Source organism: Somniosus microcephalus, chromosome 18 (assembly GCF_052327205.1).
Source record: "Somniosus microcephalus isolate GS21.2 chromosome 18, FLI_Smic_1.0, whole genome shotgun sequence".
Lineage (NCBI taxonomy): Eukaryota > Metazoa > Chordata > Chondrichthyes > Squaliformes > Somniosidae > Somniosus > Somniosus microcephalus.
Window position 1 is genome coordinate 20,638,446 of NC_141004.1, and position 71,786 is coordinate 20,710,231.

At 47.3% G+C, this 71,786-nt stretch overlaps 1 protein-coding gene across 4 annotated transcripts; it reads right to left on the bottom strand.

The window, feature by feature from the left end:
- Positions 1 to 6,280: 6,280 nt before the first annotated feature.
- Positions 6,281 to 44,807, bottom strand: LOC147105090 (ras-related protein Rab-7b-like). Of its 4 annotated transcripts, XR_015081678.1 has the most exons (8): positions 44,216 to 44,807; positions 42,179 to 42,249; positions 41,468 to 41,529; positions 34,707 to 34,833; positions 27,763 to 27,978; positions 19,310 to 19,435; positions 17,810 to 18,183; positions 8,749 to 8,833 (listed from the first exon to the last, which is right to left on the bottom strand). XR_015081678.1 is itself a non-coding variant. In XM_086011167.1 (6 exons), exons 2-6 carry the CDS (start codon positions 41,518 to 41,520, stop codon positions 8,750 to 8,752), a joined length of 606 nt encoding a protein of 201 aa, XP_085867293.1. In that variant the 5' UTR covers positions 41,521 to 41,529; positions 44,216 to 44,598; the 3' UTR covers positions 6,281 to 8,749. The 4 variants fall into 4 exon arrangements, 1 of the variants encoding a protein (XP_085867293.1); XR_015081677.1 differs by lacking the exon at positions 42,179 to 42,249 and having other exon boundaries at positions 44,216 to 44,806; XM_086011167.1 differs by lacking the exons at positions 17,810 to 18,183; positions 42,179 to 42,249 and having other exon boundaries at positions 6,281 to 8,833; positions 44,216 to 44,598.
- Between the last annotated feature and the right edge of the window lie 26,979 nt (positions 44,808 to 71,786).

The following is a 71,786-nucleotide window of genomic DNA, read 5'->3' on the forward strand; positions in this document are numbered from 1 at the left end:
ATAACGTATAGGAAATATTTCTTTAAATACCCAGCTGAAGTCATAGGCATGGAATGCAAACAGAGAGCTGTGGGTTTTTTTTGTATTTACTGAACAAGGTTCTTACATGGCTGGGGAGGAACAAGTGAGCAGGGGAGTTGGGACTAATTGGATAAGCTCTTTCAAAGAGCCGGCACAGGCACGATGGGCCCAATGGCCTCCTCCTGTCCTGTACATTTCCATGGTCCCAAAAGCTGTCCACCACTGGGGTTTTTCCTTGCGTCATATCTGGGTCTGTCGTAGACTCGTTGATCGAGATTGATTGCCATGACTAGTCAACAACTCCATTATCGTTGCGTTGTGTGACTACCAGGAGGGTAGATGGCGAACTGGATGGACCTTGCTCTTTTTTCCTAGGTTCCTATTTTGGGAGTTCACTGTGCAGTTTTGTTGCGCATTACCTATAGGAGAACACGATGACACATTGATGTTGTCGGTACAGTTGTGAACAACAAACTTTGGGGTGAGGATCTTCTTCTTAGGCAGTCCCTCGGAACCGAGGATGACTTGCTTCCACATTAAAAATGAGTTCTCAGGTGACTGATGAGTCCAATGCAGGATCTACAGTCTCTGTCACAGGTGGGGCAGACGGTGGTTGAAGGGGCGGGTGGGTGGGGTGTTTGGGTTGATGTGCGCTCCTTGCGCTGCCTGCGCTTGGCTTCTGCTTGCTCCCGGCGAAGAGACTCGAGGTGTTCGGTGCCTTCCCGGATGCTTCTCCTCCACTTTGTGTGGTCTTGGGCTGGGGATTCCCAGGTGTCGGTGGGGATGTTGAACTTTTTCAAAGAGGCTTTGAGGGTGTCCTTGAAGTGTTTCCTCTGCCCACCTGGGGCTCTCTTGCCCTGTCGGAGCTCCGAGTAGAGCGCTTGTTTTGGGAGTCTCGTATCGGGCATGCGGACAATGTGACCCGTCCATCGGAGCTGATCGAGCGTGGTCAAAGCTTCGATGCTGGGGATGTTGGCCTGTGCGAGAACACCGACGATGGTGCGCCTATCCTGCCAATGGATTTGCAGGTGGGGATAATTTGGTGGTATCTCTCAGATTCAGCCGAGCCAAAGAGATGACCAAGGCTCTTCCTGCACAGGGGAGTCTCACAGGGCTGGGCCATTGACCTACGCAGGGCTTTCGCCTCTCAGTCAGAGGAGAACTCTCGATAGCTGTTTAATTTTTTTTCACAGTTAATTATTCCTATTTATTTATTTAATGAGCATTGCAAAGAACAAGCAGCTTGAAACTTTGATTAAAATAATGAAGAACACACAGACGTTTATTCCACTGTAGATTTTGTTCTGGATCTGACCAACTGGAATCTCTCTATTTCTCCAGCTCCGTCTTCCCGTTGAAAGTTGTAGCATTTCGTTCGATACAGCCCATCATTTTCAGAATCGGCATTGAGCTCGCACAACACAATGGGCCAGAATTTACAGCAGCTGGCGAATAAACTAACGGCCTGTTTAGTTTCCATGAGATTCCGCCTTGCAACTTGCTGTGAGTGGGAGGCCTGGGAGATCTGGGACCTGCGTGAACAGGGCAAGCAACTGTGTGTCTCCTTAACCAATCAGCTTGAAGGATTGTGAAACGAGCAGTGCAGAGTCTGAATCAGGAAGTGTAAGTTAGGATATTTAATTCAATGTCAAATCAGGTACAGAAAGCAAAATAAACAGAGGGAAAGAAAGATTGGATTAAGAGAGATAAAAGAGACAGAAAGAAAAAGTAAAAAAAAAATGTTAAATCTCCAACAACAATTAACAACTGGAAGGAATGAGATGCCATACTTGTGAAAGTTAATTTTTAGTGCTGGACAAGTTGTTTGGCAGTACTTAAGACTTAACATGCCATTAAACAGGGTACTTAGACGGAAATGGACAAGCCCTAACTTTCTGTGGCGAGTTTAGTTTGCAGCTACCGTGCAAGTACAGGAGCTTCACGGCGTTCAATGCTTTTCAATGGTGAGTCAGACAGCGAGATGTCGTTTTCACAAAGTTAACGGCAGAGCAGCACATCTCAGACAGCAACTTCCGGATTTTCGCGTTTAATCATGCATCTGCCTTCGCCTGAACTTGCTGTGTGATTTGTGCATAAATAATTACCCTCACTGTTATTTTGACAGGAATGTCTGGGCCACTGGTACTACAGAATACATGACCTCATTCATAAAAAATTCCTGAAAAGTGTTAACTCATTTAAAGTTGTCTTAGTTAAAATAGCAAAGGAGCTTCATGTGAATGTGGTAATATATTCAATACTAATCCCAACCCCCGCACCGCCAGTGTCACAACAACAACAACGTGCATTTGTATAGTGCCTCTAATGTAGAAAAGCATTCCAAGGTGCTTCACAGAGGGGCAAGCAAAATAGTCAATTATAAAATGAGTGGGGTTTAATTTCCTTTGGTAGCACACTGGTTCATGTAAAATTCCTGTGCTTGCTGTTTTAACCAGATTCTTGGAATGGGTTAATAATAACATTAAAATAACACGCAGAAGAACTTTATGCAAGTGAGTTAACCCGTGTTTAAAAACTGGAAACATTCACCAGGTCAGACAGCATCTGCGGAGAGTGAAAAAGAGTTAACCTTTCTCCCTACATAGAGGCTCAGTGGCAGGAAGCAAAGGGCCATGGTTGACGGGTGTTTTTGTGACTAGCAGGCTGTTTCCAGTGGGGCTCCGCAGGGCTCAGTACCAGGTCCCTTGCTTTTTGTGGTATATATATCAATGATTTACACTTCAATGTAGGGGGCATGATTAAGAAGTTTGCAGATGATACAAAAGTTAGCCGTGTGGTTGATAGTGAGGAAGAAAGCTGTAGACTGCAGGAAGATACCAATGGACTGGTCAGATGGGTAAAAAAGTGGCAAATGGAATTCAATCGGGAGAAGTGTGAGGTAATGCATTTGGGGAGGGCTAACAAGGCAAGGGAATACACAATAAATGGTAGGATACTGAAGTGCATGTCCACAGATCCATGATGGTAGCAGGACAGGTAGATAAAGTGATTAAGAAGGCATACGAGTTACTTTCCTTTATTAGCCGAAGCATAGAATATAAGAGCAGGGAGGTTATGCTAGAAACACTAGTTAGGCCACAGCTAGAGTAATGTGTACAGTTCTGGTCACCACATTACAGGAAAGATGTGATTGCACTAGAGAGGGTACAGAGGAGATTTGTGAGGATGTTGCCAAGACTGGAGAATTTTAGCTATGAGGAAAGATTGGATAGGCTGGGATTGTTTTCTTTGGAACAGAGGAGGCTGAGGGGAGATTTAATTGAGGTGTATAAAATTATGAGGGGCCTAGACAGAGTGGATAGGAAGGACCTATTTCACTTAGCAGAGAGGTCAATAACCAGGGGGCATAGATTTAAAGTAATTGGTAGAAGGATTAGAGGGGAGTTGAGGAGAACTTTTTTCACCCAGAGGGTAGTGGGGGTCTGGAACTCACTGCCTGCAAGGGTGGTAGAGGCAGAAACCCTCATCACATTTAAAAAGTACTTGGATATGCACTTGAAGTGCCGTAACCTACAGGGCTACGGACCAAGAGCTGGAAAGTGGGATTAGGATGGAGAGCTCTTTTTTGGCCAGCACAGACACGATGGGCCGAATGGCCTCCTTCTGTGCCGTAAATTTCTATGGGGGAAATATTCAGTTGTTTACGCCTCCCATTAGCGCCTTAAGAGGGCGCTAATGGGGCGCAAAGCAACTAGCGCCCGGGCGCGGCAATGTTTGCGCCGCTCGCAAAATTAACTAGACATTTTGTGGCGGCGCTAAACACTACCCCCATGATCTCCTGCGCCGGCAGATTGTGACGTCAGTCGAGTGCGCAACGCCCCGGACCGGATATTGAGTGGCGCCCCCTGCCTTACCGCCTGCCGCTAGCAACGACAGGTTGAGGGGAGCGTTATGCTGTCAGAAAGGGACTAGGGGAGCGCTATTTAAAGGTGACCGCTTCCTGCCTTTTTTTGTCGGTGACATTTTTGCACCACGCATTCTGAGAGAGACTTCTGGAGAGATTCAACGCTGTGTGAAGGAGTTTTGAGTACTGAGCAGCACTTTGCAGGTTTATTTTGATTTGCCCTTCCTTGCTTCACCAGCGCTGAGGTAGCGCCTCGGCCTTTGCGCCTTAAGACAGGTGTGAAGTGCCTGATTAGCGCTCCAATCACCTCCAGGGGCGATAAAAGCCAAGTTTGCCGTCGGAGGCGATAAGTAGCGCCAGGCGCTAAACTTTGCACACGGCCGATAATGGCGCTCCAAATGGGGCGATACCAAATTTTTCCCCCTATGAGTCTATGATTCTATGCTGAGTGTTTCCAGCATTTTCTGTTTTTATTTAAGATTTGTAGCCCCCACAATATTTTGCTTTTGAATTAGCCAGCACATTGCCACAAGAAATGAACCCCTTCGGTCAGAAGAAAAAAGGCTCATAAAAAAGGAAATCATTTCTATACATTTTATTTGTTAATAAGATAAATGTGAAAAAAAATATTAACAGTAACAGCATACTATTCTAAATTTGATATTTTCAATGCAATTTTTGGAACATTTTTGTATATTCTCTTGACTTTGGAAAATTAAAATCAAGTTAACAGTCAGTCAGTGATTTATTGAGATATTCAGCGATTTCCTTGTCCGTGACCAACACTATTTTTCACAGAACTACAGTACTGTGCCTGCACAGCCAAAGCAAACATTGCACAGTTCGGAATTACCACATGTACCTGGGTTTTCCCGGCAACTGAGTATTTGGCCAAAATAATGACCTTAACAGTTACTATTATGCGGTATTGTTTAGGCAGCAACTTATCTTGTTTAAGTCAACTTAGGAGAAGCACTGGTCTCATGAACTGGACTATTATTCACTTATTTGTGAAAAAATATTTACAGTCAATAAGTACAAATGAATGTCACAGTCTCTCAATGCATTGGGCACTGGCCACCTATCTGTAAGCTGTCTGAGATTGTGCAATGTCTGGGCGTTACCCTGGTAAATCGTCCAGGAATAAAGAGGTTGGTGCGATGCGACTAATGCAATAGTTAGACTTTTAACAGAAAGCCAGTTCGTCCGAATTAAAAGCTAACAGAATCCATGGGGTGGGGTGGAGGTGAGCGGGAGGAGGAGGGTCATTTTTACATTCACCGTGGGAGTTTTCTGCCTATTGTTGAGCCCACCTCAATTCTTCATGAAAATGAAAATTGGGCGGGTCCTACATCAGGTGGCTGATCCGCTCTGCAATTTGACCGACCGAAGTGGTGAAGGTGAAAATAACACCCGGGGTTGGCCATTCAAACCTAAAAGCTGCAGTTCCAGCAGATGCAGCTCTCTCATTTAAGGGAACAGTCAGATTATTGCAAGATGCTGAGGAACCATCAATAATTATTTTGTCACGAAATGAGCTTCGCCTTGCGCAAGTGCACCATTAGCCAATTGTGTACATAACATGTATGTGAAGCATGGCCCCCCCTCAGTCCCTGAAATCCTCGGCATCCTTCTGAAAAATAGTGACAATTCTAGCTGGTCCCTCGTAGGCACCTTATCCTTTTTATGTTGCTCTCCTTATATCCTGCGTAACCTTATGGATGCAAATGAATTGGATAGGAAAAGCATTCACGTGATAATATCGCGTAATGTAGTTTCCAGGCTTATATCATTAGCTCAATAGCAAAATACTGCGGATGCTGAAAGTCTGAAACGTTGACTCCGTTTCTCTCTCCACGATGCTGCCTGACCTGCTGAGTGTTGTTTTATATTAGCTGATAGTCCGAGAGCAAAGACATTCAAAAAATATTCATGCCTTCTCCAGCAACTCCATGGAAGTCCTTAGAACTATTTACACTTGTTCCTGGAGCTGCCGGCAGCTTTGATCCTTTACCTCAGTGAGCATGGTATATCTATAACGTTATATTTAAAAAAACATTCTGGATAGTGCTGATTGCATTTTAGACCTTTGGGGGATGGGAGTAATTTGAACTCAATCTGCTTGGCGGGGAAACTGAGGAGATTGGATCAGCCGTCCATTTTACACCCCCCTCCCAATTTTACTTTCCATTGACTTGAAGTCATTGGACAGTAAATTTGGGCGGGGTGTTAAAATGGGCAGCTGATCCAATCCTCTCGGTTTCCTGTTGGGCAGGTTAGGCTCGAATTATCCCCTTAAAATCTAGTCTGTGCAGTTCAGCAAATACCCGATTCCCATCAGGCACTATAAGGGCCAACAATGGCAGAAAATCTATTGGAGAAAACAGTCATCAATGTTGTCGAAACATTTTCTTTAGTCATAGTATACGTAATTATTACATTAGCCCTTTGAAACATATTTTTCCATGAATATTTGAACACCTTATAATATAATAGCTGTAACTGGACAATGGCACAACTCCCTTTGTCCCGAATTTACAATAGCCTGTGTTAAAATCTTACTCATGCTAGATCCACTAACCAGATAGAACAGACCCACACATGATGATTTAATTACCATTAAATTAACGGTGCATGTATAGTACAGCCCTCCACTTAACCCTGTGTCGACTAACTGTGTTATAATGAATGCCATTCCAAAATGAGTTGATGTTTATTCACAGATCTATATAGCCATGCATTAGTGGATCCCCTTAACTCCTTCATCTGTCTCAGCATTAGCAGCAACCTTTGATGTTGGGGCCAGCAATTGAAACTGGCAGTGGTGTTAACCGGTCAGTTTTTGTTCATCCTTCTGTAAGACATTTTGACTGAAGGAGCACTGGCGCTGATCTTATTTGATGCATATTGTCGTTTCTTTACGCAAAATTAATTTTAAAAATTGATAATGAAAAAAGGTTCCCAGAGACCAAAATCCAGCCGCAGCGATACTGCAGAACCAATGTTTTATTTGTCGCTTTGACTTCTCTATATCGGAGATGGGAAATATTATGTCGAAGCAATAAGGAAGGAGCTTGGTACTAAGAGTTTGCATGAGTTTCTGCCACTAAATTAGATGAGCGGCCCATTCCAATTCACAGAATCACAGAATCACAGAAACCCCACAGTGCAGATAGAGGCCATTTCAGCCCATCGAGCCTGCACCGACACATATCCCACCCTATCCCCGTAACCCCACGTATTTAATCCCCCTAACACTAAGGGTCAATTTATCATAGCCAATCATCCTAACCCGCACATCTTTGGACTGTGGGAGGAAACCGGAGCACCTGGAGAAAACCCACGCAAACACGGGGAGAATGTGCAAACTCCACACAGACAGTAGCCCGAGGCCGGATTCGAACCCGGGTCCCTGGCGCTGTGAGGCAACAGTGCTAACCACTATGCCACCGTGCTGTTGCCCCTACCTGTACCACCAAATGATGTTGCCACATTTTAGAGGGTACAAAAACAGCTGGATTGCAGCTAAATCTGTTCTCCAAGTACCCAAGGCAGCAATTGCAAAATCAAAGAGCAGAGGTTTTGTGGTATAGCTGTGAGGCTACTTTGAAATAAAAAACTATAGTTTCTGAATGTGGACTCTGTTGTAACCATGGTGAAGAGCCTAACTAAAAACAAACCCTCTGATCTTTGTTAAAAAATATATTTCACTTTGGATTACGACAACTTCTTTCCTTGCAATCTGCTTTCTAGGACCATTCTTCTTCTATATAACCTGTTGAATTGTGATAAGGCAGTGTAAAGTAGTGTAAAGTACTGCAAGCTGCATTGCCTGCGAGTGATTTTACTCCACCGCCACCCACACAGGGAGATTCCACACTTTTTTTCAAAAATTCGTTCATGGGATCTGGGTGTCGCTGGCAAAGCCAGCATTTATTGCCCACCCTTAATTGCCCTTGAGAAGGTGGTGGTGAGCCGCCTTCTTAAACCGCTGCAGTCCGTGTGGTGAAGGCACTCCCACAGTGCTGTTAGGGAGGGAGTTCCAGGATTTTGACCCAGCGACGATGAAGGATCGGCGATATACTTCCAAATCAGGATAGTGTGTGACTTGGAGGGGAACTTGGAGGTGGTGGTGTTCCCATGCGCCTGCTGCCCTTGTCCTTCTAGGTGGAAGAGGCCGCGGGTTTGGAAGGTGCTGCCGAAGAAGCCTTGGCGAGTTGCTGCAGTGCATCTTGTAGATGGTACACACTGCAACCACGGTACGCCGGTGGTGGAGGGAGTCAATGTTTACGGTGGTGGATGGGGTGCCAATCAAGCGGGCTGCTGTGTCTTGGATGGTATCGAGCTTCTTGAGTGTTGCTGGAGCTGTAGTCATCCAGGCAAGTGTGTGGAAAGGCTTTGGGGAGTCAGGCGGTGAGACACTCGCCACAGAATACCCAGCCTCTGACCTGCTCTTGTTGCCACAGTATTTACACTAGTTGAATTGCAATATCCTGTCATGGCTTGAGTCAGTTTAAACACAAGTGTGTCCAAGTACCAAATTAAATGAGCCTTGGCATCGTTCAAACTTTCAAAGTACAAGCCTTAAGGTTCTGAATGTCTTTTCTATCTGACAAATGTACCAAGGTATCTCATATTAAAAACTAGTGGTACTTGGGAACAAGTCCAAATCCGCAGCACCTTCTGAATAAAAAAAAGACTATTGTCTCATTATATTTGTTTGGAAATTGAACTGCAGGTTTCACTGATGTTTAGAAAAATAAATATTTGTATAAAACCACAGTTGTAGGCAGAGCACACTCCAATGCAGCATGAAAATGGCCACCAAACATTGGCTTTCCACTTCTGATCCAGTCACGTGTCTCAGCAGCAGTTTTGTCTCTCTGATATTTTGTTGTCTCCCAGGGAGATGGAGTTTGTCAAGTAACAATCTTTCCCTTCTGAATCCTGAGGAGGAAGAAAGGGGGAAAAAAAAGTTGTTTATACTCAAATGTAAGTAGTTTGCCAGGAAGCTTCATGCTAATAGACTATGAAGGCTCTATGAAGAATGTGTGACAACAGAAAAATAAGGAAGAAAAAAAATCAGGCAATGAGAAAGGGCCGTTCAGCCCATCAAAACCGTTTCCTTCACAGGAGATCCTTTTTAAAAAATTCATTCATGGGATGTGTGTGTTGCTGACAAGGCCAGCATTTATTGCCCATCCCTAGTTGCCCTCGAGAACGTGGTGGTGAGCCGCCTTCTTGAACCGCTGCAGTTTGTGTGGTGAAGGTACTCCCACAGTGCTGTTAGGGAGGGAGTTCCAGGATTTTGACCCAGCGACGATGAAGGAACACCCGATATACTTCCAAGTCAGGATGGTGTGTGACTTGGAGGGGAACTTGGAGGTGATGGTGTTCCCATGCGTCTGCTGCCTTTGTCCTTCTAGGTGCTAGAGGTCATGGGTTTGGAAGGTGCTGTCGAAGAAGCCTTGGCGAGTTGCTGCAGTGCATCTTGTAGATGATACACACTGCAGCCATGGTGTGCTGGTGGTGGAGGGAGTGAATGTTTAAGGGGGTGGATGGGGTGTCCACACTATCATGGATTCTACTCAGCAGAGGAATCGTTTAAGGAGAGGTACTGCAAAATTTCTCCCTGCCCTCTGTCCCAAAGATAAAACAAATACAATTGGCAAGTCCCTACCTAACCTAACTTCCTAGACTAACTTTCTTCCTCGGCATATTTCCCTAGCTCCAGTAATTGAGGAGCCATTGTATTCCATACAATATTCCACCATCTCTATTTACGCCAATCCTTATAACCTTCAATCCTGTTTCAAGACAGGTGTTAAAACAGGTTTTGCTTTGCTCCCCTCCCCTTAGGTTTGTTCCCATTGCTTTCTCCTCCTGTTCAACCTAAAGGTCACCCAGACTATTTCCCAAACCTCTGCTGCCCTATGACTCGCTTCTAGGAACTGTACAAGGTGACGCTCTACCTGAAGGATGGAAGGGGAGAATGACCCATTGCTACTCATTGTCAATCTACATCGATCATCTCTACAGAAAACATGTCAATCTGGAGTGAGATTTTGATTTTCTTCAGGATCAAAGGAGCAAAACGTGGAAATTTGTGAAGTTGAAATTGCAGATTGCAGCCCAATCTCTCAATAAAAAGAACTTGCATTTTTACAGCGCCTTTTGCAACCTGAGGACGTCTCAAAGCGCTTTACAGCCAATGAAGCACTTTTGAAGTGTAGTCACTGTTGTGATGTAGGAAACGTGGCAACCAATGTGTGCACAGCAAGCTCCCACAAACAGCAATGTGATAATGGCCAGATAATCTGTTTTTAGTGATGTTGGTTGAGGGATAAATATTTTCCAGGACCCCGGGGATAACTCCCCTGCTCCTCTTCAAAATAGCGCCATGGGATCTTTTATGTCCACCCGAGAGGGCAGACGTTGGTGTAACGTTGACTAGTCTTGAATATTATCACTATTATGGGGGAAAATGAACAAAACTGACCACTATACTGCCAAGTATGGATACACAGACACTAGTTGCCTGAAATGGAAAGTGCTGCATTCCCCACAGTGATCGTCCGCCAACTCTGCCGGGGCAAGACAACATACACCATGTCCCTACACCACCAAGTGTCAGGCACTCGCCTCCCTTCTGCCATTAGAGGGCCCTGGTAGATCCATGCATGCTCCATCACTAAGTTACTGGGCACCAAATCCCCCCAACCAGATCAAAGGCAAACCTCATGCTAGCACCAGCATCGGCCATGTTAGGATGTCCGGATTTGCAGAGGCAGTGTCAGTGTCACTGGTAACACAGTTTCAGAAACACAGGTGCTCCAAAGGAAGGACCATGTAGGCAACCGATGAAAACTGTAATTGCTTTTCTCCAGCTAAGCCACAAATTATACGCTTGTCCCTTGGATGGAGGACTGCAATTGTGACTGTCGTACTCATCATGGTGAAGGATTTTAGTGCTGGGGAATGGACCATGTTCCATTTTGAACACTTTTGTTGAGTATATTCACGGCTGAGATCGATAGATTTTTGAACCCTCGGGGAAATCAAGGGGTATGGAGATCGGGTGGGAAAGTGGAGTTGAGGTCGAAGGTCAGCCGTGATCGTATTGAATGGCGGAGCCGTATGGCCTACTCCCGCTCTTATGTTTTTAACAATAAAGTGTTACTGTCAAGCACTCCTGTTATAGCACAGTCAGGTGCTAAGCTAAGGCTTCCTCTATTCTGTCCTGACAATGTTCCTGAGCCCTGACCTCAGAGCCGGACTGTCTTTTGTGAAAATCTTCTGTTTGCTGCATTTGTCACCTTGCAGCCTCTCTGAATGAGATGATCAGTTTAGTGCCAGTTGTGTATCCTCCTAGGAACTGGATGGAGACCGTTCAAACTCACTTTCACCTTGGATCCTTACACCAATCTGGCAAAGGAGCCCTCCACCCCATCTTCCTGCAACAGCAGCTTGCTTTTTTTTTAATAAGACACTTCACAAGAGGGGGAAGCAGACATGAGCAGGCGCGAGGAAAGACTTAGTGGAAGGGACAACAAGTATGCATGAAGAGGTGGGCTTTGAAGATAAGTATCTTTATAGACAACAATTGGCCCAGGTGATCTCCTGGACTGGTTTTGATCTACTGGGGGAGTCAGAGAGGAATTTTCCTGAGTATTTTTTCCCTTATTGGCCCTGGGTTTTTTCTCTTACTTTTGCGGCTCCCAGGAGATTACTTGGCTGCGAGAGAGGGAGGGAAGAGGGAATCTCCAGCCAACATGGTCAGAGTCATAGAGTCATAGAGTTTTACAGCACAGAAAGAGGCCCTTCGGCCCATCGTGTCTGCGCCGCCCATCCATCCCTGTCCAGTCTAATCCAATTTTCCAGCATTTGGTCCATAGCCTTGTATGCAATGGCATTTCAAGTGCTCATCCAAATGCTTCTTGAATGTTGTGAGGGTTCCTGCCTCTACCGCCCTTTCAGGCAGTGAGTTCCAGATTCCAACCACCCTCTGGGTGAAAAAGTTCCTCCTCAAATCCCCTCTAAATCTCCTGCCCTTTACCCTGAATCTATGCCCCCTTGTTATTGACCCCCCTACTAAGGGGAAAAGTTCCTCTTTATCTACCCTATCTATGCCCCTCATCATTTTGTACACCTCAATCAGGTCCCCCCTCAGCCTTCTTTGCTCCAAGGAAAACAACCCCAGCCTGTTTAGTCTTTCTTCATAGCTGAGGCGCTCCATCCCAGGTAACATCCTGGTGAATCTTCTCTGCACCCTCTCCAAAGCAATCACATCCTTCCTATAGTGAGGCGACCAGAACTGCACACAGTACTCCAGCTGTGGCCTCACCAGCGTTTTGTACAGCTCCATCATAACCTCCCTGCTCTTATATTCTATGCCTCGGCTAATGAAGGCAAGTATCCCATATGCCTTTTTAACCACCTTATCTACCTGTTCCGCTGCCTTCAGGGATCTATGTACATGTACACCAAGGTCCCTCTGACCCTCTGTACTTCCTAGGGTCCTACCACTCATTGTGTATTCCCTTGCCTTATTTGTCTGTCCAAAATGCATCACCTCGCACTTTTCAGGGTTAAATTCCATTTGCCACTTTTCCGCCCATCTGACCAACCCGTTTATATCGTCCTGTAGCCTGAGGCTTTCCTCCTCGCAATTTACCACCCCACCAATTTTCGTGTCATCTGCGAACTTACTGATCATACCTTTTACATTCTCATCCAAATCATTTATGTAGATCACAAACAACAAGGGACCCAGCACCGATCCCTGAGGTACCCCACTGGACACAGGCTTCCAGTCACAAAAGCAACCTTCGACCATCACCCTCTGCCTCCTGCCACTCAGGCAGTTTAGGATCCAACGCGCCAAGGCACCCTGGATCCCATGGGCTCTTACCTTCTTGACCAGTCTCCTATGCGGGACTTTGTCAAAAGCTTTACTGAAGTCCATGTAAACCACATCCACAGCATTTCCCTCGTCCACCCCCCTAGTCACCCCCTCGAAAAATTCAATCAGATTTGTCAGACATGATTTACCCTTGACAAAGCCATGCTGACTATCCCCGATTAATCCTTGCCTCTCCAAGTGGAGACTAATTTTGTCCCTCAGAATTTTTTCCAATAATTTCCCTACCACAGATGTTAGGCTCACTGGCCTGTAATTCCCTGGTTTATCCCTGCTACCCTTCTTGTATAATGGTACTACATTAGCTGTTCTCCAGTCCTCTGGTACATCCCCTGTGGCCAGAGAGGTTCTGAAAATTTGTGTCAGAGCCCCTGCAATCTCCTCCTTTGCCTCCCACAGCAGCCTGGGATACATCTCGTCCGGGCCTGGGAATTTATCCACTTTTTGGCCTGCTAAAACCGCTAGCACCTCCTCCCTCTCGATGCTAATATGTTCAAGTATGTCACAGTCCCCTTGCCCGATTTCTATGTCTGCATCGTCTCTCTCCATAGTGAACACAGATGCAAAAAATTCATTTAAAACCCCGCCTACATCATCTGGCTCTACACACAGATTGCCACTTTGGTCCCTAATGGGCCCTACCCTTTCCCTGGTTATCCTCTTGCCCTTAATATACTTATAAAACATCTTAGGATTTTCCTTTATTTTGCTCGCCAGTGTTACTTCATGGCCCCTCCTCTCCCTCCTAATTTCTTTTTTTAGTATGCCCCTGCACTTTTTATACTCCTCTAGGGCTTCTTCCGTCTTTAGTCTTTTGTAACTGCCAAAAGCCCCCCTTTTATTTCTAATGCATTTTTGTATATCCCTTGTCATCCAAGGTTCCCTTTGCTTGTTGGTCCCACCCTTGACCTTTACAGGAACATGTTGGCGTTGTACTCTCTCTATTTCCCTTCTGAAAGTCTCCCACTGTTTTGATGTGGATTTTCCTATAAGTAGCTGCTCCCAGTCCACTTTGGCCAGATTCTGCCTTATCATATTAAAATCGGCCTTCCCCCAATTTAGAACCCTTATTTCCGGGCCGTCTTTGTCTTTTTCCATGACCACCTTAAATCTCACTGAATTATGGTCACTGTCGCCAAAATGCTCTCCTACTGACACTTCCACCACTTGCCCGGCTACATTCCCCAGAATTAGGTCCAGTATCGCCCCCTCTCTTGTAGGACTTTCTACATGTTGGCTCAAAAAGCTCTCCTGGATGCACTTTAAGAATTCTGCACCCTCTAAGCCTTTCACACTCTGACTATCCCAATTAATATTGGGGAAGTTGAAATCCCCCACTATTATTACCCTATTATTTTCGCACTTTTCTGAGATTTGCCTACATATCTGTTCCTCTATCTCCCCCTGACTGTTTGGGGGCCCATAGTACACCCCCAGGTGTGGGCTAGGCTTGATGGACCAACTGGTCTTTCCCTGCCCGTCAATTTTGTATGGTTGTGTAAGATGAAGGGAGATGTAGCAACACAAAGGGCTTTGGCAAGGGAGCATTGGGGCAGTAGCTGACACTTGGGCTGATATTATATGTGCTACATAGTTGGGTTGTACTTTGAATGAAAAGTGCTCCTCTTGGACTTCCCTTCCCCTTTAAGAAGAATTTCAAAAATTGTGTAAAAATGGAATGCAGTCCAAAAAAATGACACAATCCAGGAAAAGAAGGTTAGTAGATAGATCTGCTTTAGTTACAGTTTCTAAACAGAACTACTCCCACACTTAGTATCGCACCACAACTCCTGATTAATTCTGCAGCTCAGGAAACATTCCAGTTACATGTTCTGTCTCACTGATACCACAGCCAACATGTGAGCCAAGGTTTACCGGCAGGGGCCATTTCGAAGGATATTCTGCTTCCTTCTTGTGCCACCCTGTTAACAGGCAAGTTCGCAGCTCTCTCTAATGGCTTTTGGCACTCCCTGTTCAGCTCTAATCGGAGGAAATGTTGCTCTCCCGCTTGGGCTATTATAGACAGGGAGGCAGCGTTACAGAGTAAAGCTCGACGCATGACTGCAAGACAGAGAGATTCATCTAAAATTTAAAAAGCATGAGCAGGGGTCGGGGTGCGGCAGGGGGGAGGGGCGGGGCTAGCTCTGCCCCAAATTATACGGCGTGATCTGCTAGGATCTTCGTTCATCATTTAAAAAAAAAATGAAATAAATGGAACTTTTCAGTGATGTAGGGGAGTCTGTCAAGTGCTCTCTGCAGTCTCCTGTTTCACGGAGGCATCATTTTAAAAGTACACCATGTATAGGTGCCTTCACATTACTGATAAGTCCCATTTATATTCAACTTAAAAAGCGTGGCCAAGTGTATTCCTTTGTACCAAGGTAACCGTTTATTATGAAAGGTTTATCAAGCAGTGTGACACATTAAGGTGTATTATTGTGTGCGGGGCGGTGCCACGCTGAATTGTGCTTTCCGTGTTGAACAAGGTGTGACTATAACCCGTGTTTCAATCACCTCGGGCATGAATTGGTTCTACTTTTCTGTGGAAATATCAAAGTACTTTCTTAAGAGTGATAATAATTTCATACTTGAGCCCTGATTATCTTTACACTATTGATTTAGACTCAGAGATATGCGTGGTTCTCAGCTCGACGTACAGTGGGATGGGGGAAGGGGTAATAGGCGTTGCAGGTCACTATCCAGTGTTCCCAACGTGTAAAGACTTTGGGTGGGGGAAAGATCTGTAGCTGTGATGTTCCTCATGACCAGACAAGCCATTGACTCCCACAATCTAGGTTCACAGATCACGGTTGGGTGAAGCACAGGAGGGCAGTCACTGTCTGTGGAACTAAGAGGGGGGGATAAAGAGGGCGAGAATGTGCACAGAAACTACAGTGTGGGTCGGAGGATCAGGGCTATATTTTTTCAACCCTACCTCTGACCACAGTTGGCATCAAGCAAGGCCCTGCGCCAAGAGTGAAGCCTCTCAAAATTACCACTGTGGAGCGGTGTTCATTTTTAACAGGGCCTCACACACAAACACATTCTATTAGCTAAATTGAATGAGTTACGCCGCAAAGGCAACACTTGAGAGAGCTACAGTTTCATTGCCACATTAATCTGATGTCAGACATGAATAACTCTGCTGGCATAACAATGGCACTGAGATGGTGTGTTCTTAACAGTGCAAAATGTTCTGCTCTGCTGGACGGCGAGAAACACTGACATCATACCATGAGGTAGGAGCGAAGTGCAGTGCCATTTTTCTGTGTGGTGTGTGTTCGTCAGTGGGCGGGAGTGTGTCGGCCGACAAGAAGCAGGTGAGTAGGGTGAACTGGCCCATCAGGTGGCACATTTGAGGCATGAGGGAGGGAACAGATTTCTACAGGCGTCTGCTGCCCTGCCCCCGAATGGAGCGGGGGTGGGGGGGGAGGGTGCGTCAAAGGCTCGGTGTTACAGTCTAGCAAACCCCATCTCCGACCCGTGCTCCCTTCGACTGTGTCTTCCTGCTTGGTGGGGGTGTGGGATCAGTGAATTTACAATGGAGGACGAGTTTTTGATGGGGCATTAATTTTGCGCGCTCCACTGCCAGATCTCTCAGTTTTGATGCTTCACGCGGTTTTATTTTAATTCAGCCTCAAACAAAAGAAATTGCCACTCCTTCAGGTGTCTCAGTGGTAGGCATGGGTGGTACTGATCTCTGCAGAGCAGGACCATCCTAGGTTTATCCCTAGTCTGCGCTGAGTTCGTTTTAGTGTGTGCTACAGTTGGTCTCAACACCTTTTGCACTAGGGAGCGAAAAAGACCAGATTTCAGCTTCTCATTATTATTCAGTGACCCCCCCACCCCACCCCACCCCTGCTAGAAAGTGAGCTGGGTGGAAGAGGAGAGGATCGGGTTTGGGTGCGACTCTGTCCTTGGCGGAGGGGACTCCTGACAGTTGAAGGCTGATTTTATGAGTCTGTGCTAACAGTGGTGGGCCACCCTTCACCCCACCCACCCATCCCCGCAGCAACGCACATTAAAGCAGTGGGTGGGGGCAGCGATGGCCATGACATAGAAACATAGAAGATAGGAGCAGGAGTAGGCCATTCGGCCCCTCGAGCCTGTACCACCATTTAATGAAACCATGGCTGATCATCCAAATTCAGTACCCTGTCCCTGCCTTCTCCCCATATCCCTTGATCCCTTTAGCCTTAAGAAATATATCTAACTCCTTCTTGAATATATTTAATGAATTGGCCTCAACTGCCTTCTGTGGTAGAGAATTCCACAGGTTCACCACTCTCTGGGTGAAGAAATTCCTCCTCATCTCTGTCCTAAATGGCCTATCCCTTATCCTTAGACTGTGACCCCTGGTTCTGGACTCCCCCGCCATCGGGAACATCCTTCCTGCATCTAGTCTGTCTAGTCCTGTTAGAATTTTATAAGTTTCAATGAGATCCCCTCTCATTCTTCTAAACTCTAGCGAATATAAGCCCAATCAACCCAACCTCTCTTCATACGTCATTCCTGCCATCCCAGGTATCAGTCTGGTGAATCTTCGCTGCACTCCCTCCATGGCAAGAACATCCTTCCTCAGATAAGGCGACCAAAACTGCACACAATACTCAAGGTGTGGTCTCACCAAGGCCCTGTACAACTGCAGCAAGACATCCTTGCTCCTGTACTCGAATGACTTTCCGACCATGGGCAGCACACGCCCAAGGTTCTGATATGCACTGCCAAGTGGGCGCGGGTATGACGGGCAGGTCTCACTCATGGAATGGCCCCCCTTTACTGTCCACACCCGCAACGCGAAGAATGCCCATTCGGGTGACGTCCCGGTGGGCTACCAGCCCCAGTGGGAACTGAACTCTCAACACGAGTCAACGGCCATCGGGACAGGGGTGGAGAAAAGGTTGGGGAGGGGGGTGAAATCTGAAACAAAACTGAAAATGCTGGAGACCCTCAAAAGGTCACCTCGCCAAATCACAAGACATGTACTGAGAAAGATGATATACCTGAAACGTCAACAATCTCGTGTTTTTCCCGACAGATGCTGCCTGATCTCCTGAAGTATCCCCACCGTGTTTGTTTTCCTTGGCATGTTATGGGACATGAAGACAGAATGGTCCAGAAATTGCCGGAGTGGGGCATCTTGCAGCCTGTAAGGTTTGAGAGACTTTTTCCCTCACTCTTCAGCTAAAACAATTTTTTGCCCTGCAAATTGCTGGAAGTGCGAGCTGATAATGGCGCAGCGAGGGCAACGGGGCGTCTGGGAACTTGGGAAACGACGGGACCAACAGTCTCCTTGACCAATGAGATTTAAGGATCGAGAAAGAGACAGAGGAACGACGGAGAAGGAAATAGGGTGAATTAGAGCCAAATTAAATACCTAAAGAGAAATAAGGAGGGAAAGAAAATGTTGGATTAAGAGAGACAAAAAAGAGGCAGAAAGGAAAAGTAAGAAAAATATTTAAATTTAAACTCTCGAAGAACAATTTACTACCTGTTGGAATGTGATTCCACAGTTTCAATTGTTCCTTTTCTGGGCCGGAGAGGTTGAGTGGCATTGCAGGAACATAAATGTCCTAATTGAAAAAGGTGCTTACGCTGTTAAGTACCAGCCCTAACTTTCTGTGGCGAGTTTGACGGGCGATTAAATGCGCAAAAACAGCGGTTTCTTGAAACTCGCGCGCGGGTTGAAGGCGAACTCCCACGTTCGGGGAAACATAGAAGATAGGAGCAGGAGTAGGCCATTCGGCCGCTCGAGCCTGCTCCGCCATTCAATGAGATCATGGCTGATCATCCAAATTCAGTACCCTGTCCCTGCCTTCTCCCCATATCCCTTGATCCCTTTAGCCTCAAGAAATATATCCAACTCTTTCTTGAATATATTTAATGAACTGGCCTCCACCGCCCTCTGTGGCAGAGAATTCCACAGGTTCACCACTCTCTGGGTGAAGAAATTCCTCCTCATTTCAGTCCTAAATGGCTTACCCCTTATCCTTAGACTATGACCCCTGGTTCTGGACTCCCCGGCCATCAGAAACATCCTTCCTGCATCTAGTCTGTCCAGGCCTGACAGAATTTTATAGGTTTCGATGAGATCCCCTCTCAATCTTCTAAACTCCAGTGAGTATAAGCCCAATCGACACAATCTCTCCTCATACGTCATTCCTGCCATCCCAGGTATCAGCCTGGTGAATCTTCGCTGCACTCCTTCCATGGCAAGAACGTCCTTCCTCAGGTAAGGTGACCAAAACTGCACACAATACTCAAGGTGTGGTCTCACCAAGGCCCTGTACAAGGCGGAGCAATGCAAATCATCCAGCAACATGTGGCGATTGGCAACTCACGGGCTAGCTCTTCCTCGCCACAAACTGCTGGGTTATTTACACACCAATAACGGCGGGCACATTAAACTCGCCGTTATTGCCCCAGCAAATTCTGGGCCTTTGTCTCTTTTGGGAAAAAAAGTGATTTTTTTTTTTGTTTTAAATAACGGATGCAATCTTTACCTGCGACAGAGCATTTCTGGCGAGGTTCTCGAAGGCGTGGTCCACATTGGTACCCTGTTTTGCACTCACTTCGAAGTAAGGAATGTTTTGAGCCATGCACCAAGCTTCTGCCTCATCGCTTGTAACCTGCAAGAGTGAGAGGAAAAGCAGGAATGATCACAAATGCGAGCACAACGGCAGAGTCAGGGTCTACAAGGTTAGCCGCCTATTTATTTGAAAACCCGAAGTTGGCTTTGTGCCTGTGCCTGGCCTGGCCTGCACGACATTCTGGGAACTGTTGAGATACGTCTCCCAAACTCGGTTCCTAACTGGTTGGAAAAAGAGCCACCGTTCAGCCAATCGAGAGAGTGGACATAAGGCTTTAACCGGGTCATGTCACTGAAGGGCAACATCAGAATTTTCAGGCATTTTTGAGCTGATATTCCAAAGTCTGACACAGCTGACAAGGCAATTCATTGGCATCCATGCTGGTGGTACTGGAGCATTTAAAAGGGACAGGGACCATGCTGGTGGTACTGGGGGCATTTAAAGGGACAGGGACCATGCTGGTGGTACTGGGGCATTTAAAGGGACAGGGACCATGCTGGTGGTACTGGGGGCATTTAAAGGGACAGGGACCATGCTGGTGGTACTGGAGCATTTAAAGGGACAGGGACCATGCTGGTGGTACTGGGGCATTTAAAGGGACAGGGACCATGCTGGTGGTACTGGGGCATTTAAAGGGACAGGGGCATCTCTGACAAGTGTTTCATGCACCACTTTATGTCAATCTATCAATGTGCGTATTTGAGTCAGAAATTCTGGGCATAATGTCATTGTGACAAAAGTGGCACATAACTTCATTTGCCCAAAAAGAACAAAATACAGACTTGCATTTCTATAGCGCCTTTCACAACCTCAGGACATCCCAAAGTGCTTTACAGCCAATGAAGTATTTTTTGAAGTGTAGTCACTGTCGTAATGAAGTCAATTTGCGCACAGCAAGCTCCCACAAACAGCAATGTGATAATGACCGGATAATCTGTTTTACAGATGTTGGTTGAGGGATAGGTATTGGTCAGAACTCCAAATAGTGCCATGGGATCTTTTATGTCTACTTGAGAGAGCAGGCAGGGCCCCCCCCCCCCCCCCCAGTTTGAAGTCTCATCCGAAAGACGGCACCTCCGGCAGCACAGCTCTCCCTCAGTACTGCGCTGGAGTGTCGGCCTAAGGGGACAACGATCTCTCTTCAGATGTGTGTTTTTTTAAGCTGCACTGCAAAAGTTTAGAGTTGGGGCCAATTCCAGAATCTGACACTCTCAGGTGGGAGCAACCTTTACAGGGGAAACCGCATCTCGGGAAATCGAGGGCTGCCTGTGAGAGCCGCGAGTGTCGGGTCATGGTATCACCAGTGCAGCACAGCAGATGGATGGCTAGCAATTAATGTTGCCCATACTAGTGGTCAGGCACTTAACCTGTTTGTATGACATTCCTCTCCCCGTAATGTTAATGCAGACCTTGTCCTCTCTGTTTTAAATGGACTAAGGCCTTGTCTAAATAATGAACGAAGGAAAGCCGAATGAAGGCGTCAACTGTTTGTCAAGACAAAGGGTTTGCCCCGAAACGTTGACTCTATTTTCTCTCCACGGATGTTGCCTGGCCTGCTGAGTTTTTCCAGCATTTTCTGTTGTTATTTCGGATTTCCAGCATCTGCAGTATTTTGCTATCGTACTAGGGTCTGAGAAGAGTCTTCCTGGTTATCACAGGGACATAGCCTGTCTGACAACTCACCAACGCAGTGGCAACATTCCTTTTAGACTTTCACTAACTGAGAATTCCTAGCGCTCACATGTCTACTGTGATACCACTGCAGCCCAGTAGAGGGCGTTCAGTGAGATGATTGTTCAATGAAGTCACTCAGTTAGAGAAATCAAAAGAAAATGGAGCTCAAATTCCCCCCCAAAAAAACCCAACCCATTTTTAACAAGAACCGAGAGTCTCCCATCTTCCACTCTCCGTAAACCTGAGCTCATCCAAAACTCTGCTGCCCGTATCCCAACTCGCTCAAAGTCCCAGTCACCCATCACCCGCACCCCCCCATGCTCGCTGACCTACATTGGCTTCTGGTCCGGCAATGCGAAGATTTTAAAATTCTCATCCTTGTTTTCAAATCCCTCCATGGGCTCTCACCCCCCTCCCTATCTCTGTAACCTCCTCCAGCCCCCCAACCCCTCCAAGATCTCTGCGTTGCTCCAATTCTGGCCTCTTGAACATCCTCGATTTCCTTCGCTCCATCATTGGTGGTCATACCTTGAGCTGCCTGGGCCCTAAGCTCTGGAATTCCCTCCCTAAACCTCTCCGCCTCTCTCCTCATTTAAGACGCTCCTTAAAACCGACCTCTTTTGCCAAGCTTTTGGTCACCTGTCCTAATATCTCTATGTGTCGGTGTCAAATTTTGTCGATTACGTTCCTGTTAAGTGCCTTGGCTGTGTTAAAGGCACTATATAAATGAATGTTTTTGTTGTTGGAGGGTAAGCCCCCTAGCAGGGAAGAGGCAGTCCCTCAACGAGTCCCTCCGTCTCTCATAGTCATTCTTTTCTTTCCAACCAACAAAGCAGCATATCCTGGGTCAGCATATTCCATGCATAAATATCTAAAAATGAATTGGGCAAGATATGTAAGTGGGCAGGACCATTGCCGATGACAGTTAAAGCAGACAAGTGTAAAGTGCTGCACAAAGAAAGGAAATCTAGACAACAGTTAAGAATTATGTTGACATAGCTGAGGATGGAGCTGGAAGAATCCTAGGAGTCTTAGTACATTGACCACACCTGCCCAAGGTGCATATTTACGTGTATGCCTGTTTCGGGGAGTTATGGTTCAATTTAAACAAAGCATTTAGACTGGAGAATAATGGATATCTTGTAATGATTAATGATAATCACTATATCGAGGCTCCACTGAAGTCAGAACCAAGAACAAACAGGTTTGTCTGGGGGGAGGGGCATACCGGAGTGCAAAGATCAGGGGTTCATAGTCCCACTCCAGCAACTTGAGCAAAAATCAAGGCTGACCCTCCCAGTGCAGTGCTGAGGGAGTGCCGCACTGTCAGAGGTGCCGTCTTTCGGATGAGACGTTAAACCGAAGCCCCGTCTGCCCTTTCAGGTGGACGTAAAAGATCCCATGGCACTGTTCGCAGAAGAGCGGGGGAGTTCTCCCAAGTGTCCTGGCCAATGTTTATCCCTCAACCAGCAACTAAAACAGATGATCTGGTCATTATCACATTGCTGTTTGTGGGAGCTTGCGGTGCATAAATTGGCTGCTGCGATTCCTACATTACAACAGTGACCTTGCTTGGCTGTAGAGCACTTTGGGATGTCCTGAAGTCATGAAAGGCGCAATATAAATGGAAATTCTTCCTTTCAAATGAAAGCAGAGATGGAGAGTGGGACAATGACCTCAAGTTTCTTTCACTCCCTGTAGCCATTTACAGAGCGGCTGCAGTGGAGGTCTCGGTGCAGACCATCTGCCCAGCACATCGAGTGAGAAAGGTGGCGGAGACCCAAGGTGCAAAAAATGGTTCAAAGAGAAAACATCTGAAACATTATTCCCCTAACAAAAAGGAATGCGAAGGCTTTCGGGATGGTCTTAATCTATGGTTAACAGTGTAATTTCCTTTAGCTTGTAATTTGTACAGCAACAGTAACGTATATTTATATAGCATCTTTAATGGAGTAAAACGTCCCAAGGAGCTTCACAGCAGTGTAATCAGACAACTCTGGAGACCAAGCCAACGGCAGTAGGGCAGCTGACCAAACACTTGATCAAAGAGGTCGGTTTTAAGCAGGGTCTTAAAAGAGGAGAGGTGGAGAGGCGAAGAGGCGAAGAAGTCTGGGGAGGGAATTCCGCAGCTTAGGACCTAGATGGCTGATGGCACGTCCGCTAATGGTGGGGTGAAGGAAGGGAGGGAGGGAGAGGCACAAGAGGCCAGAGTTGGAGGGACGCAGAGTTCTCATGGGCTGAGGGCTGGAGGAGGTTGCAGAGATAGGGAGGGGCGAGGTTATGAAGGGATTCGAACAATATAAGATAGTCACCAAGAAATCCAACGGGGAATTCAGAAGAAACTTCTTTACCCAGAGAGTGGTGAGAATAAGAACATAAGAAATAGGAGCAGGAGTAGGCCAATCGGCCCCTCGAGCCCGCTCCGCCATTCAATAAGATCATGGCTGATCTGATCCTAACCGCCAATCCACTATCTAATGTGGAACTTGCTACCACAGGGAGTGGTTGAAGCGAATAGTATCGATGCATTTAAGGGGAGGCTGGACAAGCTTATGAGGGAAAAGGGAATAGAGGGTTAGCTGATAGATTTAGATGAGGAAAGACGGGAGGAGGCCCGAGTGGAGCATAAATGCCGGCATGGACTGGTTGGGCCGAATGGCCTGTTTCTGTGCCGTATATCCGATGTAATCCTATGAACACGAGGATGAGTTATACGCTGCAGCATATTGTGAATTAAAGCTCCACAAGAGTGCTTCCCAAGGGCTTGGTGCATTTAACGAGTGAGTACCTGAGTCATGAAGACCCAGGAGGTCCCAGGTTCCATCCTCCCCTGGTCTTGTACTGAATCAGCTCATGCGGTGTTAGGAACGCGACAACTGGCTTCCGTGGAAAATCAACAAAGGGTTCCCAAATAACAACAGAAAACGCTGGAAAAACTCAGCAGGCCAGGGCAACATCCGTGGGGAGAGAAACAGGGTCAACGTTTCGGGTCGAAACCCTTCGTCAGGACTGAGAGAAAAGGCAGGAAATGAAACAAAAGGCAGTTTGGGGGCTGGGAAATGGGGGAGGGGATGAAAGAAGAGACATTAAGAGATATTCAAGGCGAGACGAGATAGTAATAGGACAGGTAAAGAAACAAACAATGGCTCTAGATGAAGTGTGAAATGCGCTGGCAGAGTGAAAGACAGCTGCCGTGTGGGAGAGAGAGGAAAGGAAAAGGCACAAACCAAAAGTGTGGATAAAAAATATAAAAATGTAATAGGGGCCGAGGTTATGATCTGTAATTGTTGAACTCAATATCGATATGTTCCTCGAGTTTACGGTGAGCTTCCGTGGAACAATGCAAGAGGCCGCGGAAGGGTTCCCACTCCAATGTCTGAGGGTAACGGGGGGGGGGGAGAATTGGCTGCAGGTCACGACGGACGGGCCCAAGAAACCCGACAACACCCCAGTGCCGATGCTCACACATAACTAACTAGCTGAGGTACCCGTGTCCACGGAACCAAACTCCAGCAAGGAATCAACATCTTCAGAAGACAAGCGGACAAAAATGGGGCAACGGAACACAAAAAAAAAAATCAACTAAACAAACTTTAACAAAAATAGGATATCAGCCCTGCCTGTCAGTTAGTTCTTTGCAGGGAAACCGTTCGAATAATTTTCATTAAAAACAGGAGTATCACAAATAAAAGCAAAAGCTAAATTGGGGGCTATGAATATAAGAGAGTCACTAATAAATCCAATAGGGAATTCAGGAGAAACTTCTTTACCCAGAGAGTGGTGAGAATGTGGAACTCACTAGCACAGGGAGTGGTTGAGGCAAATAGCAGAGATGCATTTAAGAGGAAGCTAGACAAGTACATGAGGGAGAAAGGAATAGAAGGATATCTTGATGGGGTGAGATGAAGAGGGGTGGGAGGAGGCTCGTGTAGGGCATAAATAGACTAGTTGGGCCGAATGGCTTGTTTCTGTGCTGTAGTCTCGATGCAACTCTATGTAAGTCGAGAGTATTTGGAAGGCTGATGCATCATATAGTTTCTCACACTGGTGGCGGTTTGCTACCCGTGTTCTTTCCTGAGTGTAAGGGAATGCGAGAGACGGTGGATGGAGGCTGAATCTCTCCTTCAGTTCTGTGCACAGAATCCTCCTGCTGTCAACGAGGCCGCCTGATGGAGAAAGTGTGCCCTCTGCTGGAGGAACCAGTACGAACAGCAGAAGGTGGGTCACGCAGTGCTGCCCTTGTGCACCACCTACTGGCTGGTTCAAGGACAGCAGAGGTGCCACAGGGGGAGTCACGACAAATCTAGCCGGTTCGAACGGAAGCCCTGCACTGTTTCATCCTTTCCTTCTTCTACAGTCTCCCTCCCTCTCTCTCTCTACCCCAAATCAGGCACAGAGTCAGCTGAATGTGGCTAAAAACAATTACTTTTATTTCCCACTGAGGTGATTTCACCGAGCCGCCCACCACGGCAATGATCAAATAAATAAGTAGTTAGAAAATAGGTATTTTCTCTGCAAAGCAGAAGTCCCAGGTATTAAACACACTGCCTTACAATTACTTCTATACTTTGTGCGTGGCTAGAAGAATAAAATATTGGCCCAGAAATTCGGGTTGGGGGCTTCCCGCGGGTGCAAGCCCCCAACCTACACTTACCTAGCGCGTCAGCAGTTGACCTCTTGGCCTGCGTGGAATTCCTCGCCGAGGCCTGTCCCAGAGGCCGGCGCGCTATGCTGGCGTGTCCCAGGGGCGTAGTTAGTGCGAAGCGTCCCCTGGGATCACGTGAGCAACAGGCAGCCAATCGGAGCAGGGAATGCTCCATTCATAAGTCTTGACAGATAGACCTGTCAAAACGTATAAATGCTGAGGTTGTAAAACTGTACTTTACCTTCAAATAAATTTAAAAAAAACATACTTTGTAAATAAACTATAAATGACATTAAATAACTATTTTAAACAAAAATTTAAATTTTTGAAAGAAATAATTTTATAAAAAAACGGGGCTAAAAATAAACTTACCTTGCTTTAAAGTATTTAAAAGTAAAAAACCTGTGGAAAAAATGTTTGAATTTTAAATAATTGACCACTTACCTTTGAAAATGAAGTCCTTACGGCTGCTTTTTACATTTCTAAAATGTACAGAATTACCCGCACGTTAAAACCTGATAAAAAAAAGGAAGTTCAACGCGCACGCGCAGACTCCCGCGCGCACGCGTTCGACCTCTGAACCCCTTGGTTCAGAGGATCGGAAGTGCCGGTTTCCCGCGCATGCGTAGTGCATGCAAGATTCTGGCACTTCCATCGGGTCCACGCGTGAGTACTCCGTCCGAACTCACGCGTTGGGACTCGAATTTCTGGGCCATAATGTTATGATCAAAATGAACACAAATGATAATAACTTTCAGACAGAGAGGTACATCCAGGCCCCTTTACTGGTAATTGTCAAATAAACAGACTGTTCCATTGGGTTGGACTTGGAGGCAATGTTCCCGCGCAGGCTGCTCACCAACATTATAACGGAAAAACCGCGTGTGCGCAGAAATTTGAATGGGCCTCGCAGCCAGTGAAAGGGGCCACGCACCCAAAATAAATGAAAGGGAACATTGCTTGGCGGGTCTGATTCTATAATGAGAATCAAAAACCCGAAGCTTAAATATGAAACGCGCTTGCAACTTTCCTTCTTCGCCACATACCTCAGCAACAACACTTACTGTTGCCAAAGTGCTCCTGCTTATACAACATGTCTAAGTTTATAGTCTGACTGTCTCCATCAGGACTTTAGGAGATTTACCAGAATGGTTCCAGGGATGAGGGCCTTCAGTTATGTGGAGTGACTGGAGAAGCTGGGATTGTTCTCCTTAAAGCAGAGAAGGTTAGAGAGAGGGTAGATAGAGTAGACAGGGAGAAACTGTTTCCATTGGCAGGCGAGTCTGACTGGTTCCTGGGATGACGGGGGTTGTCCTTTGAGGAGAGATTGAGTAGACTAGGCCTATATTCTCTAGAGTTTAGAAGAATGAGAGGTGATCTCATTGAAACATACAAAATTCTTACAGGGCTTGGCAGGGTAGATGCAGGGAGGATGTTTCCCCTGGCTGGGGAGTCTAGAGCCAGGGGTTACAGTCTCAGAATAAGGGGTCGGCCATTTAGAACTGAGGTGAGGAGGAAATTCTTCACTCGGAGGGTGATGAATCTTTGGAATTCTCTACCCCAGAGGGCTGTGGAGGCTCAGTCGATGAGGTATATTCAAGACAGAGATCGATAGATTTTTGAATATTAAGGGAATCAAGGGATACGGGGATAGTGCAGGAAAGTGGAGATGAGGTAGAAGATCAGCCACGATCTTATTGAATGGCGGAGCAGGCTCCTATTTCTTATGTTCTTATGTTCTAAGTTGGCAACCAGAGGCCACAGATTTAAAATAATTGGCAAAAAAGCCAAGGGGGAGATGAGGAGAAATGTTTTTATGCAGTGAGTTGTTGTGATCTGGAATGCACTGCCTGAAAGGGCAGCAAAAGCAGATTCAATAGTAGCTTTCAAAAGGGAATTGGATAAATACTTGAAAAAGAAATATTTGCAGGGCTGTGGGGAAAGAGCAGGGGAGCGGGACTAATTGGACAGCTCTTTCAAAGTGGTGTGACCGGCATGGCGGGGCCGAATGGCCTCCTTCTGTGCTGTATGATTCTATAGGACTTACCTGTCTATCAGTTAAATCAATTTTGTTGCCTAAAACTACGAAAGGGTAGTCCCCACATTCCAAAGGTATTTTTGCCAGGATCTCTTTCCTCCAGCCTTCCAGGGCATAGAAAGAATCTTGATCGGTCACATCAAATGTGAGCACACAGCCATCTGACCCTTTAGAGTAGGAGGACACCAGTGACTTGAAGCGCTCCTGCCCTCCAGTGTCCCAGATCTGAATTGAAGAACAAAAGGCAGTCAGTAGAAATTGGATCAAATGGCTGCCTCACTGGAGGTCCACAGTCATTTCATAAACCGTCGCTCACATGTCAACCCTGCAAAGAAACATAGAAATAACAACAGAAAATGCTGGAAATACTCAGCAGGCCAGGCAGCATCCGTGGAGAGAGAAACAGAGTTAACGTTTCAGGTCTGGGACCCTTCATCAGAACTGGAAAAAGCTGGAGATATAACAGTTATTAAGTCTTAACTCTGTTTCTCTCTCCACAGAGGCTGCCTGGCCTGCTGAGTATTCTCAGCATTTTCTGTTGTTATTTCAGATTTCCAGCATCCGCAGTATTTTGCTATTATATAGAAACATAGAAGATAGGAGCAGGAGTAGGCCATTCGGCCCCTCGAGCCTGCTCCGCCATTTAATGAGATCATGGCTGATCATCCAAATTCAGTACCCTGTCCCTGCTTTCTCCCCATATCCCTTGATCCCTTTAGCCTTAAGAAATATATCTAACTCCTTCTTGAATATATTTAATGAATTGGCCTCAACTGCCTTCTGTGGTAGAGAATTCCACAGGTTCATCACTCTCTGGGTGAAGAAATTCCTCCTCATCTCAGTCCTAAATGGCTTACCCCTTATCCTTAGACCCCTGGTTCTGGACTCCCCGGCCATCGGGAACATCCTTCCTGCATCTAGTCTGTCTAGTCCTGTTAGAATTTTATAAGTTTCAATGAGATTCCCTCTCATTCTTCTAAACTCTCGCGAATATAAGCCTAATCGACCCAATCTCTCTTCATACGTCATTCCTGCCATCCCAGGTTTCAGTTTGGTGAATCTTCGCTGCACTCCCTCCATGGCAAGAACATCCTTCCTCAGATAAGGTGACCAAAACTGCACACGATACTCAAGGTGTGGTCTCACCAAGGCCCTGTACAACTGCAGCAAGACATCCTTGCTATGAAGGCCAACATACCATTTGCCTTCTTAACCGCCTGCTGCACCTGCATGCTTATCTTCAGCGACTGGTGCACAAGGACACCCAGGTCTCATTGCACTTCCCCTTTTCCCAATCTATTGCCATTCAGATAATGATCTGCCTTCCTGTTTTTGCCACCAAAGTGGATAACCTCGCATTTATCCACATTATACTGCATCTGCCATACATCTGCCCAATCACCCAACCTGTCCAAATCATACTGGAGTTTCTCGGCATCCTCCTCACAGCACACACGCCCACCCAGCTTTGTCATCTGCAAACTTGGAGATATTACATCTAGTTCCCTCGTCTAGATCATTAATATATATTGTGAATAGCTGGGGTCCAAGGACCGATCCCTGCGGTACCCCACAAATCACTGCCTGCCACTCGGAAAAAGACTCGGAAAGAAGGTGGATCACGCTTGTAAGTTTTGTTGGCTTTATTTCAGGCTCATCGGAGTGTTCCTGCTGCAGGTCCCTCCGACCTCTTCACGGTGGGTTTCTCTGGCCTACTTAGCAAGCCACCTGCCCCCAAATGGGCTTTCTGCAGGGCTGATACCTGCTGGCAATTTGGAAATGCACCAAGCCCTTGCGAAGCACTTTTGTGGAGCTTTAATTCACAATATGCTGCAGCGTATAACTCATCCTCGTGTTCATAGGATTACATCGGATATATGGCACAGAAACAGGCCGTGGCTCAGTGTTCAGTGGGTAGCACTCTCGCCTCTGAGTCAGAAGGTTGTGGGTTTGAGTCCCACTCCAGAGACTTGAGCACAAAAATCTACACCTGACGCTCCAGTGCAGTACTGAGGGGGTGCTGCACTATCGGAGGTGCCGTCTTTTGGATGAGGCGTTAAACTGAGGCCCCGTCAGCTCTCTCAGGTGATTGTAAAAGATCCCGTGGCACTATTTCAAAGAAGAGGGGTGTTATCCCCGGTGTCCTGACCAATATTTATTCCTCTAACAAAAAACAGATTATCAGGTCATTATCACATTGCTGTTTGTAGGAGCTTGCTGTGCGCAAATTGGCTGCTGCGTTTCCTACATTACAACAGTGACTGCACTTCAAAAAGTACTTCATTGGCTGTAAAGCACTTTGGGACGTCCGGTGGTTGTGAAAGGCGCCATATAAATGCAAGTCTTTCTTTTATCAAGAGGAAAGAGTCTCTTACTATAGTGACCTCAGTGGGAGTCAGAGGTGCCCAACTTTCCTAGCTTTTGGAGGGCAATTGTGCTTCTTCTACAAGGATATATGGGGTGTTCCCTGGCTCTCCCAAATAGATATCTGATTGGATGCACTTTCTTACTCTTCCGATCTGATTTGCCCCCAGCTTGCTCTGGGCCAGGCACTGCATTGATTAATGGGCCAAATCTTGCTGGTAAAATAACGGCATGTTAACGATGCACGCGGTTATTAATGCACAAATCGGCCAGCAAATTCAGGGGATTAAGAGATACGCCGTGAATTGCGAATCTCCAGAACTTGCTGGCCGATTTACGTCACTCCACCATTAGCTTCGCACAAACGGCATTGCGCCCTTAGCTTCTCCGTTATTTTTAAGAACTTGCTGGACTTGCACATTGATTGTCCATTAAACTCGCCGCAGAAAGTTAGGGCTGGGAATTAACAGCCTAAGTACCCTTTTTAACGACGTGATAACTGTTAATGCAATGCCAATCAACCTCTCTAGCTCAGAAAGGGAACAATTTAAACTGTTCAGCCTCATTCCTGTATGTAGTCAATTCCTTTGAGATTTAAAAAATTGTATATTTAAAATTTTTAAAATGTTATTCTTTTCCTTTCTGTCTCTTTTCTCCCTCTTTCAATTCAATCTTCCTTTCCCTCGCTTTATTTCTCTTTCTGTACCTGATTTGACTCTAATTCATCCTCCTTCTCCGCCATTCCTCTGTTTCTTTCTTAATTCTTAAATCTCATTGGTTAAGGAGATAGACTGTTGGTACCGCCGTTCACCGAGGTCCCAGGCGTCCCGTTGCCTGTTATCAACTCACACTTCCAGCAAGTGACGGCGCAAACATTTTTTGAGCTGGAGGGTGCAGGAGAAGGTCTAGCTAATGACATATGCCGTGAGGTGCCTCGCTGCAGCCAGCTTTGGCCCAATATCGCTCATCAGTTACCCATTGAAACCTCAGGGGAGCCCACATCTCTCCAGGTTTGTTGATACGTGTCCTCTAGGGTGCTCAACTCAGATGTATTCAACACATAAAACAAGGAAAGCACTTTGCATTTAAATGGCGCCTTTCACGACCTCAGGATGTCCCAAAGCTACAAACAATGAAGTACTTTTTGAAGTGTAGTCACTGTTGTAATGTAGGAAACGCGGCAGCAAACAGCAATGGGATCATGACGAGATAATCTGTTTCAATGATGTTGGTTGAGGGACAAACATTAGCCAGGACACCAGGGAGAACGCCTCTACTCTTCTTCAATTAGTGCCATGGGATCTTTTACATCCACCACAGCAGACGGGGCCCTGGTTTAACATCTCATCTGAAAGACAGCACTTCCAACAGTGCAGCACTCCCTCAGTACTTCACTGAAGTGTCAAGCTGGATTATGTGCTCAAGTCTCTGGAGTGGGACTTGAACCCACAACCTTCTGACTTGGAGGCGAGAGTGCTACCCACTTTAAAAAAATATATATTATGTATTGAACATTAAAAACATTTACAACATCGTGATCATTCCATTGTATCATACAAATCCATTCCGCCACTCTGCACAGCCATTCCTCCACCACATATTATCAAAACCTGAAGTTTAATTTGTCTCCCATAACATATACTAATCTATTGTACTTTAAAAATTGATCAGTAATCATGGCTCCGAATAAGGGAAGTGTGCTTGATAATCCCCCCATCATTTAATCTCCGGCCCGTCCCTCCTCTCATGCTCCTTCCCAACTTTTCGGGCAGCTGTTGCTTTCTCCTGCAGCCTCCGGCTCTTTTTCACCTCCTGTTTGAACCTTCCCTGCAGTTTCAGCCTCTTCCTTACATTAGGTTTGGGCCGAGGAGCTGCCCCTTCTCCATCCTTCTGCCCCTCACTAACCTTTCCCTTTCCACACGATGCCACCCCACCCCCCACTTCCATGTCTCTGTCCCCCTCTGACTCCTCACTCTTGAGCTCTTCTGTAACCTCCAGTCCCTGCTCCCCAACAGATATATAATCTCCCTTAGAGAGACTTCCTGCTATCACGGTTTCTCCAACAGTGCCTCTCCCTTTGGCCTCATCTCCACCACTGACCCTTGCTCCCCGTTTCTTCTCTCTCTGGGACAACGGCGCATCTGCACCTATCTTGCTCCCTTCTGGCGTCTTTGTCTCCCCGCTCCCGTCCTGCTGCCCCTTTAAGGCTCCTGCCTCTTGCACCCTCTCCTTGTTTTGCCCCCTCCTGCTCCCCGAGATGTCAGACTCCCCGTCTTTCTTTGGGGTTCTTACACTTACCCTGCACCTGCTCCCGCCTCCTCTCCCCCCACGGACACCAGGTTCTTTAGGGAGAGCCCAGTCGTATTATGGCTTGACTCTGCCCTCAATCCGTGCTGCCCGCTACCTTCTTTGTCCTTTTCCACCATACTTGGTGTGTTTTCCACCATCTTCATCCTGTTCTCTGCTCCGCAATTTTCTGCCTCTTCCTGCGCGCTTTTTTCCTTCCATTCACCAGCTGTGTCCTCCGCCTGCTCCGCTCCTCCAGCTGCTCCACTCACACCTCCTACTCCTTCTCCTTCTCCCATCTCGTCACTCAAGGGGCTTCCTTCTGCCTCACACTCACAGCGGGTGGGGCCTTTGTGACACACCCCACAGCTCTCCGCCTTGCAGCTCTGAACGATGTGTCCAGACTCGCCAGTTACAACAGTACAAGTCTGGACAGCTTCTTACAAGATGGTCATGTCCAAGACAATAATAACAAACCTTCACCTGGTTAGCATGCAGTACCCGGAAGTACTGCACTCCTTCCAGTGTTTCGAATTTCATGCTGTACGGTAATGACTTCAACCCCTCTGGGAACCGCACCTTTACATCTGCTACCCGCGTTCCTGGATAGTATCTCCTCTTTATTGCCGAGCAAATTTTAATGACCCATGACTCCAAGGGGGAAAAATTCGGTTGCTTTGCGTCTCCCGTTAGTGCCCTAATGGGCGCTAATGGGGCGCAAAGCAACTAGCGCCCGGGCGCGGCGATATTTGCGCCGCTCGCGAAATTGACCAGACATTTTGCGATGGCGCTAAACACTACCGCCACGATCTCCTGCACCCGCAGATCGTGATGTCAGTTGAGTGCGCAACACCCCGGTCCAGAAATTGAGTGGCGCCCCCTGCCTTACCGCCTGCCGCTAGCAACGACAGGTTGAGGGGAGCGTTTTGCAGTCGGGAAGGGACTGGGGGAGCGCTTTTTAAAGGCGACCGCTTCCTGCCTTTTTTTGCCGGTGACATTTTTGCACCTCGCATTCTGAGAGAGAGACTTCTGGAGAGATTTAACGCTGTGTGAAGGAGTTTTGGGGACTGAGCAGCACTTTGCAGGTTCATTTTAATTTGACCTTCCTTGCATCGCTTTAGAAGAGACTATGAGGGCTGCACTCTGAGCTCTTTCCCTGGGCCTCTCCATTGTTCTTTCCAGCAGATTTGATGTACAGGTCTCTCCAGGCCGAGATTCAAGGCTGCAATGAGCAGGGCGTGGATGGAAAGCAAGATCGACCCTCCCCTTTAAGAACTAGCCGGCGCCAGTGTGTCTGTGTTCCATCACTGACTGACATCACATGAGCTTCGCCAGCGCTCTGAGGTAGCGCCTCGCTCCTCAACATTAGCCTTAAGAGAGGTGTGTGTAGCGCCTGATTTAGCGCTCCAATCACCTCCAGGGGCGATAGAAGCCAAGTTTGCAGTCGGAGGCGATAATTAGCACCTAGCGCTAAACTTTGCGCCCAGCCGATAATTGCACCCCAAACGGGGCGATACCAAATTTCTCCCCCCAACTTTTTTATTAGCTCATCATCCTCAATATAAACGGGCAGGTTTAAGAATGAGACCACCACCTCTTCAGAATATAGCAGAGATAACTCCAAGAACTTATCTCCAACCATCAAACTACGTAAAAGTCTTTCCATCTCCTCTCAGCCACTGACCGTCACCTCGAACCCAACATTCGGCTTTGGTCGGCAAGCAAAGCAGCTTCCCTCGCCGCAGTCCTCATGTACCGCCTGGAAATTACATCTCAAGCTCGTATCTTCTTATCCTCGCACTGAACCATCGCGTTTTCTTTTCCAAACCTCCTGGGGTCCTTTTCCCCAAACATTTTCTCCATTGATTAAATTCATCCTGGTAACATTGTTCTCTGAGGGGCCCGGCACACCTGGCCGGCCATCTGGCTGCTGTTTAAGGAGCAAAAATACCCAAAAACCTGGGGGGGGGGGGGGGGGGGAACCACCACCAACTTTTTATAAACTCACTCCAACTCCCTGCAGTAATCAAGCAACCAGCAGCACCTACTCACTCCTCGCCCCTCCCACCTAGAGAGAGTGCTGCCCGCTGAGCCACGGCTGACACATGCTAGTATAGGAGTAGAGAAAAATCGGGAGAAGGGGGGAGAAGGGATTAAAAGCATTACTCAGCGCTGGTGGCTTCCTCACTAGAAGACCATTTCAGGACTCGTACGTCAATACAACGGCTGGACTAGAGCAGTCAGGCCTTCAGTTCTTCTCACAAGTACAGTGCACGCGATGAAGCAACACAAGTATTCCTCACCTGTAGCTTTACTAACATATTGTCCACTTCGATCTGCTTTGTAAGGATGCTTGCTCCCAGTGTGGTGCGATACTCCGCAGTGAATCTGTTGTTGACGTACCGGTTCATAAGGGAGGTTTTACCAACCCTGCATCAAAGGAATCAGGAAAATACAATCACTACTTAATTTCTTTTTTAGAATTTGAGAATTTGAGTATAAGAGTAATGTCTTACTTCAATTATATAGGGCCCTGGTGAGACCACACCTGGAGTATTGTGCACAGTTTTGGTCTCCTTACCTAAGGAAGGATGTACTTGCCATAGAGGGAGTGCAACGAAGGTTCACCAGACTGGTTCCTGGGATGGGGGGATTGTCCTATGAGGAGAGATTGAGTAGACTAGGCCTATATTCTCGAGAGTTTAGAAGAATGAGAGGTGATCTCATTGAAACATACAAGGTTCTTACAGGGCTTGACAGGGTAGATGCAGGGAGGATGTTTCCCCTGACTGGGGAGTCTCGAACCAGGGGTCACAGTCTCAGAATAAGGGGTCAGCCATTTAGGACTGAGATGAGGAGAAATTTCTTCACTCAGAGGGTGGTGAATCTTTGGAATTCTCTACCCCAGAGGGCTGTGGAGGCTCAGTCGTTGAGTATATTCAAGACAGAGATCGATAGATTTTGAATATTAAGAGTATCAAGGGATATGGGGATAGATCAGGAAAGTGGAGATGAGGTAAAAGATCAGCCATGATCTTATTGAATGGCAGAGCAGGCTCGAAGGGCCAAATGGCCGACTCCTGCTCCTATTTCTTATGTTCTTATGAATGCAATTTAAGCCTGCTCCAACTAAAATGATGCTGAAATACTGAAATTCATATTCTGATGAGGAAGAGTCATGTGACCCTGTAGGCCCCTGGATTTTCGATCCCAATGTGGTTGTCCAGTGATCAGGGATTCTTCGAATTTACGGCCCAGATCTTCCCGAGATTGTGCGGTTGGCCGGTGCCACTTGCTGCCCGTGTTCTGGTGCTGTCGATAAGCCAATTATTTCAATACTTACATAGAATGTGCAGCACAGAAACTAATCATTCGGCCCAACTGGCCCATGCTGCTGTTTGTGCTCCACACGAGCCTCCTCCCTCCCTTCATCTGACCCTATCAGCATGTCCTTTTATTCCTTTCTCCCTCATGTGCTTATCTAGCGTCCCCTTAAATGCCTCTATACTATTCGCCTCAACTACTCCCTGTGGTAGTGAGTTCCACATTCTGACCACTTTCCCACATTACAACAGTGACTCCACTTCAAAAGTAATTCATTGGCTGTAAAGCGCTTTGAGACATCCGGTGGTCGTGAAAGGCGCTATATAAATGCAAGTCTTTCTTTATTTCTCTGGGTAAAGAAGTTTCTCCTGAATTCCTTATTGGATTTATTAGTGACTATTATATATTTATGACCCTTAGTTTTGGTCTCCCCCCACAAGTGGAAACATTTTCTCCACGTCTGCCCTATCAAACCCCTTCATAATTTTAAAGACCTCTATTAGGTCACCCCTCAGCCTTCTCTTTTCTCAAGGAAAAAAAGCCCCAGCCTGTTCAGTCTTTCCTGATAGTTAGAACTTCTCACTTCTGGTGTCATCCTTGTCAATCTTTTTTGCACCCTCTCCAGCGCCTCTATCTCCTTTCTATAATATGGAGACCAGAACGGTACACGGTACTCCAAGTGTGGTCGAACCAAGGTTCTATATAACAGAACTAAGGGGGACCCCGAGCTCCCGGTGGCCTGTCACTTTAATTCACCGCTCCACTCCCACTCAGACCTCACCGTCCCCGGCCTCTTGCATTGTTCCATGGAAGCTCAGCGTAAGCTCGAGGAACAGCACCTGATCTTTCGATTAGGCACTTTACAGCCTTTTGGACTCAACATCGAGTTCAACAATTTCAGATCATAACCTCAGCCCCTATCATATATATATTTTTTATCCACACTTTTTGTTTGGCCTTTTTTCCTTCCCTCCCACATGGCAGCTGTCCTCCATTCTGCCAGCGCAATTTACACTTCATCTAGAGCCATCCTTTGTTCCTTAACCTGTCCCATTACCATCTCCTCTCGCCTTGAATATCTCTTAATGCCTCTTTACTTCTCCAGCCTTCTATCCTATCACAGACCTTCCCTTTTGTTCTTTCATCCCTTCCATTTCCCAGCCCCTAAACTTGCTTTAAAATCTGTTCCATTTCCTGTTTTTTTTCCAGTTCTGACGAAGGGTCCCAGACCTGAAACGTTAATTCTGTTTCTCTCTCCACGGATGCAGCCTGGCCTGCTGAGTTTTTCCAGCGTTTTCTGTTGTTATTCCCTGCTTTTCAATTTTATTTACCGAGTGCGGCCAGCAGATGGCGAACCTGCTTGAGGACCAACACCAGTCAGTACACTGAGGTAAGTTGCAGTATTGGCATGAGGGCTCAACAATGCCCTATTTATAAACTTATAGCAACATAGGGGAGATGTTTACCTCGAGCCTTCCTCAGGAAAACACTGCAATGGCCCAAGCAGGTGGAATCTCCATTTACTGTACAGCGCTGTGTCCATGGTGTCAGCCTCAATGGTAGCTCCACTCCAGAGACTTGAGCACAAAATCTAGTCTGAGGGAGTGATGCACTCTTCGGAGGTGCCACCTCTTGGGTGAAATGTTAAACCCAGGCCCCCGCCTGCCCTATCAGGTGGCCCGTAAAAGATCCCACGACACTATCTAAAGGGGGGCTAGGGGGTTCGCTCGGTGTCCTGGGCCAATGTTTATCCCACTTGAAAGGCGCTATACGAATGCAAGTCTTTCTTTCTTTACTTCTTGAGATTGGCAGTGTAGGTGTTTTCAAATGTAGATGGGGATGCACTTTCTTGACTACTGACTCTTATCTGCAACAAATGTGAGGATGTAGGGATGATGAAAATAGCACTTGGCCCATTCAGGATCTAATCTACTGTATTTGAAATGGTATTTCCAAATCTGTACCTTGGCTGTTCTTTACTGAACCAGAAACGGAGCCAATTTGCCTTTGAATGACTGACTGGAGTTGGTATTTACTGGTGGTCTACTCCTTCGATATCTACACTGCCTGGAGTGTGACTAGATTCCATATTTTATCCCTTGTACTAGAGTGGGTTTGTGGGGTTTTGGGGGGGGGGGGGTGGGGGAGGTGGAGCCACCCATTAGTGAAGTGTCTGCGGCGGGGGGTAATTTTCTAACTTCGTACTCCCGGTAGGGAGCCTTGCCCATGGAGAGCACACATCGAAAAGTCAGCTGGGGACACCGTGGGTGTATGGGAGCATATGCGACCTCTTAAAACAGCATTGTTCTGGTCTCCATATTATAAAAAGGATACCGAGGCACTGTGGAAGGTGCAGATTTACAAGGATAATACCAGAACTGAGAGGTTATACCTACCAGGAAAGATTGAATAGGCTGGGTTTTTTTCCTCTAGAAAACAGAAGGCTGTGGGGTGACTTGATAAAGGTCCTTAAAATTATGAAGGGGTTTGATAGTGTAAATGTAGAGAAGATGGCCCCGATTTTCGGCTTGTGTGGGGAATGGTCGGATTTCCCCGAATGTGGGGTTTCTGACACACGTAAAAAAGTGTCAGCCAGCTCCACGCAATTTTCCCTCAATTTGCCAATTAATTCCCAGCATGTGGGAAGCCTTGTTAATTGACCAATTCGAGTCAGAAATCCCCACAGTATGATGTCATCATTCATGGTGCTTTCAAGGTCCACAGCAAGCACTGCATCCTCTGAAGGCTTCCAAACGAACCATACAGGATGGCAGAGGATCCTGCAGCAGCTGTGGCCAGTGCCAGACCCCGAGTTGCCTCCAAATTCGACGAGGCTTCACTGCAGGCATTATTGGATGGGGTTAGGGCCCACAGGGAGGTCCTCTTCCCTAGGTCAGGGAGGACGAGGCCTCCCACTGAGACCAATGCTGCATGGATACAGGTGTCAGCAGATGCCAACTCGCTGGGAGTCACCAAAAGAACCTTGGCATTACATCTCTAACTCCTTCCTTAACTCCCCTACAGTACCATCCAGAGCCCCCGTCCTCACTGTGGAGGAGGAAGAGGCTGTGCAGCCAGACTCCTCAGAGGAAGCTCCAACCTCTGAGGGTGCAGCGTCAGCAGAAGTAAGCGCACCCAGCACCAGCGCAGACACTCACACCACGGGGGGACCTTCGGGACAGAGTAGTGTTGTCACCTGGTGTTTCACAGCTCACAAGTGAGCCTCAGCAGATTCTGGAGACAGGGACAGCAGTGGAGAGTCCTTGTCGGAGGGCGCAGGACTCTGCCAGCTCAGCTGCGCTGCATGTCGACCCTCTGCCTCTGGGTCCATCTGCAAGTGAAGAGGTGATGGATCTCCATGCACAGATGCAGAGTCTCTGGCAGGTTTTGTCTCCAGGGTCGCTGCAAGTGTGGAGCGAATGGAGGAGTCCATAGCGACCATGAGCAGAGCCTTTGTGGAGTCATTGGCGCATGAACGCATCACCATGGAAAGGTTGGCAACCTCCATGGAGGAGGTAACTCGCCAGGGTACGGAAAACATGGCGAGTGCTCATAAGAGAATGACATCTCTTGAGGAGCGTTGGCCATCAGTTGAACAGAGAAACCAGATCTTCATGGAAGTCCTTCTGAGTAGGACTGCCAGTGCAGATACGGGTCCCCATGGCCCCCTAAAGCGCAGCAAGGTGCTCTCAAGCCACTTCCAAGCGCTGGCCCCTTCTGGCCTGTGCAGCTTCAGGTGAGTGAGCAGCAGCCTGGTGCTCCTGGTGCTCATCATGCTGTTCCTGGTTCTGCTGCTGCCGCCTCTGCTGCTGGAGATCCTCTAATGGCAAGGAGGGAAGGAAAAAAAGGCGTCCCATGCTTCTCGTAGATGCCTCCGCTGAGGAAGCACTGAGTGAGGGTGGCGAGAGGGGCTTCCCAGGAGATCACATTGGAGAAGTGTGTGAGGCTCCAACCTTCCACAGCTGTGCCTAAGCCTTGAAGAAGTAGCCCCAAGCCTTCAGCAACAAGGTCCTTCAACATACAAGTGCTGTCCCTTTAAATCGCAGCTTCTCCATTGACCAGCAGCTGACAGCTAGCATGCCGGCAAGCTTCACGTCAGCTTTCAGCAGCGGGGTTACCCGCAGGCGGGTTTCATGTGGGGAAAGCCCCAAAGTCGCAACGGCCCCGGAAAATCTACTTCAACAAGGTAATAATTGGTCATTAGTGTTTCGACGACCAGTCCCGCCAGCGGCGGCCGGGACTGAAGCGGGTCGCGGAGAAACGGCGGTCCGAAAGTCAGACGGGGCAGGGAATCAGGCGGGGGGGGGGGGGGGGGGTCGCGACACGCTTTTTCGGCGATTTTTGGCCTCCGGCCGCCTGAAAAGCCGCCCGACGGCTGGCAGAAAATCGGGGCCCAGGTGTCCCTTAATTGGCCTGCTGAGCCCGCTGGGCTGGCTTAACAAAGTCAATCAAGGGAAAATAGCGTGGGTTGGCCACAAATCGATGGAGGCGGGACTACAACCCAAAAAGTGGGAGTCCCGCCTCCCAAAGCTCCCCATTGACAAAATCGAGCCCCATGGGTTTCTGCGGCTTTCCTGCTGAAGTCATGGCAGACAATTGGAAGATTCCGCTGCGTGCTCCTGGTCAGCAATGCACCCCACCGGGAGCGCAAAGTCGGAAAAATGCCCTCATTAGGTTAGGTGAATGTTTAACTGTGCGCTCTTCTAATTCCAAATGATAAATACAGTTCACTGTCCTCATATTTTTATGAGTGAACCCTTTGTGGCCCCAATATGGGCTTTACAAGGAACGGTTCTTGAGGTGTAGTAATTGGGCCAGAAATTCGGGTCCCCACGGGTGAGTACGCGCTGTGTACTCACCTGTAGGGCCAACGAAAGTGCCGGTTTCGTGCATGCACTGCGCATGCGCTGGAAACCGGAACTTCTGTTCCCTTGAAGGAAGGAGTTCGGAGGTCAAACGCGTGCGCCGGAGAGGCAGCGCGTACGCCTGGAACTTCCGATTTTTTTTACAGGTTTCTCCGTGAGGGCAAGTCCCTAGCAGCTGCGCGTTTACAAAGCAGTCGCAAGGCCTGCTGTTAACAAGAGGTTAATTAAGTAAAATTAAAACATTTTTTCCACAGGTTTATCATTTTAAAATACTTTAAAGAAACGTAAGTTTATTTTTAGCCCCGTTAAAAACATTAATTAATTTTTCAAAAATTTAAATTTTTGTTTAAAATAGTTAATTTATGTAATTTATAGTTATTTTAAAAATGTGATTTAAAAAAAAAAAAATGTATTTGAAGTTTTACTTAGGTTTTGGGGCCGATCTCTATTCATAGCTTTGACAGGTCTTCCTGTCAAATCTATGAATAGAGATTCCCTGCTCTGATTGGCTCCCCATGGCCAACGTGATCCCAGGGGACGCTGCGAACTAACTGCACCCCTGGGATACGCAAGCACTGCGCGCCAGCAGCTGGAGGATGCCCAGGGTCGGAATCCCACGTGGCCCCACAGCACAACGGCAGGCGCGCTAGGTAAGTGCAGGTCAGGGGCTAGCGCCCGCGGGAAGCCTCCAACCCAAATTTCTGGCCCAAAATCAGTCAGCTTGCTGTGCTTTGTTTTTACTTGATGATGTTTTAAAATCATTTTGTTCCTCTGCTCCCCTCCCCCAAACCTCTTTTCCCAGCTTCTCCCGAATGTCTCTGAAAGATATTGGAAGTCTGTAATATATATTTTTTAAAAGATATATTGCTGCTTACCCAAGGGAACCAAGGATAATTATTTTCAAGCCCCCTCTCTTGTTGGTGCTCATCTATGTTACCTGCAAAGCAAACATAGGAAGATATTTTGTCACCACTCAGCTGACGGACTATTAATTGTCCACAATGCTTTGTGGACTGATGCACTTGACTGGGGCAGCTCCCCAAAGGGTTGTGGCTCTGGTGTTGCCTGTACGAGCTTGTTAAAAAAAAGCTCAATGGCCCAGAAATTCGGGTCGGGGGCTTCCCGCGGGTGCAAGCCCCCGATCTGCACTTACCTTGCGCGCCGGCTGTTGAGCTGTAGGGCCCCGTGGAATTCTGATTCGGGGCCTGGTCCAGCTGCCGGCGCGCAGTGCTTGCGTATCCCAGGGGCGCAGTTAATTCGATGCATCCCCTGGGATCACGTGGGCCATGGGCAGCCAATCGGGGCAGGGAATGCTCCATTCATAAGTCTGACAGGAAGAGCTGTCAAGACTTATAAATACTACGGCCCCAAAATAGCACTAAACCTTCAAATAAACTTTTTTTTAAATCACATTTTTAAAATAAACTATAAATTACATGAAATAACTATTTTAAACAATAATTTAAATTTTTGAAAAAAATAATTTTATATTCTAACGGGGCTAAAAATAAACTTACCTTGTAAAGTATTTAAAAATAATAAACCTGTGGAAAAAATGTTTTAATTTTCATTAATTCACCACTTACCTTGTAAAAAGCAGGCCTTACGCCTGCTTTTTACATTTCTAACTTCTGCAGGCTTACCCTCGCGTGAAAACCTGTAAAAAAAAAACGGAAGTTTGATGCGCACGCGCAGCCTCCCCCACGCACGCGTTAGACCTCTGAACCTCTTCGTTCAGAAGAACGGAAGTGCCGGTTTCCCGTGCATGCGCAGTGCATTCAGGAAACCGGCACTTCCATCGGGCCTACGGGTGAGTACCCCGCGCGTACTCACCCGTGGAGACCCGAATTTCTGGGCCACTATCTTTCAGCAGGATAGCTCTAATAGAAATTGGAAATGCTCAGGTCAGGCAGCGTCTGTGGAGAGCCGACATAGAATTTTACAGCACAGAAACAGGCCATTCGGCCCAACAGCTCTAGGTCAGTGTTTATGCTCCACACGAGCCTCCTCCCAATCTAGTTCATTTCTCACCCTCTCAACATAATCTTCTATTCCTTTCTCCTTCATGTACTTGCCTAGCTTTCCCTTAAAGCTTTCTCTAACGGCACGGTGGGAGCACCTTCACCTCACAGACTGCAGTGGTTCAAGAAGGCGGCTCACCACCACCTTCTCAAGGGCAATTAGGGATGGGCAATAAATGCCGGCCTTGCCAGCGGCGCCCACATCCCGTGAACGAATAAAAAAAAATGCATCTGTACTATTCACCTCAACCACTCCATGTGTTAGCGAGTTCCACATTCTCACCACTCGCTGAGTAAAGAAGTTTCTCCTGAAGTCCTTATTGGATTTATTAGTGATCTGGTAGAGAAACGGAGTTAACGTTTCAGGTCAATGACCTTTCGTCAAAATTCCACAGGATTTTGCTTTAGCTTTAATACAAGCACTGTTATGCCACACGGCAATGTGTCAACATCAAGCAGGATCAGCTTTGTGCCAGCGGAGGAGTGCCAGGTTGAGCGATCGCGGCCGGCACCCCGAAAAAAACAGGGAAAGGGGGCAGGTGCTGGCAGTCGGCCAAAATAAAAATGGCCGCCCGATCCCTGCCCCTTTAACTACCACCGTCGCCGCTGCAAAAATGCCCCCCTGATTCTGTCGGACATATTGTCCGGCGATAGGTCAGGGGGCGCAAGGGCAGTTTGTGGTGGGGGGGTGCAAGTGGGACGATGATGTCATTACCGGTGGCGGAACACCGTGGGGCGCTACCGACTAGCACCGCCGCTAACTTCAGCGGGAGGTGTTAGCGGTGCCACGCGCCCGGTCGCTAGGGGATTTGCACCCCGTTAGCTAACAAGAAACGCAAATCAACCCAATTTCCCCCCCTTAAATATTTTTTGGGATATGGAAAAAAAACGTGCCTACCACTGTTCCCTTTAATTTCTTTTTTTGTGCGCACGGTCCCTTTAAATTGCCGCGCGGACAGACGCTGCGCCTCCCCGCGGGGGCCCGGGACAGACGCTGCGCCTCCCCGCGGGGGCCCGGGACAGACGCTGCGCCTCCCCGCGGGAGCCCAGCTCCGAGGAAAACATCGGTGCGGACGAGCGCTTGTGCGCCTCAGAAAAAAAATAACCGCAATTTGAAGAGCCTTCCCCCGAAACCGGCGCAACGGACCTGGTGGTGGAAATTCTGTGGCCAGCTCTGTAAAATGCCCCGACCCTTTTCGCGCTGGTTCGGCCGATTCCGCCCGGATTGCACTGAAAAAACGCAAAACTTGATCCCCCCCTCCGCATAATTGAACATGACCTTGTAATGTGGAGGTGGACTGTCTGGACCAGGTAAGGACCAGGTCAGGTCCTGTCAGTGAAATGCTCGGTGCCGAGGCAGCCCAGTGACACCGAGCCCTGACTGAGCTTCAGTAACCGGCAACACCCTCAATAAGCCTGTCAGGCATAAAAAGTGACCGATAAATCCCTTTTTGGGACTTGACGCCAGCTCCTGAACCAAAAAAAAAAGGAAATACAAGCGGGAGAAAGTGAAGTTTGAAAGAGCCCCCGCTACCGAATGACAAACCAGGCCTCCAACGGGTGAAAGCAGCAATTTCTTCAGGTTGTTCTCCAGCTACTTACAGTTTGGCTCATTCCCACTGCGGCTCTTGGCAGGATACGAGGAGATTACACTCAGCACAGATATCTACAGTGCCACTTCGCAGTCTGACGCCTCCCAGTCCCATTTTACTTTCAGTTCATCTCATGGAGGCGTTGAGGTGGGAGTGGGGTAGGGGGGAATGAGCTCTCGGCAGCTCACACCCAGATATCAAACCGCTGTCAAAACAAAACAACTTCTCAAAGTGACGACAAAAGCCGGTTTGGTTGGGATTCAGATGCATAGCAACAGGGGAGTTGCCCACCAGCTGGAACTCTACAGGCTGGAACAAAACCGTCACTGGCTTACTCACTGCATTAAAAGGGAAGGGTTAGTCTAATGTCCTGATTGTGAAATCTCAGATGCAACGTGCACTATGGAAATAATGCCATGCTGTTGAGCCTTCCTGCGAGTAGGTTAGAAGCAAAATTGAACACGTTATTAACTATTAGTTATACGCTTACAGGGGTCTGCAAGGGGGCTGGGACACTGCAAACTCCTGAACTGTTTCGCTTCCATGTCACAGAGAGCCGCAGGGCACAGGTACAACGAGGCCCATGCAAGTGCCCGGGAGTGTCATCAGAACAAGAAAATGGCTCCAAGCACCTTCTGTACATGTCTGTGCTCGACACACCTTGCCAGGTACAAATACTCCTGCCTCACACTTGATTGGTTGAACTTCATATTCCTAAAATAGTAACAAGGAACATACCAGTAAAGAATTAGCGAGGAGGGGGATATGAAAACTACCAATCGTGAATCAACAGTCAGCAAATAGCTACTGAGAAAACAACAAGCACGAAGGATGAGGGGTAGAATAGAATCTTACATCACATCAGTGTTGAATCCGTGAATGTTAATGTATGGTATTCTTCAATAAATCGACAGAGACTGCAGAGGAACAATCAACAGGTGTTTACTGGATGCAGGTTACTCAAAAACTAAAGTACAGATCCCTACTCAGGGTTTATATACCGGTGTGGTCACTACCGGTACTACAGTATACAGGAGCTGTCAAAAGTAGTTCTCCCCTTAAAGGTACATACACTACAATCAGCCCATCATGCCTGTGCCGGCTGTTTGAAAGAGCTCTCCAATTTAGTCCACACAGCCAATGAAATGACTCAAAACAGATTTTGAAAACCCTCTTTCAGATGTTAAACCAAAGCCCTGTCTGCTCTCTCAGGTGCACGTAAAAGAACCCCTGGCACTATTTCGAAGAAGAGCAGGGGAGTTCTCCCAATATTTATCCCTCAACCAACATCACTAAAAAAAAAAAATTATTTGGTCGTTATCACATTGCTGTTTGTGGGAGCTTGCTATGCGCAAATTGGCTGCCGCATTTCCTACATTACCACAGTGACTACACTTCAAAAGTACTTCATTGTAAAGCACTTTGGGATGTCCTGAGGTCATGAAGCGAACCGAATTTTTCCCCCTAAATCTTCAGGGGCCAGGCCAAGTCCCAGGCTTAGACCCCCCAGGTAGGCCCCACATCCACAGGTCGGCAGGCTGATACCCCTGATTTCACTTAGTTTCTCAAGGCCAGGGATGAGGAAACTCCTGGTCTGAGGATCCCAACCCTGGCCACACCCACTCTTGATGCCATTGCCCCCATTTGGGGAAAGTGGTGTCCTCATGTAATTCCTAACCCTTCCGCCGCACTCCTGTTGGACTTATAACAGAGGAAGGCCTGCTGAATTTTAGCCCCATCCTTTCTAATGTCTATATTAAATTGGCGGCCACGTTTCCTACATTACAACAGTGAGTACACTTTAAAAATACTTCATTGGTTGTAAAGTGCTTTGGGACGTCCTGAGGCCGTGAAAGATGCTATATAAGTGTAAGGGGGCAAAATTCCCCTAGTGGGCCATTTGGGGCGCTAACTGGAAAAAGTTTGAAATGTTAGCGCCCGGTGCTAATGACTCCGAGACTCACCTAAATTCACGGACACTGCCCCAGGAAGGGAGAGGGGCGCTAAATCAAGCGCTAATGTCCTCAGTGGGGCGCTACAGGGTCACTAACACCAGAGAGCTGCCGAATTTCAGGTGAGTTCCAAACAGATTTGATTGCTCACGCTGCTTCTTTCCAGCTCTTAAAGGGGAGATTCGATCATTCACCAGATGCTCATTTGCAGCTTTGCTTATTTTGAGGAGAACAGACACAGACTGCACACCCTTTTCATTGCTCTGAGAAAAACTGCCTAATAACCAACAAATCACACCCTGATGCAAATGAAGATTTCTTATTCAGCAGCAAACTCTGAAATCTCAAAAAAGCTTCCAATAATCAAAAGGGCTCTTTGCTTTTGAGCAGTAAAAAAGTTTGGTGTCCCGGGCGACACAAACAACAACCGGAAGGGGACGCCTTTAAAAAGTGCTCCTCCACGGGCCCCCCAACTGGAAAATGCTTGCTGAGCCTGTCGCTAAAAAACAGAGGCGCACAGGGAGGCGAAAAGGGGGAATTTTGCATTGGGAGCACTAACGGGGCGATGTGCCTGGAGAAAACCGGTAGTATCGCCGCTAACCTCCCGCCAAAGCCATTTGTGCCCCGTTAGAGCCTCCCATCGGAGGCACAAACGAGGGGGATTTCGCCCCCTAAGTCTTTCTGTAGACAAACAAAATACAGCAGATGCTGGAAATCTGGCTTATCAGGGGAAAGCAGCAGCAGCCAACTTCCTGGCACCATGGGTGGTTCTGCTGCACAGGACGGGAGGAAAAAGAGGGGTAGAGCTATAGTAATAGGGGATTCTATTGTAAGGGGACTAGATAGGCCTTTCTGCGGCCGCAAACGAGACTCCAGGATGGTATGTTGCCTCCCTGGTGCAAGGGTCAAGGATGTCTCAGAGCGGCTGCAAAACATTTTGGAAGGGGAGGGTGAACAGCCAGTTGTCATGGTGCATATAGGTACCAACGATATAGGTAAAAAACAGGATGAGGTCCTAAAAGCTGAATATAGGGAGTTAGGAGGTAAATTAAAAAATAGGACCTCAAAGGTAGTAATCTCAGGATTGCTACCAGTGCCACGTGCTAGTCAGAGTAGAAATAGAAGGATATTTCAGGTGAATACGTGGCTAGAGGAATGGTGCAAGGAGGAGGGATTCAAATTCCTGGGACATTGGAACCGGTTCTGGGGGAGGTTGGACAAGTACAAAGCGGACGGTTTGCACCTGGGCAGGGCCGGAAATGATGTCCTAGGGGGAGTGTTTGCTAGTGCTCTGGGGGAGGGTTTAAACTAAAATGGCAGGGGGTTGGGAACTTGAGCAGGGAGACAGAGGAAAGGGAAACAAGGATAAAAGCAAAAGACAGGAAGGAGAAAAACAAAAGTGGCAGTCAGAGAAATCAAGGGTTTAAATCAAACATGGCCACAGTAAATAATAATTCTAAAAGGTCTAAGAGCGTTAAAAAAACAAGCCTGAAGGCTTTGTGTCTTAATGCGAGGAGCATTCGTAATAAGGTGGATGAATTAGCTGCGCAAATAGAGGTAAACGAATATGATATGATTGGGATTATGGAAACATGGCTCCAGGGTGGCCAAGGCTGGGAACTCAACATCCAGGGGTATTCAATATTCAGGAAAGATAGGCAAAAAGGAAAAGGAGGTGGGGTAGCATTGCTGGTTAAAGAGGGGATTAACACAATTGTAAGGAAGGATATTAGCTCTGATGATGTGGAATCTGTATGGGTAGAACTGAGAAATACCAAGGGGCAGAAAATGTTAGTGGGAGTGGTATATAGACCTCCAAACAGTAATGCGGAGGTTGGGGATGGCATTAAAAGGGAATTTAGAGAAGCGTGCAATAAGGGCACAGCAGTTATCATGGGTGACTTTAATCTACATATAGATTGGGCTAATCAAATTAGTAACAATACTGTGGAGGAGGAATTCCTGGAGTATATACGGGATGGTTTCCTGGACCAATATATCGAGGAACCAACTAGAGATCAGGCCATCTTGGACTGGGTATTATGTAATGAGAAAGGATTAATTAGCAATCTTGTTGTGCGAGGTCCCTTGGGTCGGAGCGATCATAATATGATAGAATTCTTCATTAAGATGGAGAGTGAAGTAGTTGACTCCGAGACTAGGGTCCTGAATTTAAATAAAGGAAACTACGATGGTATGAGGCGCAAGTTGGGTAGGATTGATTGGGGAATGTCACTCAAAGGATTGACGGTGGATAGGCAATGGCAAACATTCAAAGATCGCATGGATGAACTACAGAATTTGTTCATCCCAGTTTGGCATAAAAATAAAACAAAAAAGGTGACTCAACTGTGGCTAACAAGGGAAATTAGGAATAGCATAAGATCCAAGGAGAGGACATATAAATTGGCCAGAAAAAGCAGTAAACCTGAGGATTGGGAGCAGTTTAGGATTCAACAAAGGAGGACAAAGGGATTAATTAAGAGGGGGAAAATAGAGTATGAGAGTAAGCTTGCAGGGATCATAAAAACTGACTGTAAAATCTTTTATAGATATGTGAAGAGAAAAAGATTGGTGAAGTCAAGCGTAGGTCCCTTGCAGTCAGAATCAGGGGAATTTATAATGGGGAACAAAGAAATGGCAGACCAATTAAATACATACTTTGGTTCTGTCTTCACAAAGGAGGACACAAATAACCTCCCAGAGATGTCGGAGAACATAGGGTCTAATGAAAGGGAGGAACTGAAAGAAATCAGTATTTGTAGGGAAATGGTGTTAGGGAAATTGACAGGATTGAAGGCCGATAAATCCCCAGGGCCTGATAATCTACATCCTAGGGTACTTAAGGAAGTGGCCCTAGAAATAGTAGATGCATTGCTGGTTTTCTTCCAAAATTCGTTGGACGCTGGAACAGTACCCATGGATTGGAGGGTAGCTAATGTTACCCCACTATTCAAAAATGGTGGTAGAGAGAAAACGGGGAATTACAGACCGGTAAGCCTGACATCGGTAGTGGGGAAAATGCTAGAGTCCATTATAATAAAAGATGTAATAGCAGAGTACTTGGAAAACAGTGACCGGATCAGACAAAGTCAACATGGATTTACAAAGGGTAAATTGTGCTTGACTAATCTACTGGAATTTTTTGAGGATGTAACTGGTAAAATAGATAAGGGAGAACCAGTGGATGTGGTGTATTTGGACTTTCAAAAGGCGTTCGATAAGGTCCCGCATAAGAGATTAGCATGTAAAGTTAAGGCACATGGGATTGGGGGCAAGGTATTGACTTGGATAGAGAACTGGTTGGCAGACAGAAAGCAAAGAGTTGGAATAAACGGGTCTGTTTCCGAGAGGCAGACAGTGACTAGTGGGGTACCGCAGGGATCGGTCCTTGGACCCCAGCTTTTCACAATATATATTAATGAGCTAGACGAGGGAGCTAGATGTAATATCTCCAAGTTTGCAGACGACACAAAGCTGGGTGAGCGTGTGTGCTGTGAGGAGGATGCCGAGAAACTCCAGTATGATTTGGACAGGTTGGGTGATTGGGCAGAAGCATGGCAGATGCAGTATAATGTGGATAAATGCGAGGTTATCCACTTTGGTGGCAAAAACAGGAAGGCATAATTATTATCTGAATGGCAATAGATTGGGAGAAGGGGAAGTGCAACGAGACCTGGGTGTCCTTGTGCACCAGTCGCTGAAGGTAAGCATGCAGGTGCAGCAGGTGGTTAAGAAGGCAAATGGTATGTTGGCCTTCGTAGCGAGAGGGATTGTGTACAGGAACAAGGATGTCTTGCTGCAGTTGTACAGAGCCTTGGTGAGACCACATCTTGAGTATTGTGTGCAGTTTTGGTCACCTTATCTGAGGAAGGATGTTCTTGCTATGGAGGGAGTGCAGCGAAGATTCACCAGGCTGATACCTGGGATGGCAGGGACGTATGAGGAGAGATTGGGTCGATTGGGCTTATACTCACTGGAGTTTAGAAGAATGAGAGGGGATCTCATTGAAACTTATAAAATTCTAACAAGACTGGACAGACTGGATGCAGGAAGGATGTTCCCAATGGTCGGGGAGTCCAGAACCAGGGGTCACAGTCTAAGGATAAGGGGTAGGCCATTTAGGACAGAGATGAAGAGGAATTTCTTCACCCAGAGAGTGGTGAACCTGTGGAATTCTCTATCACAGAAGGCCGTAGAGGCCAATTCATTAAATATATTCAAGAAGGAGTTGGATATATTTCATAAGGCTAAAGGGATCAAGGGATATGGAGAGAAAGCAGGAACAGGGTACTGAATTTGGATGATCAGCCATGATCTCATTGAATGGCGGAGCAGGCTCGAGGGGTCAAATGGCCTACTCCTGCTCCTATCTTCTATGTTTCTATGAAATAAACACAAAACGCTGGGAAAACCTGACCTGCTGAGTTTTCCCAGCATTTTCTGTTTTTATTTAAGTCTTTCTGTATTTCTTTTATATTAAATTTACTTTTCACTAATTCTGATTTATATCCTACCAGCCTAATTTACTTCAAATAATATTCTGGGTTTACTTGAGCTATAGCATTTTCTATACTTCAATTAAGTTTCCATTTAAGCTCTCCTTTCTAATCTGTACAGCCTGATCTTCTTTAATCTTTCCTCTTAAATCATCCTGTTTGAATAGGGGTGGTGGTGAATTGAAAAACTGCAAATCAATTCTCCGCCTGAGATCCAATGCTTTAAAAAATCAGTTACAGCATAAAAGTCTGCAGAACTTCCATTATTCCTGAAGATTTTACTGTTGAATAAAGGTACAACTTGGAGTTTGAAAACATAGGAACATAAGAAATAGGAGCAGGAGTCGGCCATTTGGCCCTTTGAGTCTGCTCCGCCATTCAATAAGATCGTGGCTGATCTTCTACCTCATTTCCACTTTCCTGCACTATCCCCATATCCCTTGATTCCCTTAATATTCAAAAATCTATCGACCTCTGTCTTGAATATACTCAATGACTGAGCCTCCACAGAGTTCTCTGGGGTAAAGAATTCCAAAGATTCACCACCCTCTGAGTGAAGAAATTTCTCCTCATCTCAGTCCTAAATGGCTGACCCTTTATTCTGAGACTGTGACCCCTGGTTCTAGACTCCCCAGCTAGGGGAAACATCCTCCCTGCATCTACCTTGTCAAGCCCTGTAAGAATTTTGTATGTTTCAATGAGATCACCTCTTATCCTTCTAAACTCCAGAGAATATAGGCCTAGTCTACTCAATCTCTCCTCATAGGACAACCCCCTCATCCCAGGAACCAGTCTGGTGCACTCCCTCTATGGCAAGTATATCCTTCCTTAGGTAAGGAGACCAAAATTGTACACAATACAGGCATAGGGCCTGCTTTCATCAGCACAAGGGTATATATAAGCCTTAAATTAAACATTTAAAAATCAAAAATGATGCACATACACTTTAAATTAGATTATGCAAATATTGGCCTGGATTAAGATGTTTCAAATTATTTATCAAAATATTAATTTTTTATTGAGGTTGGTGCAATGAAGGCACTTATGAATAAAATTGAAATTCAGAACATTTTTATTTATTAGAATTGTGTAAATTGTATAATTATTTGGAGATTCCATTGCATATCACTGGGGGATTCCCTCCATAAGTGATTGCAATGGAATCCTCCTTTGTGATTGGAGGACCGGGCCCATGTGATCCCAGAGACGCTTCCAAACCAACGGCGTTCCTGGGATCCGTGGGCCTTTACGCTGACGTCTGCCTGGAGGCCCGAGACCCGAACTCTCCGCAGCCTGGACGCCAGGAGGTAGGTTCAGATTTGTTTCGTGGGTCGGAGCCGTACTCCGGAGAAACGCCTCCGACTGCAATTTCTACCCCATTAAATCAAGGCCCTGCTTGCCTCTTCAGATGGGTGCAAAAGATCTTGTGGCACTATTTCAAGACGATCAGGGAGTTCTTGTGTCCTGACTGTTTGAAATTAGGGGTGCCTAAAAATGTATATGGTTATACGAATGAAACTGTGACACGAATACTACTGTGTTTAATGATTGTATGGTGTTGTGTATGTAATATGTGTGCTACTTTGAACCTATGGACAGGACTGCACTACTTGTTGGGCGTAGTGATACGCAGTACCACTCCTGGCCATAGGGGTATAAATAGTACTGTGGGTACTGATCTCCCCTCAGTTCCCGCCTGTGGGCATGAAGTAAAGACCTATGTATAGTCCCTACCTCCAACCAGTAAAGACCTGTTTGAGTTATACGTTTAAGTCTTTGTGTTAATTGTTCAATACAATACACATACTTAACACTGGCGACGAGTCAGGTTCTTACCCTGCGGCAGTTGAAGAGAGGTTTCAAACATCACCACCCCACTAGAAGCGACAGGCTTTAGGACTCTGAAGCCTCCATCAGCGACTGAGCACTGGAGTGCAGCAAACATCCTGACAGCTTCCAGCGACTGACAGAAGTCTTTCTGCAGTTTCCTTGTTCAACCTAGGTGGTGGGGTAAGCCGTGCAGTGTTGGCTGCAAAGACAGGGCTGGGGAAGTTGGAGAAGATAAGGGCGATCGCAATCCCTGATAAGAGCCGCGGTGAAACGCGCGAGCGGGTGAGCCAGAGGCCGGGAGCCGCTTCAAGTGCGAGGCGCAGCGCGGGCCAGCGATCGGAACCAAAGATAAGGGCCGCACTCGGGGGCTGAAGGGAGACGGCGTCGGGGGACGGGTGAAGACCGCCAAGCGCGGGAAAACCGCCATTTTGTGGGCGGAGGACGACGGCAAGAGCGGGAAGCCACCATCTTTGATAACAAGTAAACAAAATAAAATCTGAGAAATTGCAAATCTACAATGCCTAAACACGGGAATATTAGCACCTTTGATAGTGACCTCGAAGATTGGGCCATATATGTTGAAAGAGTAAAAAATTATTGTAAGGCCAATAAAATTCATGACCAAGATAAAGCTCTAACATTATTAAATTTAATGGGTGCGAAGACATACGGGCAATTGAAACACCTGTTATCACCAGATGAACCGGCGGATAAGACGTTCGATGAGATTGTTACTGTCCTGAAAGATCATCTAAACCCCACACCGCTGATGCTAGCGGAACGATTTAAATTTTATGACAGAAGGCAGCTACAGCATGAAAGCAATGCTGATTATTTGCTGGAATTGCGTAAATTAGCGAAATATTGCCAGTTTGGAACGGGACTGACAGAGGCACTTCGAGACAAATTTGTGTGTGGTTTATTTAAACAGGATACACAAAAGCGACTGCTCGAGGAGAATGAGCTGACGCTTGAGAAGGTGGTCACTATGGCAGCAGCACACGAAGCCGCAGCGAGAGGCACGGCAGTAATGCAGCTACGGTCACCGGAGCTCAGTGCACACAAATTGGGTGTGAGTTCTGGCAAATGTTATCGTTGTGGAAAGACAACGCATGATCAGAACCAGTGTTGGTTTAAAAACCAAGAATGTAGAACTTGTGGTAGGCTTGGACATATAGCTAGAGTATGCAGGTCAGGGAAGAAGACCAGCAACAAGAAGTCACCGCAAGGAAAATACGCAAAGGTACACAAGGTGACCGAACAGGAGTCCGATTCAGACGCTAGCAGTAATGAACTGGCTAGCTTAAGCTGTAATGAACTGGCTAGCTTAAGAGTACTCAACGCTGGTAAGGGTGCAGACCTCCAGACAATTTGGGTCACTCTTCAGATAGAAGGAGTCCAAGTAAAACTGGAATTGGACACTGGATCGGCATTGACGGTCATAAATAAGAAAGATTACGGAAAGTTATTCCAACATATTCCCCTACAGGATACGGGGATTATATTGAAAACATACACGGGGCAAAGAGTGTACCCCATCGGGAAAATAGAGGTTGCAGTGGTCCACAAGGGCGAAGACAGTCAAATAATGGACTTATATGTGATATCTGAAGGAGGTTCTCCACTACTAGGACGGGAGTGGATTAGGAAAATGAATATGGACTGGCATTTCCTACAAACAATAACGAGTGAGAACTCGTTGAAGATAGTCGGCCCAGACTCTGGAACGGATGATGGTAAGCCCAACTCAGGTGCAAAAGTCAAAGTTTCAGCACAGAATTCCACTGAGCAACAACAACATAGTTTAACTGTGGATTCTGAGTCTGGCAAGTCTACTGATGTGCCCACTTCTGAGGGACACCGGGCTCGAACTCAACTCCATTTCAAACTACAACAGCAATTAGAACAAATGCTTCGCCGTTGTGAGCAAGAGTTGAATGCAACGAAAGAGTTCTTTGATATAGAGTTGGAGAATCTGGAAAGACAACAGAAGCAGCTGATGGAGAAAATGGAGCAGGAGCACACAAAACGTCTGATGTCAGAGGAGTTAACGGTCAGCCAACTCCTGCATATGCTGAAGGACAGGACTCTGAAATGGGAAAAACTTGAACATGAACTTCAATATTCAAACGAAAGGGGTTCGGAGCTCTCAAAGGTTATTGGAAGAGCTGAGGTGGCAACACAGACTGAGATGACTGCAACAGAGCAGCCCTTGGATGCCAAAAGTACGCTGACTCACGTCAACGTAGAACAACAGACCGCTGAAACAGCTGCTCCGGTAGAGGGATTGAATAGTCCGATCAATCAATCTCCAAAAGAAGTTGAAGTAGTAAAATCTCAAATGAGGTCATTAGTAAACGACTTGCTGAAAGCCCAGAAAAAGCTGGATGAAGAGGTACGCATGAAGAAGTCTCTTCAGGAAAGATGTCTGGACTTGGAACAAAAGCTGGCTAACGCCCAGCTGGGTATGGAGGAAATAGAAGACCCTCTCGCTGGCCTAGATCAGGACGACACCGAATATTACTATGTCCTGTCCTGCCCAACTTGTAACTTCGACTCCCACCATACAGAAATCATGGAGGAGCACCGAAAGTCTACGGAACATCGGGAGAAGGTGGCTCTACTACGGAAAAAGGAGGGAGAGAAGGAGGAACTGCGCATGCAGCTGGCAGCTGACAGTGGAGCCCAGAGAGTCTCCAAGAAGCAGAAAAGGAAAAGTCGAAACAGAAGATGACCCATCTGAACCATTATTACCTCTACCAGATCACACACGTGGTCCCTCCGAACGGAGCCAATTCAGTTCGGAAGTTCAAACTGTTAAATCCATGGAAGGACTATTGAATGAGTCACTCCAGCAACGTGAACCGACTACACCACAGAGATTGAATCTGTGAACTGTTTTCCGCAGAGACTGAATCTGTGATCTGTTTTGACATGAAGTTATCTATGTATCTATGTTATTCTGTTATGTAAACCTGAAGTTATATATGTATATATGTTATTACGTTATGTTAAATGGGGAGATGACTGTAAAGCTAGGAAGGGAGGAATGTTGTGTATGTAATATGTGTGCTACTTTGAACCTATGGACAGGACTGCACTACTTGTTGGGCGTAGTGATACGCAGTACCACTCCTGGCCATAGGGGTATAAATAGTACTGTGGGTACTGATCTCCCCTCAGTTCCCGCCTGTGGGCATGAAGTAAAGACCTATGTATAGTCCCTACCTCCAACCAGTAAAGACCTGTTTGAGTTATACGTTTAAGTCTTTGTGTTAATTGTTCAATACAATACACATACTTAACATATGGGGGGCGATTTTGCCAGCCCTCGGAGGCGGGTATAGAGGTGGGACTGCCGGGAAAATGGCAGAAACTGGGAGCGGGTACCGAACCCGCCCCCAACCCGCCTCCGTGCCATCTTCCCAGGAGGCGGGTCCCTGACTCGCGCTGGGACCCATCTCCTCGAGGCGGGAACGGGATTACAGCCAGTTAACTGCCTGTTAACAGGCAGTTAAGAGGATTATCCCCATTTTTCCAACACAAGTGTGGGCTTCCCAACGTCAGGAAACCCCGTCAGGGTCAGCGAGGCGAGCAGTGGGTCTGCGGGGGTCAGAGGGTTCGAAAAGTGCATTGTGGAGGTGCAAGTGTGGAGAGGTAAGTATGTGAGGTGAGTTAAAAGTCTTAGAAAAAGTTTCCTTTGTTTCTTCCTGCAGGCTTCAACCCTTGGGGATCCGGAGGCTCCGGCATCTCCACGGCAGAGATGACAGAATGGCTGCTGCATTCTCCGATGCAACAGCCATCTGATTTCTGCTCAGGAAATAGGTTTGGTGAGTCTTGAATACATTGGGCTGGATTTTGTCACTGGGGCGGGCTGGGGTCGTGTAATCCGCTTTTCGTGTTAGCCACCCGATTCTAAATCAATGTGGGAGAATGAAGCGATTTTAACTTAAGTGGGCAATTGAGTTCCAGCGTGTGGGAACCCATGGCCCAATTAGTTTTTTCAGTCTGAAACTCGCCTCCGATGACATCATCATTGCTGCTGCATTTAAAGTCTGCAACAAGCCTTGCTTCGTCTGCAGACTGCCAACCTTTTGGCCTTTCATGTTAGCGGGACCTGGAGGCAGAATGACCAGCGAGAGACCTAGGTCTGCTCCCAGGTTTGATGACGTTGCCCTGCAGGCTTTAGTTGAGGGAGCAAGAGCTCATAAAGAGGTGCTCTTCCCTTCTTCAGGGAGGAAGAAACCTCCCCAGCAGACCAAGGCAGTGTGGACCTAGGTGGCCCAGGAGGTCAACTCTTTGTCAGCAACCCGCAGAACCTGGCTGCAGTGCAGGAAGGGGTTTCATGACCTTCTGAGCACTGGAAAAGTGAGTGTGAATTTCCCATCACCCTCAATCTGATCCCCATTGCCTCTCCTCACCAGCACTCAGCTTTAGCAATCTCTTCCTCCACATCCCACTTGACACTGACATCCATGCACCCTTACCCATTCCCTCTCTATGGTCACATTCACCTAACTATTCAACTATGCAGCCCTCACACTCCCTATCACTGTGATGCTATGAAAACAACTTACAACACACAGGGAGGGCCCTTGGTCTTGCCACCTCACTCCATCTTTGTCTCCTAAGCATCTATGCTATGGATTCTCTACACTCACTCCTTCATTCTCACTCAAACTCCACTTGTCTCCCTCATTGCAGGAAAAGAGAGCTCACAATAAGAGGGAAACAGTGAGGACAGGAGGAGGGCCACCCTCAGTAGCCCAGCTCATCCCCTGGGAGGAGGCGGCCCTGGAGATCGTGAGAGTGGAGGACGAAGCGCAAGTGGGGGACGGACAGACGGGCGCATCAAAGCAAGCTGGTGACAGAATAGTTTATCACCTCTCTCATTGACATTGCATGAGCCACTGATAATGATTCTGAAGCTCTAACAGATGGACTTATGATCATCTGCAATATGCAATGTGCATGTAACCTTGGCATCACATCTCTGACTCTTTCCTTTACTCCCATCACAAGCACCCGTCCCCACTAGCCAGGAGGAAGAGCCTGAGCATCCAGACTCCTCAGAGGAAGCTGCAACCTCTGAGGGCGCAGCGTCAGTAAAATTAAGCGCACCCAGCACCAGCGCAGACACTCACACCTCAGTGGTACCTTCTTAAGGCTAAAGGGATCAAGGGATATGGGGAGAAAGCAGGGACAGGGTACTGAATTTGGATGATCAGCCATGATCGCATTGAATGGCGGAGCAGGCTCGAGGGGCCGAATGGCCTACTCCTGCTCCTATCTTCTATGTTTCGCGAGATAGTGCAGTGTTGTCACCTGGTGTATCACAGCTCACAAGTGAGCATCAGCAGATTGTGCAGACAAGGACAGCAGTGGAGAATCCTAGTTGGAGGGCGCAGGACTCTCCCAGCTCGGCTCAGCTGCATGTCGACCCTCTGCCTCTGGGTCCATCCACAAGATCAGCGGTGCTGGAACTCCAGGAACAGATGCAGGAGTCTCTGGCAGGTTTTGTCTCCAGGGTCGCTGCGAGTGTGGAGCGAATGAAGGAGTCCATTGCGAACATGAGCAGAGCCTTTGTGGAGTCATTGGCGCATGAACACATCACCATGGAAAGGATGGCAACCTCCATGGAGGTGATAAGTCGCCAGAGTGCAGAAAACATGGTGAGTGTTCTGGATAGAATCACATCTCTGGAGGAACGATGGTCATCTATTGAACAGAGAAACCAGACCTTCATGGAAGTCCTTCTGAGTAGGACTGCCAGTGCAGATACGGGTCCCCATGGCCCCCCTGATGTGCAGCAAGGTGCTCTCAAGCATGAGCCATGAGAGGGAAGTTGGTGGCAGACATCAAGGAAGTGGGGGCTCCTCTCCAAGCCACTGCAGAGCCCTCAGTCAGAGTCCCCACCCAACTGAGATTGGCGTCTCAACCCCTGCACAGCCGCAGGAGCAGCAGACTGTTGCCGAGCCCTCACAGGTTCGCAACCCCAGAGGACGCCCGCCAAAGGTGTCGAGACAGGAGCAGCAAGAAACTGAGCAAGGGGCGTCCACATCTGCTGAAGCCACAGGGGAAGCACGCGTAAGAGAAAGGTATTGCACAAATAGTCACAAGGGTAGTCACTTGGGTGAAATTTGATGTTTAATGTTAAAAAGCCAGCAGATGGTTACTGTAAATAAAAAATCTGATGGCTACTGCTGCAGTTGTGGCGTGTGTCATTTTGCTAATGGGACTTCCACATTGAGGGCTTACGATTACTTGCAATTGTCAGTATGGTGGTCAAATTGTTAGGAATCCGCTGGTTCTTGGCCATTGTCGAAGCTCTGGTAAGAAGCTGTGAGGCAAAAGGGCTTGATTGGCAAGGCTAAGCAAATCTGGCCAAGATGAGTGCATTCCTTGCATCCCAGGCAGCAATGTTCTCGCGTACTGCTGCCGCTGGTTGATGGGCCTCTGCAAGGTGTTTTTTTTCGCTCTCCTTCTCCTCCTCCTCCTCCTCCTCCTCCACCTCCTCATCTGAGGAGGATATGTGAGGAGCCATTTGGTCCTCAGGAATCTGCAAGCCACGACGCTGTGCCATGTTCTGAAGTGCACAGCAAACCACGACAATTCTGGAGACCCTGGCTGCTGAGTATTGCAGGGCTCCACCTGATCTATCCAGGCATCTGAAGCACATCTTCAGCAAACCGATGGTTTGCTTGATTATGGATCTTGTGGAAATGTGGCTGGAGTTGTAGCTCTCCTCAGCTTCGTTGGATGGGCTCCTCAACGGTGTAATTAGCCACATCTTCAGGGGATAGCTCTTGTCTCCAAGTAGCCATCCGTTAAGTTGGTCTGGCGGACTGAATAGTGGAGGCACACTAGACTGGTGCAGTATGAAGGAGTCATGGCAACTGCCAGGGTACTTGGCACAAACATGCAAAATTTCCTTCTTGTGGTCACACACCAGCTGAACGTTGAGGGAGTGGAAGCCCTTGCGGTTGACAAAAATACCTGGATTGCGATGGGGTGCCTTAAGGGCCACATGTGTGCAGTCAATGATGCCCTGCACCCTTGGAAAGTCTGCCAGATTAGCTAATCCAACCGCACGCGCCGTGACACTTGCTCGATCCTTGGTGAAATGGATGTGATTGTGCGCGAGGGCAAAGAGGGCATCAGTTACCTGCATGATGCAAGTGTGTGCGGCCGCCTGGGAGATGCCGCTGATGTCTGCTGCTGATCCCTGGAATGAGTCAGAGCCAAAAAAGTTGAGTGCGGTGGTGACGTTGACGGCCACTGGTAAGGGGTGTCCACCTGGTCCTCTGGGCTCCAGGTCTTGTTGCAGCATTGCGCAGATGTCACCCACTACCTCTCACGAAAGTCGGAGCCACCTTTGGCACTGTTGCTCAGACATGTTGAGGTAGCTGACCCTGTGTCTGTAGACCCTGTTTGGGGGGTATCTCCTGCGCCGACGGGCTTCCATGCGCTAGCCCCTTATGGCCTGTGCAGCTTCAGGTGGGTGAGCAGCAGCTTGGCGCTCCTGTTGGTGCTGCTGCTGTTGGTGCTGCTGATGTTCCTGGTCTTCTTCCTCATCTAATGCCCAGAAGGGAAGGAAATAAATGGCTTCCATGCTGGGTGGGCGTGTGTGCTGTGAGGAGGATGCCAAGAAACTCCAGGATGATTTGGACAGGTTGGGTAATTGGGCAAAAGCATGGCAGATGCAATATAACATGGATAAATGTGAGGTTATCCACTTTGGTAGCAAAAACAGGAAGTCAGATTATTATCTGAATGGCAATAGATTGGGAGAAGGAGAAGTGCAACGAGACCTGGGTGTCCTTGTGCACCAGTCGCTGAAGGTAAGCATGCAGGTGCAGCAGGCGGTTAAGAAGGCAAATGGTATGTTGACCTTCGTAGCGAGAGGGTTTGAGTACAGGGACAAAGATGTCTTGCTGCAGTTGTACAGGGCCTTGGTGAGACCACATCTTGAGTATTGTGTGCAGTTTTGGTCGCCTTATCTGAGGAAGGATGTTCTTGCCATGGAAGGAGTTCAGCGAAGATTCACCAGGCTGATACCTGGGATGGCAGGAATGACATATGAGGAGAGATTGGGACGATTGGGCTTGTACTCGCTGGAGTTTAGAAGAATGAGAGGGGATCTCATTGAAACTTATAAAATTCTGACAGGACTGGACAGACTGGATGCAGGAAGGATGTTCCCGATGGTCAGGGAGTCCAGAACCAGGGGTCACAGTCTAAGGATAAGGGGTAGGCCATTTAGGACAGAAATGAGGAGGAATTTCTTCACCCAGAGAGTGGTGAACCTGTGGAATTCTCTACCACAGAAGGCAGTAGAAGCCAATTCATTAAATATATTCAAGAAGGAGTTGGATATATTTCTTAAGGCTAAAGGGATCCAGGGGTATGGGGAGAAAGCAGGGACCAGGTACTGAAATTGGATGATCAGCCTTGATCGCATTGAATGGCGGAGCAGGCTCGAGGGGCCGAATGGCCTACTCCTGCTTCTATCTTCTATGTTTCTATGTTTCTATTTTTCTGGTATATGCCTCAGTTGAGGAAGCGCTCAGTCAAGGTGGCGAGAGGGGTTTCCCAGGAGGTCACACTGGAGATGGGTGTCAGGCTCCAAACTTCCACAACTGTGGTTATGCCTTTTTAAAGTTCCCCCAGACCTGAGACAACAAAGTCCTGCCACCTGCAAATGATGGCTGATCAAATATCCTATTTAATGGTGGAGCTGCAGTTAATAGTCAGCAATCCAATTGTGCTCCCGCCAGGTTTCACCGTCATGTTTCAGAGCAGGCATGCTTCACGTCGGAAAAGGGTTAAAATCACAAAGGCCTTTCAAAATGGGATAATAGAGGCAATTTAGAGCTTGTTAAAGGCCTTAAGGGCCTATCCCGCCTCTTGGAGGCGGGACGGAGATGGGAGCAGTAAACACGATTTCTTGAAAATTGTTTGGAGGCGGGGTTGGGCCCGCCCGGGTTGGGCCCGCCCGCCACTTTTTGCAATTTTAACACCCCACACGCCTCCATTCCCGCCTCCACAGTCCTGGGAAATTCGAGCTCAAGGACTCACCAAACAACAGAGAGTGTCAGTGTTTGACAGCTTCACAGAGCTGTCAAACGATGACAATTCATCTGTCAAAAATTTTTGACAGATGAAACGTCATACGCTGACGTTCTCTGTCACCGGCTTTCCCTTAATTGGCCGGCTAAGCTCGCTGGGCGGGCTTAACAAGGTCAATCAAAGGAAAATAGTGTGGGTTGGCCGGACGTTGATGGAGGCGGGACTAAAACCTGACAAGTAGCAGTCCCGCCTCCATCACGTCCCCGTGGCAAAATCACCCCCTATGTTTCTGCTCGAGACAGGTAAGGGGTTAATGTATAAGTTGTGTCTTACTGGAACTGCGTAAGTGTCGATTTCCTGGAAAACTTGTAGTAGAGTCGAAACTAAAGGGGGAAAATTCGGTCGCACCTCCTTTGGGGCACCATCTTTGGCGGGGCACTACTTTTAGCGCCCTGAAAAAGTTAGCGCCCCTGCGCTGTAAATTGAGTGGTAGCGCCCCAAGCAGGAAGGCTCCTCCTCCTTCCTGGGGTGCTATCATTCAATATCGCGGCGCTACGTGCAACAACGCCACGTGCATCAGCACATAGCGCCATGGTATTACAGGCCTCCCTCCCCTGATTAAAGGGGAGGGACCTAGCGCAGTGCGCACCGGGGCCCTGCTGGACCACTGGGGAGAGGGGTGCCAGGAAAACAGCCCGGCACTCAAGAGGAGTGTTGGGCTGAGCGATCACGGCCTACACCCCGCATGAAGAAGCGGGAGGGGGCAGGTGCTGGCAGGCGGCCTAAAAAAAATGTCCACCCGGCACCTGCCCTTTAAAGTGCGCCGCCGTGGCTACAAAATCACCACCCTGACCCTGTCAGACATATCGTCCAACAGTAGGTCAGGGGGCGCGACCGAAGTTTGCAGGTGGGGCGCTGTGCACAGCGATGACGTGATCACTGGAGACGCAGTGCCGTGGGATGCTTCCGGCTACCGCCGCCGCTAACCTCCTGCTGAATTTTGCAGGAGGCATTAGCAGCGCTGCGCCCAGGCGCTAGGGACTTTGCGTCCCCCCGGGGCGCTAACGGGAGGCGTAAAGCAACCCAGTTTTTCCCACAAAGTGTTTTAGTTAGTTAGATTAGATGATACATAACATTCCACATTGGGGCCCACAGCATGACCTTGCCTGCCAGGCTAGCTGTCTCTTGTTTGTAAGCTAGGGTTTTGACTTTGCTAATGTATCTTTAATTTGGCCAATGAAGGCCCAACCTATGTTTCTTCCATTATTACTAATAACCATATTATAATGCTAAGGTAGAATTTGGAGTTCAGTTAACAGAACTGCTTGTGAAGATAATTAAAAGTTAATTAGTATAAAGGACATAGAATAGAAGGAATTTATGGGAGTTAAGGCATCATCTCAGGATGGAAGGGCCTGTTAGATTAAGGGGAGATAGTTTGGATAGCGGCTGGTTGGGCAGACAGCTCTAGCTTGGGGCCTCTGATTTAATGGCCCAAGGTTGTGCCTGGCACATGCACTGGCTGCACCAGGGAGGACAGGGCTGAACGAGATAAGAGAGATCCAGATGGATTGGCCTTCAAAACGTACAAACTAGAAAGCATGTGTAATGGTTGTGAAGACCCCTTGAGGAAGGGTCTTCATCTGTAAGTTTAGACAAAGAACTCGACATGCCATTGGGTACCTTGTTTTAAGGGGAACCTCTATAAGTTAAATGGTCCTGTCCATATTCTACCTCAGGCCCACCTCTAAAAAGAGAAAAAAAGGAAGACCTAAAGAACCCTTAGCTCAGAACGTGGAGTGGAGGGCTCCCAAGAGTGAAATCAGTGGTCTAACACTCTTCCGAGGGTGGACCCATGCTAACCCTAGTCTAACACTCTTGGGCAGTTCAGAAAGAGAGAGAGAGACATGTGAGACGAGAAGGAGAACGAATAAGAAGAGTTGTTTGTGCACGCCAGCCGTCTGTCTGATCGGGTCTGGTACCAACCGCTTGTCACGGTCGTATGCTTTTGCTGTGTTCTATTCTGTCCTAAACTCCGATTAAACACAATGGGGGAGAAATTCGCTATCGCCCCATTTGGGGCGCAATTATCGGCCGGGCGCAAAGTTTAGCGCCTGGCGCTTATTATCGGCTCAGACTGCAAACTTGGCTTCTATTGCCCCTGGAGGTGATTGGAGCATTAATCAGGCGCTACACACCTCTCTTAAGGCGCTAACGCTGAGGAGCGAGGCGATAGCTCAGAGCGCTGGCGAAGCTCGTGATGTCAGTCAGCAATGGAACACGGACACACTGGCACCGGTCGATCTTGCTCTCCATCCACACCCTACTCATTGCAGCCTTGAATCTCGGCCTGGAGAGACCTGTACATCAATTCTGCTGGAAAAAACAATGGAGAGGCCCAGGGAAAGAGCTCAGAGTGCAGCCCCCAAAGTCTCTTCTAAATCGATGCAAGGAAGGTCAAATCAAAATGAACCTGTAAAGTGCTGCTCAGTACCCAAAACTCCTTCACACAGCGTTGAATCTCTCCAGAAGTCAGTCTCTCTCTCAGAATGCGTGGTGCAAAAATGTCGCCGACAAAAAAAGGTAGGAAGCGGCCGCCTTTAAATAGCGCTCCCCCAGTCCCATCCCGACTGCAAAACGTTCCCCTCAATCTGTCGTTGCTAGCGGCAGGCGGAAAGGCAGGGGGCGCCACTCAATATCCGGTCCGGGGCGTTGCACGCTTGACTGACGTCACGATCTGCGGGCGCAGGATATCATGGCGGTAGTGTTTATCGCCGCCGCAAAATGTCTGGTCAATTTCGCGAGCGACGCAAACATCGCCGTGCCCGGGTGTTAGTTGCTTTACGCCCCATTAGCGCCCTCTTAGGGCGCTAACGGGAGGTGCAAAGCAACTGAATTTTTCCCCCAATATACCCACCATATTGACTTGCCCCCAATCCTGATTATTTGAAAGACCAGAGAGATAAGTTAATCTCTACAGGCCAACATTTATCCCTTAACCGACTCTGCCAGAGCACATTAATTGGGTATTTATCTCACTGCAGTTTGCGAGACCTTCTGACATAACAGTGAATGCACTTCAAAAGTAATTGAGTGGCTGCAAAGTGCCTTAGGACTTCCTGAGGATGTGCAAGATGCTGTAAACATGAAAGTTATTACTTTCTAAAGATGAACTTCTGCAAACCTCAGCAGTTTGGAATTTGCTATAACTATGGTTCGTTTGTCTTTCTAGAAGATTCCACGGGGCAATGGAATGAGATCATGTTTATCCAATGAATGGAACTGAAAGGAAGATGCATTGTGACAAAAGCTGTTCTCAATCAATAGCCACAGGCTACACTATTTGTACAACAGCTCTCTTTATTATCGAGTGCAAAGCTTGCTGTAGACTAGTTCATCCCTCTCGAGCACTCCTCATTTCATAGAGCACTTCACAATCCCTTTGGGAATTCGCCTCATCACCACATACTGCCATTGATTGTTCAACTGATTTTTCCTTTCAAATTCTAAAATGATCATAGATTCGCCCCCGCGCCCAAAATTATATGGGAGCGCCCCAAGCAGGAGGCGGGGCGCTACTGGAAGCGCTCCCCCTCCCTCTTGGGGCGCTCCCATTGAATATCGCGGCGCTACGTGCAGCAACGCCACACGCACCGGCACACAGCGCTGCGGTATTACAGGCCTCCCTCCCCTGATTAAAGGGGAGGGGCCTAGTGCAGCGCGCACCGGGGCCCTGCTGGACCACCGGGGAGCGGGGTGCCGGCAAAAGAGCCTGGCACTCAAGAGGAGCGCCAGGCTGACCGATTGTGGCCGGCACCCTGCAGCAGGAGGCGAGAGGGGGCAGGTGCTGGCAGGCAGCCCAAAAAAAAAGGCTGCCCGGCACCTGCCCTTTAATTATCGCCGCCCCGGCTGCAAAAACACCCCCCTGACCCTGTCAGACACAGCGTCCGGCGGTAGGTCAGAGGGCACAAGCCAAGCTTGTGACTGGGGCGCGAGCGGGGTGCTGTGCACAACGATGATGTCATCGCCAGAGGCGCAGCGCTGCGGGGCGCTACTGGCTACCGCTGCCACTAACCTGCTGAATTTCGAGGGAGGCGTCAGCAGCGCTGCGCCCGGGCGCTAGTTGATTTGCGCCCCGAATGTTTCCCTTTATAAATCTTAATCATTTTCTTTGCAAATGCAACAAAAAGCATGTGCTCACTCTTTTATTCCTTCCATCATCGCTTAGCAGTGAGTTTAGGGTTGCCAATTCTGGTTAGACAGATTCCTAGAGGTTTTATCACATGACAAGCCGCCTCCAACCGCTCCGCCATTGGTCGCCCGACCTGTCCATCCTCATGTTCCACCACCTTCCTGCACCAATCGGAACGTGAATAGACTCTTCATTAGCCGATTGGATGATTCTTCACTGTCAGCCAAAGGCCTTTTTTTTTACCCATGTACTGTATGATATTTTTGTAACTAATAAACAAAAGCCTTCAAGGACAATTTTAAGAAGACAATTTTTTATTGCCCCAATGAGTTTTCTCCCGGGTTGCTTGCAACAGAGTCCAGGAGATTAATCTTTCATTCCTGGAGATTCCAGGACAATTCTAAAGGGCTGGCACCCTTAAGTGAGCTCCAGTACAAGTGGGTAAATCTTGCAATGAAGTTAAATGCCTTACTTCAGGTGTTACACATTTCGATGACGTTTTGCACACTGCTCCATGTTGTCCCTTGAACATATTCAAAGGTGTGAACAAATTGGTCAATGTCAATGTTTGCCAGTTCACTGGATAGCAATTTACACCTCATCTAGAGTCATCTATTGTTTCTTAACTTGTCCCATTACCATCTCCTTTTGCCTCGCACCATCATCCCTTTTGTCTTTTAATCTCTCCTGCCTTCCATCCTGTCACAGACCTTCCCTTTTGTTCTTTCCTCCCCTCCCCCCTTTCCCTGCCCCACACTAGCTTAAAAATCTGTTACTTCTCTAACCTTTTCCGGTTCTGACGAAGGGTCCTCAACCCGAAACGTTAACTCTGTTTCTCGCTCCACAGATGCTGCCTGACCTGCTGAGTGTTTCCAGCATTTTTCTGTTGTTATCACTGGATAGCAATCCAGATTGTCAGGATTGAGGAAGATGTTGGCATTTATTAACAACTGAACTGGGGCCCAAATCTGAATTGAAGGTGGAAAACAATCCCACTCCAACCATACGCAGTGATTAAAAAGACCTTCAAAGAAAGCAAAGATCATGAAAAAATAATCACAAGGCCAAGGCTGAAGGAATTTAGGGAGAAAATCAATGTTTAGCAAAACCAGGATGAGCTCCAAATTTGTGGGAGAAAATGCCCAGATGTCGGTGCTTTGGGTCAGTAGCTCAGTTGGCTTCAGGTCTAGTTTCGAAATATCTAGAAAATCATACGGTTTTGTATATGGAGAGATTGAGTCGACTAGGCCTGTATTCACTAGAGTTTAGAAGAATGAGAAGGGGGTCTCATTGACATGTATAAAATTCTGACAGGGCTAGACAGACTTGATGCAGGGAGGATGTTTCCCCTGGCTGGGGGGTCTAGAATGAGGGGTCACAGTCTCAGGATACGGGGTAGGACATTTAGGACTGAGATGAGGAGAAATTTCTTCATTCAGAGGGCGGTGAACCTGTGGAATTCTCTACCACAGAAGGCTGTGGAGGCCAAGTCACTGAATATATTTAAGAAGGAAATAGATAGATTTCTAGACACAGAAGGCATCAAGGGGTATGGGGAGAGAGTGGGAATATGGTATTAAGATAGAGGATCAGCCATGATCATATTGAATGGCAGAGCATGCTCGAATGACCTATTCCTGCTCCTATTTTTCTATGTTTCTATGTTTCTTTATTAAAAAAAGCTGATTTATGGTATTAAGGTACAGACCAATAAGTGTGGCCTGGGATGATATGCTGCCTGCCTATCCTATCTCCCTATGAGAACCTTGTTACTAATTCAGGGATGGCCGTGTTCAGTGTTGTCAGTCATTCCTTAAGAGGTCGAGTCACTTGTTCCATCTGAAGTTGACTCCCACTGCCCTATAGCTGCTAGTGGGGTACCGGGACATGAGGGCATAACAATGAAATTCCCGTGTGTTCTGGACCAGATCTCTGTGTCTTACACACGTATACTCTTCAACTCTCTCTGAAGGCCGATCAAGTTAGCATTAGGCAAGACGGCATTTGGTCCGAGTCGTAAACGGCTTTATTCCCCAGTAGGTAAAACATACAGAGCGCTGAGTGTGGAGAGAGATATTAGGTACAATCAGTGTAACTTCGGTCCACGTGCTATAACAAAAATAAAGAACTCATAGGGGGGGTGAAAATCAACCTTGGCGGGGGGCGGGTGTTTGTGTTGCAAAACAGGTGGTAGCGGCGGTTTGGCCACCCCTTATACACCCTACCCGCTTTTCCTTCCATTTCCCATTGTATGTCACCACCGAAAATGAATTCCACCCCCTATGTGTTCTTTATAGCCAGCTTCAGATACGCCCTTTACTTAATGTAAAAGCCCAAGCCCTCGCTGACCCCAGGGTGGAGGATCTCTCACTGCAGCTTGCTGTTGCCTCCCTTTTTAGTATTTGATCTGATCTTTAAAAGCCTCTGTCTTGGCCCACAGAGTTCAAAAGAATTTGTCGACACCAAAAATGCGAGATGTCTTCCTGAATGGCCAGATGTTTTACTGTGTGTGGAGAAGGAGAAATGTTAAAACTCCATGGACTATTTATGTCACAATGGCGATTGTTTGGTGTCTGAATGAAACGACTTTCCACCTCACATATTACTTACTATTCGTTTATCTATGGAATCACAACTCAATATGGGTCGGTCCCAGAAAGCTAACGGGGTAGACTTTGGTCTGGGCCCGGTAGACTCAGAAGTGCGCGAGCAGCGAGACCCCAAACCAAAAGGCCCGAGGATTGATGGAAATAGTTCCTCGGGCCTCATCAACAGACGAGCTGTCGGCTCTGCTCGCGTCTCCACAGGCAGCTCGTCCATGCAAAGCCATCAGTGACCCTCAGGTAAGTCCCGGGAGAGACGATTTGAGCGGGCTGCGGGAGGGGCCAGATCATGACTCTGGTGGAGTCAGAGGATCACTCTGGCTCCTCCTGGCTCCACAGGGGCAGCTGAAGAATCCTGAGCAGGGTAGACCCGATGCCTGTCCCACTCATCGTCCATGAATTTTTTAAAAAGGGTCCTTTATCAGGTGTTAGACCCTTAATTTACATATTTAAAGGGGCCTAGCACCTGTTTTAGGCCTCTACCCAGGACTCCTGGCCCCATGAATTTAACAGTGGGCTCAACGTCTGCACAGATTGGGCGCAAGCTGCCCACTGCTAAATTGCTAGGTTTTGCACCCATTGTAAGCCCAAAAAACAGATGCAACCCATACTAATTTTTACCCCAATATCTTTTAGGCAGCTTTTGTGCAGAACCCATTTTCGAATAGCTTGGGCAGGATTTTCATTGAGCCATGGAGGTGGGATTGGAGGCATATGGGAGGGTTAAAATCTTGAAATCGGGGGGCACGAACCCATCCCGCCCCCAACCCACCTCCATGCTGTAATGATATCAGCAAACAGTGATGTTATTTGCCTGTTTGATTATGATGCCTTATCAGCATAGTTGCCTGATTGATTACTTATGCCTGACCAGCAGAGGTCATGTGACAGAGACAAGCAGTTTGGTTTAGTTTCAGTTTCGTTCTAGATGCATCACTAGCATCGTGTCTCCTGTAAAGCTGTATAAAGAGTTGAACAGACTTTAGATTAAAAGACATTCTCTTTCATAAATGTCTCGTCATTGAACCCACAAAGAAATCAATACATGGTGTCAGAAGTGGCTGAAAGAGATGAAGAGAAAAAATCTGAAGTTAAATCAGCTCTCCACAAATTAGCAAGCCAAAAGAGAACATCGTTGCTTACCATTGGAGAATAGCAAACGAAGTGAAAAAATGGAAGGTTTACACCCACCGGCGACGCTTCAGTTGACAGGTAATGTGGCTGAAAATTGGAGGAGATTCAAACAACGTTTGGAATTGTATTTAGCGGCAATCGGAGCTGACGAGAAAAGTAATAAAAAGAAATCGTCACTGTTCTTACATGTTGTGGATGATGAAGCGCTGGAGGTGTTGCAAGCCATACTAGGTTTAAAAGCCTGTGAGAGACTGAACCTGGTAAAGAGAGTCCTCGTTGTGGAAAGCGAAGGAGAGACAGTCTATGATGAACTGAATGTTGCGTACACACCGGGTAAGCTGATGTATACAGCAGACACGTTGTCCAGAGCTGTTGGCCCAGGAGAGCCCGCAAACACAGTGAAAAGACTGAGGTACAAGGCAAAAGACAGTGGAACTGACTTCTACCAAAGCATGCTTGTATACCGCACAACGCCACTCGAGTGTGGTAAGTCACCAGCCCAACTCCTGATGGGACGTCGGCTAAGGTCAAACCTACCCATCCCGGAGAACCTCCTGAAAACAAAAGAGGGGGAGAAAGTGAGGAAGTTCAAAGAACAACAGAAAGAAAAGCAAAAGTACTACTATGACAGAGGAACACAAAACCTACCTGAACTCCACACTGGTGACCAAGTAAGGTTCAAAGACAAAACAAACACATGGACTCAGAAGGGAACTGTCCTGAATGAAGTTCAACCAAGATCATACACCATTCAGACAGATGAGGGTGCTGTTCTGAGAAGAAATCGTCGAGATCTTCTCATGGGACCAGCCACAGCAGGTCAAGAGACTGATACTGTTGAACAACCTGATCACACAGCTGAGAACACATCATCTGAGGCAACAACTCAGATTCAAGGACAATCAATCAGAAAATCCTCAAGACACGTGAAGCCTCCTGAGAGACTCATTGAGCAAATTTAAGGACTATTGTTATAGAAGGAAGTAATGTTATCTTATTCTTTCTTCAAGTTCTAGTGTATTGACATATTTCATGTGAACACACAAAGCAAGGTTAAAAAACCTTGATCATGATAATGATAATGTAAGTTCATTAAGTGTTACAGTTAAAATGCAGATTAATACAAAGAAAACATGTTGTTAGTTAAAAGTAAAATACTTTTGTTTTAAGAAAAGGAGATGTAATGATATCAGCAAACAGTGATGTTATTTGCCTGTTTGATTATGATGCCTTATCAGCATAGTTGCCTGATTGATTACTTATGCCTGACCAGCAGAGGTCATGTGACAGAAACAAGCAGTTTGGTTTAGTTTCAGTTTCATTCTAGATGCATCACTAGCATCGTGTCTCCTGTAAAGCTGTATAAAGAGTTGAACAGACTTTAGATTAAAAGACATTCTCTTTCATAAATGTCTCGTCATTGAACCCACAAAGAAATCAATACACATGCCAGTTTCAAAGGAGTAGTTAACAGGTAGTTAACAGGCAGTTTTTAGCCTAATCCCTATTTTCATTGGTGAAATGTGGGATTCCCGATGGCTTCAAACCACGCCAAGTTAGCGAGGCGGGCCGTCGGGATGAAGGGCTTGGAGGGGTCGAGATGTCCGGTGTTCAGGTGAGTGATGGGTGCATTAGTGCAGAGGTAAGTGTGTTTAAAGTGTTTAAAGAAGTTCTACTAACCTTTACTTACCTTTACAGCCTTCCTTCCTTCAGGTCTCGGGAGTCCCTCATCTCACCGGCACAGAAAGCAGAATGGCCGCGATCTGTCAAAAATTGAAGCATTCAGCTTTCTGTTCCAGGGAGATCTCTAAATCATCCTGAGAGGAAGGAATTAACTTAGAGTACAGATTGTCAGTGTTTGACAGCTTCAAACAGCTGTGAAATGCTGATATTTCATCTGTCAAAAGGTCTTGACAGATGAAATATCAATCTGTGATGTCACCTGTTGCCGGGTGGCCCTTAGTTGGCCTGCTGAGCCCGCTGGGTGGGCTCAACAAGGTCAATCAAGTCAAAATCATGTGGGTTGGCTACAACTCGATGGAGGCGGGACTACAACCCCGAAAGTTGTAGTCCCGCCTCCTACCCGCCTGCTCAATGAAAATCCAGCCCCTTATGTCCAAATCTTTTTCAGTGAGGAAATGGCCAAAGAATTCGAAACATTGACCTCTCTATGTTTGCCACTCAAATAGTTGTTGTACCAACCTGTGTCTTCAGAAATGTCTGGCAGGTAGTGTCACCATTCTCACTTCTCCTGAGTAAAGGAGAACCTATTGCTTATTTTTAAATGATTGTTTTAGTTTGC

Coding starts and splice junctions, on each gene's coding strand:
- LOC147105090 (XM_086011167.1), bottom strand. CDS start 41,520: ATGAGCACCAACAAGAGAGGGGGCTTGAAAATAATTATCCTTGGTTCC. Junction 27,979..34,706: donor ATATGTTAGTAAAGCTACAG/GTGAGGAATACT, acceptor TCTTCAATTCAG/ATCTGGGACACTGGAGGGCA. Junction 8,834..19,309: donor CCAGAAATGCTCTGTCGCAG/GTAAAGATTGCA, acceptor CTTCCTCCTCAG/GATTCAGAAGGGAAAGATTG.